Raw genomic sequence first — 72,089 nt, 5'->3', positions numbered from 1 at the left:
CAGCGGAACTCACTGCAATACTAGGGGGCCTCAAATATGCTGACGGCTTAAAAGGGGACACTTTTATCCCCACAGACTTCCCGTCAGCGTTGCCGCTCGTACAGAATCAAGGTCAGTAAGGCCATCAACTATTCGGTGTTGCAGACGATAGAACGAAAAAAATGGCTCTGAGCACTATGGGACTTAACTGCTGAGGTCATCAGTCCCCTAGAACTTAGAACTACGTAAACGTAACTAACCTAAGGACATCACACACATCCATGCCCGAGGCAGGATTCAAACCCGGGACCGTAGCAGTCGCGGTTCCGGACTGAAGTGCCTAGAACCGCTCGGCCACCGCGGCCGGCTTCGTAATTAGGTTTTGATGTTTCCATAATGTTGTCCAAATCGTGTACATTGTTCTTGCTAGTATCGGGTGTCCATATAACATCCACATAATCTCTAAGATAATATACAAAAATAACACACGAAAGTATGGGAAAGATAACTGATTTTCTGTTAGCTGACGATAAGTTTGGTTTAGGAAAGACAAAGGCACCAGAGAGGCAGTTCTGACGTTGCGCAATATAATAGAAGTAACACTTAACAGGTAGACGATGGAGAGAAGAACAGCAATCGATCGCGAAATCCGTCGTTCTATTACAGCAGATTTAGAATTAATTTCATAACCATCTTCAGTGCATATAACAACTGGTGGCATTAGTCGAAAGTGTCACATGATAAACATTATTGATGTACAGCTTACAGGAGTCTCCAGTAGCTCTACACCAATACAGTCAGCAGCTTCTTGTCTGGCGGTCGCGTTCTCGCATCCCGAGCACGGGGTCCCGGGTTCGATTCCTGGCGAGGTCAGGAATTTTCACCTGACTCGAGATGACTGAGTGTTTGTGTTGTCGTCATTGTTTCATCATCATTAATGAAAGAGGCGAGATTGGACTGATCAAAGGTTGGGAATTTGTACAGGCGCTGATAACCGCGTAGTTGAGCGCCCCACAAGCCAAACATCATCATCAACTACACCAATACTATTTACTAGGGGACAATGGATTAATGCCACTTACATGTACTGAATATGATTATGTAATAGATGAAATCTAGATCTGCTGTAATGAAACGATGGATTTCGCTATCGATTGCTGTTGTTTTCTCCGTTGTCTGTACTCAACGACCACTGTGCAGAACGATATCACATAGACTCCAGTCTGGCTTAAAAGATATTTGCAAAAAATATGTCGACCTACACCGGTTTACATCAGTTTACAGCTTGAACATTTAGCTACGGGGTGCATTCAAGTTGTAAGGCCTCCGATTTTTTTTCTCCGGACTGGAAAGAGATAGAAACATGCGCAATGTTTTAAAATGAGGCCGCGTTCATTGTCAATACGTCCCAGAGATGGCAGCACCGTACGGCAGATGGAATTTTACCGCCAGCGGCGAGAATGAGAACTGTTTTAAATACTTAAAATGGCGACCTACAGAAGGTATTACACAATGTAATATGCTGCAAGATGTTCGAAATTCACAGGAAGATAGGGGTGAGATATACGAAGATACTCGTAATATACTACATGTGCAAAAACCAACAGGCTCAAATAAGTATGGAAGACAAAAAAAAAGTGCTCGGATTAGAAAGAATATAAGAGGGGTATAGTTTTGCCAGTATTTTTCAATCTATAAATCGAAGAAGCATGACAGGAATAAAAGAAAGATTTAAGAGTGGAATTAAAATAAAAATACATCAGTGGTAATGATCGATGATGACATTGCTACCCTCAGTGACAGCTATGAAGTACTGCAGGGTGTACTGGACGAAATGAACAGTCTAATGAGCGCACACTATGGACTGAGAGTAAACCGAAGAAAAACGAAACTAATGATGACATTTGTGGTAAACTGAACATCAGAATTAGAGGCCAAGACGTTGACGAAGTGAAGAAATTGTGCTACCTTGGAACCGAAATCACGCAAGACTGATAAAACAAGGACGATAGAAAGAGCAGAGTGGCACGTTCAAAAAGGGCTACCCTGACCGAAAGAAGTCTACTAGTATCAAACATCTGCTTTAATTTGAGGCGAAGGCATTTGTGAGAATGTACGTTTAGAGCACAGCATTGTCTGGAGGTGAATCGTGGGCTGTAGAAAAGAAAACGGAAAAAAGGGAATTGAAGCGGCATGGTAGTACAGAAGGACGTTGAAAAGTAGGTGATCTTTCAAGATGAGACAGGAGGTGGTTGTCCGCAGCATCTGCGAGGAGAACATATAGAAGACATTGTTCAGAAGAAAGTACGGAATGATAGTACACGTGTCAACACAACAGGGAATAACTTCCACGGTTCCTGAGGAAGCTGTAGGGGGTAAAAACTGTGGGGGCAAACAGATACTGAAATACGAGAGTAATCCCAAAAGTAAGGTCTCCTATTTTTTATAAGTACATAGACCTATTTATTTCTACAACGGTTTATATCAGTTTACAGATTGAACATTTAGATATTTTCTAACATAATCACCATTTCTGTCGATGCATTTTTGTAGACGCTGTGGCAGTTTTAGTGTGCCTATGTCATACCAGCTTGCCGCTATGCTGTTCAGAAAGTTATGAACCTCTTCTATCACCTCGTCGTCGGAGCTGAATCGCTTTCCGGCAAAATGTTCTTTTAAGCTAGGGAACACGTGATAGTCACTGGGCGCCAAGTCAGAACTATAGGGTGGGTAGGTGATTATGTTCCACTGAAACTGTTGCAGGAGAGCAACGGTTTGCCGAGCGATGTGTGGGCGAGCGTTGTCATGGAGAATGTGTACGCTACTGCTCAACATTCCTCTTTTCCGGTTCTGAATTGCCCTTTTCAGTTTTTTCAGTGTGTCACAGTACCTGTCAGCGTTAATTGTGGTCCCAGCGATTCAGCTCCGACGACAAGGTGAAAGAAGAGGATCACAACTTTCTGAACAGCATGGCGGCGAGCTGCTATGACATGGGCATACAAAAATTGCCACAGCGTCTACAAAAATGCATCGACGGAAATGCTGATTATGTCGAAAAATAGCTACACTGCCGTTAAAATTGCTACACCAAGAAGAAATGCAGATGATAAACGGGTATTTAGTGGACAAATATATTATACTAGAACTGACATGTGATTACATTTTCACGCAATTTGGGTGCATAGGTCCTGAGAAATCAGTACCTAGAACAACCACCTCTGGCCGTAATAACTGCCTTGATACGCCTGGGAATTGAGTCAAACAGAGCTTGAATGGCGTGTACAGGCACAGCTGCCCATGCAGCTTCAACACGTTACCACAATTGATCAAGAGTAGTGACTGGCATATTGTGACGAGCCAGTTGCTCGGCCGCCATTGAGCAGAAGTTTTCAATTGATGAGAGATCTGGAGAATGTGCTGGCCAGGGCAGCAGTCGAACATTTTCTGTATCCAGAAAGGCCCGTACAGGACCTGCAACATGCGGTCGTGCATTATCCTGCTGAAATGTAGGGTTTCGCAGGGATCGAATGAAGAGCCACGGGTCGTAACACATCTCAAATGTAACGTCCATTGTTCAAAGTGCCGTCAATGCGAATAAGAGGTGACCGAGACGTGTAACCAATGGCACCCCATACGATCACGCCGGGTGATACGCCAGTATGGCGATGACGAATACACGCTTCCAATGTGCGTTCATCGCGATGTCGCCAAACACGCATGCGACCATCATGATGCTGTAAACAGAACCTGGATTCATCCGAAAAAATGACGTTTTGCCATTCGTGCACCCAGGTTCTTCGTTGAGTACACTATCACAGGCGCTCCTGTCTGTGATGCAGCGTCAAGGGTAACCGCAACCATGATCTCCGAGCTGACAGTCCATGCTGCTGCAAACGTCGTCGAACTGTTCGTGCAGATGGTTGTTGTGTTGCAAACGTCCCCAACTGTTGACTCAGGGACCGAGACGTGGCTGCACGATTTGTTACAGCCATGCGTATAAGATGCCTGTCATCTCGACTGCTAGTGATTCGAGGCCGTTGGGATCCAGCACGGCGTTCCTTATTACCCTCCTGAACCCACCGATTCCATATTCTGCTGACAGTATTTGGATCTCGACCAACGCGAGTAGCAATGTCGCGATACGATAAACTGCAATCGCGACAGGCTACAATCCGACCCTTATCAAAGTCGGAAACGTGATGGTACGCATTTTCCTCCTTACACGAGGCATCACAACAACGTTTCACCAGGCAACGCCTGTTAACTGCTGTTTGTGTATGAGAAATCGGTTGGAAAATTTCCTCATGTCAGCACGTTGTAGGTGTCGCCACCGGCGCCAACCTTGTGCGAATGCTCTGAAAAGCTAATTACTTGCCTATTACAGCATCGGTTACATTTCGCTTCTGTAGCACGTCATCTTCGTGGTGTAGCAATTTTAATGGCCAGTAGTGTAAATGTTCAAGCTGTAAACATATGTAAACCGTTGAAGAAATAATCAGGTCTATGTAATTATAAAAAAATAGGAGACCTTACTTTTGGGATTACGCTCGTACATACAACAAATATCTGAGGACATTTGGTGCAAGAGACACTCTGAGTTGTAGAGGTTAACACAGGGGAGGAAGTCGTGGCGGGTCGCATCAAACCAGTTACAAGATCGGTGAAACAAAAAATGTAACAGTCCCATCATTAAACACGCTCTGCTACCAGTGGTTCACTGGGCGTGTCCCTGCAGCTGGACGGCTGTTTTCGTGGAGTTTTGTGGAGACCCTGTTTGTTATCGAAAGCTCCTTCCATTGCTTAACGACGGCACAGCGGCTGTCGTGCTACCGTTCGGGTTTTGTTTGGACAGATCCAATTTCTGCTTTCATCACTGTGTGGGCCGAACAGAGAGAAAGTGTGTACCGGCAGAGAAATCGATAACATGAAAAGCAGAAGGAGCAGAGAAGTATTTGTATGCATATTCCAGTAATTTTTTTGTTGCTGTCGGATGACTACTAGAGGTCGAGGGAGAGATTTTGAATCTTGGTCGACATTGTGGACGCTCCAGATTCCAGCAGCTGTAGGCGGCTGCCGAGAAACTAATCTCTCGATCGATCTTCTCTCGCTTTCTTGGCATGGGAGGGGCCACCCAGGGCATTCAAACAAGCTGGACTGGAAAGTCTGGAGCAGCAGAAGGATGGGGTAGCAGTTCCCAGGCTCTCTCACCACAGCAATACGAGTTACTTCCATCCAAGCTTAATAAGAACACGGCAACACAAATACGAGGGAGTGATGAAAAACAAAGACTCCGAAGTTTTTATATGAAAACCCTTAAAACTATTTAAATAAAATAAAATAATAGAGAGGTAGTACGTTAATAAAACGTACTACCTCTCTATTCTTCAAATCTACATTCTTTTTTGTCAACATAGTCACGCTGGCGACGAATGCATTTCCCGCGACGAGAGACCAGTAAACAGAGCCACAACCTCACCTCTGCTTGCACCGCTTCATCAGTATCTACATCTACATCTACATCTACATCCACATCCATACTCCGCAAGCCACCTGACGGCGTGTGGCGGAGGGTACCTTGAGTACCTCTATCGGTTCTCCCTTCTATTCCAGTCTCGTATTGTTCGTCGAAAGAGGGATTGTCGGTATGCCTCTGTGTGGGCTCTAATCTCTCTGATTTTATCCTCATGGTCTCTTCACGAGATATACGTAGGAGGGAGCAATATACTGCTTGACTCCTCGGTGAAGGTATGTTCTCGAAACTTCAACGAAAGCCCGCACCGAGCTACTGAGCGTCTCTCCCTCAGAGTCTTCCACTGGAGTTTATCTGTCATCTCCATAACGCTTTCGCGATTACTAAATGATCCTGTAACGAAGCGCGCTGCTCTCCGTTGGATCTTCTCTATCTCTTCTATCAACCCTATCTGGTACGGATCCCACACTGCTGAGCAGTATTCAAGCAATGGGGGAACAAGCTTACTGTAACCTTCTTCCTTTGTTTTCGGATTGCATTTCCTTAGGATTCTTCCAATGAATCTCAGCCTGGCATCTGCTTTATCGACGAATAATTTTATATGGTCATTCCATTTTAAATCACTCCTAATGCCTGCTCCCAGATGGAATTAACTGCTTCCAGTTGCTGACGTGCTATATTGTAGCTAAATGATAAAGGATTTTTCTTTCTATGTATTCGCAGCACATTACACTTGTCTACATTGAGATTCACTTGCCATTCCCTTCACCATTCGTCAATTCGTTGCAGATCCTCCTGCATTTCAGTACAATTTTCCCTTGTCACAACCTCTTGATATATTACAGCATCATCCGCAAAAAACCTCAGTGAACTTCCGATGTTATCCACAAGGTCATTTATGTATATTGTGAACAGCAACTGTCCTACGACATTCCCCTGCGGCACACCTGAAATCACTCTTACTTCGGAAGACTTCTCTCCATTGAGAATGACATGCTGCGTTCTGTTACCTAGGAACTCTTCAATCCAATCACACAATTGGTCTGATAGTCCATATGCTCTTACTTTGTTCATTAAACGACTGTGGGGAACTGTATTGAACGTCTTGCGTAAGTCAAGAAACACGGCATCTACCTGGGAACCCGTCTCTATGGCCCTCTGAGTCTCGTGGACGAATAGCGCGAACTGGGTTTCACACGATCGTCTTTTTCGAAACCCATGCTGATTCCTACAGAGTAGATTTCTAGTCTCCAGAAAAGTCATTATACTCGAACATAATACGTGTTCTATCAAGTGTATCAAAGTGAAATTGTCGAAGGTGTTCTTTAAGTTCTGGAAACAGATCAAAATCGGACGGGGGCTACTCGGGAGTGTACGAAGGATGATAACCCATGGCATCGGATTGTTGCTATATATATATATATATATATATATATATATATATATATATATATATATATATATATATATATATATATATATATATCTGAGTTGCCAACTCCGGATGTTCACTACTCCGCTTTGTTTTTCAGAGCCCGTACTGATATTCCGTGAAACGCCCATTCTCTCAGATGGATGTTATGGCCCGCGAGATGTCAATAGTGTCGAACCATTTCTCATCCTTATACCATTGTAACATTTACGATTTTTTCAATAAAATGGCATATAAGTCACTTAAAAACTCGCATGGGAAGTGTTTTATTTGCTTTTATTAATATCGTCTAGAGCTGTTTAAAATGTTGAAAATGTTACGGGTATTACTTTAAGATCAAATAAAGTCAGTAACTTTTATTTAGAAGGCTGTGGATTGCAGGATTATAAAGACGAAATTATGTTATTTCTATTGCTAACAATGTTGAATACAATATAGTAGCTTTCCGAAACATAAAACCTTATTGTATGTAGACGTTCTAAGAATTTCGTTGTTACAGTGACTAGAGTGGACACCGGAAAGGTATATAGTTTCAGATTCTGGAAAAATATTGTTATAAAAATAAATCAACGATCCAAGCCGCACATATGTATGATAAGAGCTATTAAAGGGTGGAATCATGTCATTTGCTACTGTTTAATTATCTGTCAATCCATGAATGAAACGAGTGTTTATTACATTAAGTTTTTAGGTCTTACGGATTCAGAAACGTACGACAGCGTAGTAGCATCTCGACTTTAAGGTGATAAGATTATCAAAAACTGGAATGCGTGGATCATGCCCAGAAGAGGACGGCCACCAGGCTGAGGAAACTGAAATTATGTTCGAAAGAAGAGAAACATAATGATGGTAAAACCATACGGGGCAAACTGATAGACAAAATCATTGATGAATTATGGAAATATTATGGGACAACCATTAGAAACAATACTGATAATTTGTTCAGAATGAGGCTGGCAGTATGAGCTGCCTTCTTCCACAAACTGTTAACAGATGACAAACCAGTACATCAACAATGCCCTCCTAGAGCAGTTTCTTGGTGCAAAAATCGCAACGCCCAATACTCGAAACATTTTACAGCCGTAATTATTACATCAGCAAGAGCCGTGGAAGTCATAACGCTCATTTACTTAGGCACGACACATTCAATGTTGTTGAAGCAATTTCTGCATGGGGAGACTATGAATACAAATGAGTCTGTCAACAATCTCATATAGATTCGCACAAAAAAAAAATTGTTTGGAGAAACTCTCTAAAATTGGGAGTCTGTGCTACTGCTACAGCTTTTAATGATACTTTCCATGCTAGTTTTTAAGTGACTTGTATGCCACGTTATTAAAAAAAATCGCAAATGTTACAATGGTGCCGGCAGCGGTGGTCTCGCGGTTCTAGGCGCTCAGTCCGGAACCGCGGGACTGCTACGGTCGCAGGTTCGAATCCTGCCTCGGGCATGGATGTGTGTGATGTCCTTAGGTTAGTTAGGTTTAATTAGTTCTAAGTTCTAGGCGACTGATGACCTCAGAAGTTAAGTCGCATAGTGCTCAGAGCCATTTGAACCATTTTTTGTTACAATGGTATAAGGATTCGAAATGGTTAAAAAAATCCGATCTAATTCCCCTTGAACATTGGTAGGGTGATAGTGCTACAGCATACGGGAATTAGTCCTCGAGTAAACTGCATCAGAGAACTTAGACGGATGGATAAGACATCATCGGTAAAGCAGAGTACACAGCAGAAATGGCAGCTAAGGAGTCCAGAAGGGAGAAAGAAATGAGGTCCATGGAAAATGATCAAGAGGGTGACACACAGAATGGTGCAGGTTGTATTAAGTAAATTTTAGTCGTTGCAAGCTTTAGAAGGTGTTCCAAAAAATTCACAATTTTAGTTGCATTATTCCCTAAATCACAGGAACCACGTTGAGTACAGCATTCAAATTTTCAAGGAGTTGCAGTATAGGTATACTGAGTGTACTGAAGTAAAATATAAACGTAATGTAAAGTGTAATTGTTTTGCAGACAGTACAGAAAAATTATACAAAATTTTAATCGTTTGGTTAAAAAATTGTATTTTCCAATGCACTCTCTGAAATTCAATGCTTTTAGTTTAGTGCCCTAAGAACTTAACGTGTGTCCATTCGTACAGTTATTTCTCAAATACAGGGAAGCCAAGTAATTGAATTTAACATTGTGGGCATAGGATGTTCCAACACCCCTTAGACTGAAATCTGTGCAGTGATTATTTGATTTTCTAACTACTTAATTTCGAGAGACTCTGAACTAGCCTGTCCCAGAAACATGCCGTTTGCATCAAAGAACTGGAAGAAGAAAGACTGGGTTTAACGTCCCGTCGACATCGAGGTCATTAGAGACGGAGCACAACCTCAGATTCTGTCGAGGATGGGGAAGGAATTCGGACGTGCCCTTCGAGAGGAACCAACGCAGCCTCTGCCTGGAGCTATTTAGGGAAATCACGGGAAACCTAAATCAGGATGGCCGGACACGGGTTTGAACCGTAATCCTCCCGAATGCGAGTCCGGCGTGCTAACCACTGCGCCACCTCGCTCGGTTGCACCACGATACTGACCGCCTCGTATTTCATTGTGTGGTTGTGTTGTTGTCATTGCTAAGGGACAGGTGATTTGATTTTTTGCTTCAGTCGAGTGTGTCGCTGATGTCGCCTGCATCTCTCCTCGACAGTGGTAGGATATACAGTTAGAACAATTGAGCGATCGAAATTAAGATGTCAAAAAACCTAATAAACCGGGGCAGAGGTTTCTGTGCAGACAGGTTTGGCACTCACTTTATTAAGATCTCGCCAATCATCGCATCCACCACAGCTGGGAAATGTTAAGAGTGTGTTTATTTCAGAGACTGTCAATACGGGCTCTGAAAAACTACAGAGTGCAGAGAGACCGGACAGATCAACAGTAGTTCACAGTCTGGTTGGAGTCCAGGCAGGCAAGATAACAGCAAAACTCGCAGCAGCTGGAAAAACGACTGGATTGGTCGTAGAAATATTGTGCAAAAAATGGAAACATCATCTCAGCCACATAAGCTGTATAAGCACAGCATTAATCCAGTCAAATTCGTCGCGCACTTTAATGAGTACACCTGGAGTTACTGCATTCTATGCTCTTGCTGTGGGCGTCACAGATCACCCAAAGTTGTTGAAAAAAAGGGGGTGTGGCAGGCACATAGAGAGAGCCACCCATAAAAACCCACAAAAAAGTCACATACCACGAGATCAAGAAATCTGTGAGGCCAATGGTATTGTTGTACTGTACGAAAATACACTTGTCTGTACAACGGTGGGTTCTTTGGTTTGCTCCGGAAGGACACCAAGTGTATACTATAACACATGAAGTACTAGTTCACTTTATTACGGCATTGACAAGAAGAATTACTTAGTCATGAGTATTTACAACTGTCTCTGAACATTAACGTATCACTTGATACACACAATATAAAAGTCCCCCAATCAGAGTACATTTAACAGTAACTTTCACTTAGTGTTCTGCTTAATACACTGCTTTGGCACCTCGCTCTTCGGACGACACCACAGGTACAATGCGAGATGCTAATGCCTCGTACTCTGTAGAAAGTGCAATGCCGTTCTTTCGACGGAATTCCCGCCACACCATCGTACTGGAACTGGACCTGTTGGCACAGAGAATGCAAAACGCCTTTTCCTCCTGTGTTGAGTAACGAACAAACGAACGAATTAGCTGAGCCGGGAAAATCCCAACCACATGATCCGGCAACTTATAACTGGCGCTAAGGTAAATCTGAAATTTCGTTGTGTAAGTTAAATTTTACCCCAAGTTCTTATCATCAGTGTAACAGAAATCGGTCGCTGCAATTTTTGCTTTTCACCCCGTCTTGAAATATTGGAAACGGGCCTAAAAAGAGCCTTTACCGATGATACCGTCATTTGAGGAGGAATGTAAAGTACGAAGAAAAAGTCAAGAGGGCATTCATTGAGGATCAGTTAATATAAAACAGAGTCTACGATTGTAACAAGAAACAGTGAAGAGAAAACGGAGGGATCAGTAGCAATACAAAATAAATAATTTAAGAGGAATGGGTCCTTCAAGTAACTGAGATGTACTGTCAGTGCAAACAGCAACATGGAGGAGGAGATAATGAATCAAATAAAATCTGCAGAGAAATGTTATTCTGTCCTTGGTGCCTTTCGCAGTGGCATGCGTCAATCAAATCTTCTCACCGAGCGACGTGGTTCAAAAATGGCTCTGAGCGCTATGGAACTTCACATCTGAGGTCATCAGTCCCCTAGAGCTTAGAACTACTTAAACCTAACTAACCTAAGGACGTCACACACATCCATGCCCGAGGCAGGATTCGAACCTGCGACCCTAGCGGTCGTGCGGATCCAGACTGAAGCGCCTAGAACCGCTCGGCAACATCGGCCGGCGAGCGAGGTGGTGCAGTGCTTAGCACAGTGGACTGGCATTCGGGAGAACGACGGTTCAAACCCGCGTTCGGTCATCCTGATTTAGGTTTTCTGTGATTTCCCTAAATCGCAGCGTCAGGAACCTAACGACGATGGCGGAGACACCTATCGATAGCTAGAGTGTTTTAGTCAAAATGACCGGTACTGAAGTGTCTGTTCTCAATGGTCGAAGTATGTAGAACCAAAGTAGTGACAAGAACAACAAAACTCCACATCTATAAAAGAATTGTGTGACCTGTGTTAATGTATGAAACTGAAAAAGCATTGACTGTGAACAAGGTAACGGAGAGGAAAATTATGACCCTAGAAAACAAGGTGTTAAGAAAAAGTTTATACTTGGGTCAGAAAACGAAATTTTTACAAGAAAATAAGACTACAAAAATAAGCACACTGTTGAATGAACCACGTGTGTCCGTTGCAATAAAAAGACAGAAGAACTGCTTGAGTGCTACAAGGGAAACCACGAGTTAGGAAACTCCTTGGTAGACCAAAATTGAGGTAGTTGTATGGAGTCAAGAAAGACCTGGTGATCCTGAAAACCCACGAGAACATGGCCAGCGACAGGGACCCGTGGAATAAGCGAAGGCGTAAGGCGATGAATAGACATCGGTTCACGTGGCCAACTAAGTAAGGAAGTAATGGGGGAAGATACAGTCTCGTGAAATGAGATAAATGTTTTTGTAACAGTTCTCTTACTTGCAGATCAGTAAAAGTCCACTGCAGTAAAAATGTTGGTGTATTGTCAATCATATGCCTTTCACAATTACTTCGTCCACTCGTTAGTTATATCATTATTTAGGGTCTAGCTCGTGAATCTTCTTACTGCCGCAAAAATTGGCATTCAGTTTTCTCTTATAGTCTTCCTAAATTCTCCTTGGTGGCGGGAATGAAGTGGTCTCTATTTTCGAAAAATTCTGCGAAAGATACAGTTAAACCAAGGTGCATCTTTTCCGTCTTTTACGACACTCGTGGTGCGTCTTGCTGCTTTTAGGCAGACCGCCTGCTATTCATGTGCTAATGGTTCAAATGGCTCTGAGCACTATGGGACTTGACTGCTGAGGTCACCACTCCCCTAGAACATAGAACTACTTAAACATAACTAACCTAAGGACATCACACACATCCACGCCCGAGGCAGGATTCGAACCTGCGACCGTAGCGGTCGCGCGGTTCCAGACTGTAGCGCCTAGAAGCGCTCGACCACTCCGGCCGGCTATTCATGTGCTAAGACAGAAGAAAGTAGTTCACTATACTATTCACAATGGTTGGAAATCTACTACATGTGGCGGACTTTTCGCTGCGTTGAATATTCATGATGCGTTCACAGCGAATTCCAGATGGCCTGGATCGGCTAACCTGTGTTCTACGAGTAAAGCTCTTGCAGCTGCCTGCGAAAATCAGCTTGATTCCCAGTCCGACGTACAGTTTTAACGTGTCATGAATATTCACTGCCTATAATATTTACAAATTCAAACGTGAGTAATTTATGAAATCAGTGTTCACTGGAATAATGGCCAGAAAGTGCTAATCCCTTCCGGTATTTGTTCCACATTCTACCCAACTGTCGACACTGGAGAATTGCGCTGACATTTTGGGAAGGTGAGCCGTTTTTGGAATTTCGCAGAAGAGTTGCGAAAGTAAGTCAAAGTTCTTCAGAGCTCCACCGCTGACTAATATTTGGACACAGAGGATTTACCATATTCGCGATGCAAACTCTGGCGTTCTGATGGTTATCGTACCAGTCTTATTTTAATTAGCAACCAAGAAGAAACTCTGTGAGACCTTAACTTTTCCCGACGGATTGAATGTTCAAATAACTTACCGGTTCGCTGCCGGGTGACGTTGTCGACCACCGCTGATATTTCGACAGGAGCACACCCTGCCATTCTCAAGGCACAACTGCAAGGCAGTTGTAGCTTCTCATATATTGGTCAGACAATCAGGACTGTGGAAGACAGGTGTATTGAACATAAGCGTTACAAACGCTTACAACAGCCGAGCAAATCTGCTATTGCAGACCATTGCCTTGACACCGGTCATCCTATGGAATACAACAACACGGAGATTCTGGCTTGGGATAGTGTCATTAAGGAAGCTGTTGAAATCAAACTATCAAGTAACCTTATCAACAGAGATGGTGGATTTTGTTTAAATACTGCTTGGAATCCCGCTCTGTCTCTCATCAAGAAACAGAGGGACAGAATTAATGCTACCTCACCTGTTGATTAATAGTCACTATCGATATTTCTGATGTTGGTTATCTTTGGTTGTGTGTTGACTTTGCGGTTACTTGTTCTGTGTGTGGTATCTTCCTTGTTTCTCCTCTGTGAACCGAGGTATTAAATTGCCTTTCACATTCCTTCCTCCTCGCAGTTGTGCCTTGAGAATGGCAGGGTGTGCTCCTGTCGAAATATCGGCGGTGGTCGACGACGTCACCTGTAAGCAAACCCGTAAATTATTTGAACACCAGTAAGTTATCGACTGACATTTAATTATAACAAATCGAACCACGAACAATGCGTTTTTGATAGATCTTCAATGTGCCGATGACTTTCAACGGCATACTTTCATAATGGGCAAATAGTAATATTAATATTCTTTAACCACCAATATGGCGTTTCCTGTCATTTTACTTCAGCAAATCGTAGCAGTAAGATGCGTTTTCGAGAGATCCTCAATCCTGGTGCTTGGCAACGGCATATCACAAGTCGTGCTCTTACATGTTCTCGGGCCGGCCGGAGTGACCGAGCGGTTCTAGGCGCTTCAGTCTGGAATCGCGCGACCGCTACGGTCGCAGGTTCGAATCCTGCCTCGGGCATGGATGTGTGTGACATCCTTAGGTTACTTAGGTTTAAGTAGTTCTAAGTTCTAGGGGACTGATGACCTCAGCAGTTAAGTCCCATAATGCTCAGAGCCATTTGAACCAATCTTACATGTTCTCGGTCTACGTTCAAATGGACGTTCAGAATTTCTGCCATAATTCATATTACTCCGCATGTTCCCAAAGACTCTGCAACGTGCTTTTTCTACGCAGTGACGTCAAAAACTCGTCACGCTGACCGCTGACGTTCGAATGTCGGCCTGTGTGACGACTACTTGAAACGGATGGCGGCTTGACCGCTCGCAGTTCCACCGTGTCTTCAAGGGGTCTGTCTGTCATTTGTGATAAAGCACAGCGAACGGTGTAAAGTAAAGTAAGGTGTTGGCCGTATAATGGGGATGTCAGAGCGTGAAACTCGCAGCTCGTCGCGAGATAACTGGCGAACACTGTGCAGAAGCTGTGGCGTGTACCTGGTGGACGGTGGCGCGCCCCTGCTAGACAGCGGCGGGAAGAAGGCCGCCCGCCTACCGCGCAGCGGAGGACAATGGCCGGCGGCTGATAGCGGCGCCATTGTGTAGGCCTGCCCACTGTCGCCACACACGCCAGGGACGCCGGCGACACGGCCCTGATGGCACCTCTTATCTCACCGCTTCTCCCCACCTATACAACTCGACACTCATCTCAACATAACACAGCTCACGACTAGATGCCCAATCGTGTGTGTGTGTGTGTGTGTGTGTGTGTGTGTGTGTGTGTGAGTTTTTTTTTTTTTTACGTGCGCTCAACTGCGTTGTTGTCGGCGTCCTTTCTAAAACAGAGTCAGAGGAAAAAAGTGGTCATTTTTAACAGACAGTAACTTCGGGCTTATTCCAAGGGAGTGCCATAACAGCATCACTTTTCACAACATACAGAATGTTCCAAAAACAGAGGGCGTAATTTGATGTATGTATTCTCCAGACAATAAAAAGATTCATTACAACACATGTCCAAAAATGCTTGGATTCCGAGTTAGCCGGCCGCTGTGGCCGAGTGGTTCTAGGCGCTTCAGTCCGGAACCGCGCGAATGCTACGGACGCATGTTCGCATCCTGCCTCGGGTATGAATGTGTATGATGTCCTTAGGTTAGTTAGATTTAAGTAGTTCTAAGTTCTAGGGGACTGATGACCTCAGATGTTAAGTCCCATAGTGCTCAGAGACATTTTTTTATTCCGAGATTTTCTTCCCTTAGGGAGCTGTTGTGACAGAAGCTATCAACAGGGTAGTTAATTCCGAGGCGAAAAGCACTGACAGGTAGTGATGAATTAAGTCTAACTATTTACAGGAGACTATAAGTCCAGGATACATTAGATTACTGAATACTCCCTGACAAACACTGCATTGCCCGGATATTCATTTAGCCAATTTTCTATTACAGACAAAATCTTATATATACACCTGCAGTATGATCGTGAGAGATGATCCTGGACAGTTTCTGTACGCTGCGCGCAGCTGATTCGCGTGTCTGCAACGCGATTTCGTAAACGTCTCAATGGCAGTGCCTCCTCATAGCTCTAGAGACGACTATTGTTTTCGCTTACAACCATTTACGCTTCGTAGTTGAAAGCTGTCAACTGCACTGCCAGGGGTCAGAAATTTCTTCAAGTTGAATCGACAGTAAGAGTGTATTAAAAATTCCTGCATGATGCGGCATTTATTCACGCATCTCAGGGTTTATGACGCCATGTGTCTTGAACTGTGTGAGGTACAATGATATATTGTGTAGATGCATTCATTTGTGGATACTATCTACAAAATGTATTGCAAATAGAGTTAGTAGCAAAGAACTAATAAATTCAAATGTTACGCATGATGCGGAAGCCTTTAACGCATCTTACAGTTGATGGCGTCGTATCTCTTGAACTATGATAGATAGGCGGTTCTTTTCCGTGCAGCGAGTGTTGGCTGACTGTAAGGGATATGTGCAACAAATTTGGTTGAAATCGGTCTAGTGGTTTAGGTGTAGATTTGGAACATATATACATACATAAAAACATACACACACACACTCATTTTTATAATATGTATGGGTTTCTCGTAAGTACCACAATAGTAGTAAAGGTTCTACACATTACTTATATCTCAAAGAGGCATCTGAGTGCTGATTAGTCCCTTCAAAGAACCGAAGAAGTGGACATGATACATTATTGATTGTGAAACGTCCCCTTAGAACAACTTATACATATGAAACGTCCACTTAGAACAATTGTACATGACTGTGCTTAACCTGACACACAATATTATTTAGCGCAACGGAATCTGACTTTCAAAGATCCCTGCAAAGGAATGGCCCTGAGTAACATTAAACTATACCTTTCACAAATAACTTACCTCACAAAAATCTTCATTACTGGAACTACTGCAATACAGCGAGCGCCACTACTGCCAGCTAAATAAAAGATTCAAACTACTGAAGGCACTAACTACTGATAGGGATAGTTAGCAAATGAAAGATATTAATAGAGAACAAACAATGTATTTACCTTAATATTCATAATTGACATCCAGTATTACAAAACTCCGCCATCTCTCTCCCCACATCCACCACTGCTGGCGGCTCACCTCCAACTGCGCAACGCTATGCGCTGTTCACATCCAGCTGCCCCTCTACAATGGCAGACAACAATGCAAACTAGCCACAGACTGCACACAGCACAGCCAGTGATTTTCATACAGAGCGCTACGTGGCATTACCCATATAAAAATCTAAACAGCCTACTTACAATTGACGCCACAAGGAAAACTAGCCGGACGTAACGAAACATATCACTGGAAATGAATTCAGACAAGATCTTCGTGCCGCGGCAGTACAAAACCAATTGCTTTGACCTCGCTGTACTACAGAAATGTTAGTCAAGCATGCCTGAGGTAAAATTATATCTGCTCAGTAATGGACAAGCTCTTGCGAATCTGTCGTCTAGTAGTAAGTGAAAGAGAAGCTGCTAGCTGAAATGACGGAATGAAGCTAAGGGAAACACGTGCTTCCATGAGTTGCGCAAATCTTGACAAACATGGCTCAAGCCTAGAGTCCTATTTAAAGATGCCGAACTTACCAAATTTAACGCTTCCTATTATAGAGTGTATACATCTACAGCACCCATTGATCGGACTCAGCTCCCAGGGGCCCCACGTGAGCCCACGCAACAAGACTGAAGAGGGCCAGAGCTATATTTCCGAAGACTGCGCCTCTCAGAGACTTCCACAAGAATACCGCTCCTCTCGTAGCCTAGTACGAAAATGTCCTTCCTGCCTCGCGTCTGAGTTTAACTTAGCATCTCCTAAGAAAAACGCGTTGATTGCTTCATCCAATCAAAATCATACAACCACCGGTCCGCCAATCATGTGAGAGCAACGCGAAGTTGCTGTCCCCTCCCACATGATCTATAGTAAGTGGCCAATCAGATTTTACCACCCATGAGTGGAAAATTTTTGTTGTTTACCGAACTGTGTTGCATCAGTCTGTACGACAATAACTACGAGGTACGTTCAATAAGTAAGGGTGTGAGATAACGTGTGCCCTGTGAACCAAGGTACGAAGTACTCCTTCAAGCTGAGCTGGATGGTGACGGCCGGGGTGGCCGAGCGGTTCTAGGCGCTACAGTCTGGAACCGCGCGACCGCTTCGGTCGCAGGTTCGAATCCTGCCTCGGACATGGATGTGTGTGACGTCCTTAGGTTAGTTAGGTTTAAGTAGTTCTAAGTTCTAGGGGACTAATGACCTCAGATGTTAAGTCCCATAGTGCTCAGAGCCATTCGAACCATTTGGATGGTGACAACTATCAGCTCCCACATACAAGTCAGTGTGAGTAGGCTTCCTATAAACAGAATGTCCCAATGTACCATCAGCCTTCCATCTGACCAAGACATCAAAGAAGGCAAGGCATCCATTCTTTTCCACCTCCATAGTGAACTGAAAATTCGGATGGATTGAATTCAGGTGTTCCAAAAACCGGTTTAAATTCTCACTACTATGAGGCCAAACTACAAAAGTATCGTCTACATATCTAAAAAAAAAACGCGCAGGTTTCAAGTTCACTGACTCCAATGCACGTTCCTCAAAGTCCCATAAACAAATTGGCTACAATAGGTGACAACGGGCTTCCCATTGCAACTCCATCAGTCTGTTCGTAGTACTGACCATTGAATAAAAAGTAAGTGGAAGTCAGCACATGTCGAAACAAATTTGTTAACTCGACACCAAACAGAGGGCTACCTCACCTGTGGATTAATTAGTCACTATCGATATTTCTGATGTTGGTTATCTTTGGTTGTGTGATGACTTTGTGGTTACTTATTCTGTGTGTGGTACCTTCCTTGTTTCTCCTCTGTGAACCGAGGTATTAAATTCCCTTGCACATTGCTTCCTCCTTGCAGTTGTGCCTTGAGAGTGGCAGGGTGTGCTCCTGCCGAAATATCGACGGTGGTCGACGACGTCACCCGGCAGTAAACTCGTAAATTATTTGAACATTCAATTCGCCGGGAAAAGGTAAGGCCACACAACTTACTGGTGATTGAAGCCTTCAAGAGAAACCAATATACAAGACTAGCTGACTTGTTCAGGAAATTCAGCATGGCGTAATTAATAGAAATGCTGGGTTACGTAGATGTCTGTATGCGTAGCATGTTCGCATTCCGCTAAACCCAAATTTTCTTTTATTCACCTAGCCTTTTCTAAAAGATACTGGGACTTCCAATAGGTGGCGGCGCAATACGTGCCTTCAAAACGCTGTCTGTAACGCAGGTGCTTTCCAAGCAGAAATCTGTCATTGAGTTTCTTCTGGCGGGAAACAAGAGCATCGCAGATGGCGCTTGCAGAATGTCTGTGCAGCCCTTGCAGCCAACAAAAGTACGAAGAGTCGTTGGGCGTGTATCATCATCGTCACAAGATCATGCAGACGGGTTCAACGCGTTCGTCGCCTCAAAAATGCAAATGAACTTCTACATGGCAACGGAAGGCTTGTTGTTTTGCGTGGCACTGCCACATCACAGGCCTACATTGATGTTTTAAGCACCTTCTTGTTTCCCACTGTTGAAGAGCCGTTCGGGGATGGCGATTGCACCTTCCAGCACGATCGAACACCTGTTCATAATGCACGGCATGTGGCGGAGTGGTTACATGACAATAACATCCCTTTAATGGACTGGCCCGCACAGAGTCCTGACCTGAATCCTATAGAACACCTCTGGGATGTTTTGGAACGCCGACTTCGTGCCAGACCTCACCGACCGACGTCGACACCTATCCTCAGTGCATCACACTGTGAGCAATGGGCTGCCATTCTCCAAGAAACCTTCCAGCACCTGATTGAACATATGCCTCCGAGAGTGGAAGCTGTCATCACGGCTAAGGATGGACCAACACCATATTGAATTCCAGCATTACCGATGGAGGACGCCACGATCTTGTAAGTCATTTTCAGCCAGATGTCCGGATACTTTTGATCACATAGTTTATGTAGGTGAATATGGATTGGGGGTAAGAAAAGAAAGAGGAAGCCGCCTGGTAGAATTTTGCACAGAGCATAACTTAATCATAGCTAACACTTGGTTCAAGAATCATAAAAGAAGGTTGTATACATGGAAGAATCCTGGAGATACTAGAAGGTATCAGATAGATTATATTATGGTACGACAGAGATTTAGGAACCAGGTTTTAAATTGTAAGACATTCCCAGGGGCAGATTTGGACTGTGACCACAATCTATTGGTTATGAACTGTAGATTAAAACTGAAGAAATTGCAAAAAAGTGGGAATTTAAGGAGATGGGACCTGGATAAACTGACTAAACCAGAGGTCGTACCGAGTTTCAGGGAGAGCATAAGGGAACAATTGACAGGAATGGGGAAAGAAATACAGTAGAAGAAGAACGGGTAGCTCTGAGGAATTAAGTAGTGAAGGCAGCAGAGGATCAAGTAGGTAAAAAGACGAGGGCTAGTAGAAATCCTTGGGTAACAGAAGAAATGTTGAATTTAACTGATGAAAGGAGAAAATATAAAAATGCAGTAAATGAAGCAGGCAAAAATGAGATCGACAGGAAGTGCAAAATGGCTAAGCAGGCATGGCTAGAGGACAAATGTAAGGATGTGGATGCTTATCTCACTAGGGGTAATATAGATACTACCTACAGGAAAATTAAAGATACCTTTGGAGAAAAGAGAACCACGGGTATGAATATCAAGAGCTCTGATGGAACCCCAGTTCTAAGCAGAGAAGGGAAAGCAGAAAGGTGGAAGGAGAATATAGAGGGTCTATACAAGGGCGATGTACTTGAGGACAGTATTGTAGAAATGAAAGAGAATGTAGATGAAGATGAAATCGGAGATACGATACTGCGTGAAGAGTTTGTCAGAGCACTGAAAGACCTAAGCCGAAACAAGGCCCCGGGAGTAGACAACATTCCATCAGAACTACTGACGGCCTTGGGAGAGCCAGTCCTGACAAAACTCTACCATCTGGTGAGCAAGATGTATGAGACAGGCGAAATACCCTCAGACTTCAAGAAGAATATAATAATTCCAACCCCAAAGAAAGCAGGTGTTGACAGATGTGAAAATTACCGAACAATCAGTTGAATAAGTCACAGCTGCAAAATACTAATACGAATTCTTTACAGACGAATGGGAACACTGGTAGAAACCGACCTCGGGGAAGATCAGTTTGCATTCCATAGAAATGTTGGAACACGGGAAGCAATACTGACCTTACGACTTATCTTAGAAGAAAGATTAAGAAAAGGCGCCCCCACGTTTCTAGCATTTGTAGACTTAGAGAAAGCTTTTGACAATGTTGACTGGAATACTCTGTTTCAAATTCTAAAGGTGGCAGGGGTAAAATACAGGGAGCGAAAGGCTATTTACAATTTGTACAGAAACCAGATGGCAGTTATTAGAATCGAGGGACATGAAAGGGAAGCAGTGGTTGGGAAAGGAGTGAGACTGGGTTGTAGCTTGTCCCCGATGTTATTCAATCTGTATATTGAGCAAGCAGGAGTAGGTATTAAAATCCATGGAGAAGAAATAAAAACTTTGAGGTTTGCCGATAACATTGTAATTCTGTCACAGACAGCAAAGGACTTGGAAGAGCAGTTGAACGGAATGGACAGTGTCTTGAAAGGAGAATATAAGATGAAAATCAACAAAGCAAAACCAGAATAATGGAATGTAGTCGAATTAAATCGGGTGATGCTGCGGGAATTAGATTAGGAAATGAGACGCTTAAAGTAGTACATGACTTTTGCTATTTTGGGAGCAAAATAACTGATGATGGTCGAAGTAGAGAGGATATAAAATGTAGACTGGCAATGGCAAGGAAAGCGTTTCTGAAGAAGAGAAATTTGTTAACATCGAGTATAGATTTAAGTGTCCGGAAGTCGTTTCTGAAAGTTTTGTATGGAGTGTAGCCATGTATGGAAGTGAAACGTGGGCGATAAATATTTTGGACAAGAAGAGAATAGAAGCTTTCGAAATGTGGTGCTACAGAAGAATGCTGAAGATTAGATGGGTAGATCACATAACTGATGAGGAGGTATTGAATAGAATTGGGGAGAAGAGGATTTTGTGGTACAACTTGACAAGAAGAAGGGACCGGTTGCTAGGACATTTTCTTAGGCATATGGGGATCACAAATTTAGCATTGGAGGCCAGTGTCGAGGGTAAAAATCGTAGAGGGACACCAAGAAATGAATACACTAAGCAGATTCAGAAGGATGTAGGTTGCAGTAAGTACTGGGAGATGAAGAAGCTTGCACAGGATAGAGTAGCATGGAGAGCTGCATCAAACCAGTTTTTGGACTGAAAACCACAACAACAGTTTATGTACTTAAGACAGAGGAACAGAGGTGGCATATGGTCGTAGGGGGAGACGTGCGTTTTAATAGCGCTAACGTAACAATTTTACGCACACATGTTTCTTAAAGAAGCTGTGTGATCTGCGAGCCAGAGACATCCGACAATCGCCTCTGGAGAACGGTTTGCTCGCGTACGAGTATGCCACGTTGCGGCACACGTGCCGTACGCACAAGCCGGGTCGTTTCTGAGCGTTGAGCAGCACGATGGCGATCAACTCATGTTGAATACCACAGCCCGTGCAGCGTCGGCTTTGTATACGCTGTGGCGTCGTCTCTGTAATTAATAGAAGGCGGACGCCCACGCTACACCGCTCGAGCCCGCCGTGGGCAGCTGGCATCACTTCTCTACACTGGAGACTGTAGAGTCTACAGCAGGGGTGCCCCAACACGCGGCCCGCGGGCCGCATGCGACCCATAGCAGGTATTAATGCGGCCCAAGAAATGAGTGTCTGTCACACTATCGGTAAAGAGCAGATTATTCGGATTTGTAAAGTTACGATAAATTGAAAATTTTCAATATGAAACTGCCGCCACACGATGCTATTCTCTCATTCGTCCATCCTGTTCTTCTTGTAACCTCTGGCGTGCCACAGAGGGGTGTTTTGGGACCATTGATTTTCACAATATATATAAATGACCTAGTAGATAGTGTCTGAAGTTCCATGCGGCTTTTCGCGGATGATGCTGTAGTATACAGAGAAGTTGCAGCATTAGTAAATTGCAGCGAAATGCAGGAAGATCTGCAGCGGATAGGCACTTGGTGCAGGGCGTGGCAACTGACCCTTGACATAGACAAATGTAATGTACTGCGAATACATAGAAAGAAGGATCCTTTATTGTATGATTATATGATAGCGGAACAAACAGTGGTAGCAGTTACTTCTGTAAAATATCTAGGAGTATGCGTACGGAACGATTTGAAGTGGAATGATCATATAAAATTAATTGTTGGTAAGGCGGGTGCCAGGTTGAGATTCATTGGGAGAGTCCTTAGAAAATGTAGTCCAACAAGAAAGGAGGTGGCTTACAAGATACTCGTTAGACCTACACTTGAGTCTTGCTCATCAGTGTGGGATCCGTACCAGATCGGGTTGACGGAGGAGATAGAGAATATCCAAAGAAGAGCGGCGCGTTTCGTCACAGGGTTATTTGGTAAGCGTGATAGCGTTACGGAGATGTTTACCAAACTCAAGTGGCAGACTCTGCAAGAGAGGCGCTCTGCATCGCGGTGTAGCTTGCTGTCCAGGTTTCGAGAGGGTGCGTTTCTGGATGAGGTATCGAATATATTGCTTTCCCTTACTTATACCTCTCGAGGAGATCACGAATGTAAAATTAGAGAGATTCGAGCGCGCACGGAGGCTTTCTGGCAGTCGTTCTTCCCGCGAACCATAAGCGACTGAAACGGGAAAGGGAGGTAATGACAGTGGCACTTAAAGTGCCCTCCACCACACACCGTTGGGTGGCTTGCGGAGTATAAATGTACATGTAGATGATTGTCGCTAGTGCTACACCTGAACCGTCAGTGTCTTTTTTTCATAACTGGACAATTCGTCAGACGTGCTGGTCTGTTGTCTTACGACTACTTCAGTTGGAGATCCGAAACTAGAGATTTAGCGACACATAATGAAATTAGTGTATAGAAATGGAAGGATATTTGTGTTATTTCTCTACAGTGGTAGGGCTGAATTATCGCGAGATCCAGGAATTCCTCAGAAATTTGGATGCTGAGTATGGTGATATCGTATATTGCACAGAAGTAAGGAGATCCATTCGAGACTGTATCTTAAAATATTTTGTAGCGTAATTTATTAAATCAGATCGTTGATGATGTCAAAAGCATCTGTGCTAGAACTTGACGATGCGAACTGGGTGGCAGATTTAGCATCTTTGTTAGATTTGACTGCCAATTTAGGTGACCTGAGTAGGCTTCTTCAAGCTAGAAACCTGTTCATCAGTACAGTGTTTCAAACAATAAACGCGTTCCGAATGAAACTAAAATTATGGCAGGGAGAAGTAAATACAATTTTTCTTATTACAACACACTAGCCAAACATAACCCCAAAGACTAGATGAAATCGCAGCCATACTTTCGAATTGATGAAAGAATTTGAAAATCGATTTCAGGATTTTCGGAAAAGTAATCAAAATTTTTCTATTTATGTCACACCTTTTACAAATAATACGGGTACGTTGCTACAAGATTTTAAGATAGAAAGCATAGAGTTGCACTCTGACATTTAACTAAAAGAAAAATTTAATCATTTTTGTATCTGTCGGGCTTTACATATGACACGTCCACAGAAACAAATATCTCTTACTGTACACTCAAGCGTTATACATGCCGTCTTTGTTAGAAGTCACGTTTGTGAACAGTTATTTTCAAAAGTAAAGCACGCAAAGAGTAAGTATTGAACCAAAGTATCACATGACCGCGTCGAGAACACCATGGAGTAGTAGCGAGCACTTCGATCGTACCTGATATTGATACATTAGATTCCCAAATTCAATCAAATGTCACATTTATTCCATCATATGTAATTACTTACATCTGAAATTATTAATGAAATCTCAAATATTAAATGTCAGATGAATTCTGTCTTAGCTGGCCGGTGTGACCGAGCAGTTCTAGGCGCTTCAGTCTGGAACTGCACGCCCGCAACGGTCACAGGTTCGAATCCTGCCTCGGGCATGGATGTGTGTGATGTCCTTAGATTAGTTAGGTTTAAGTAGTTCTGAGTTCTAGGGGACTGATGACATCTGATGTTAAGTCCCATAGTCCTCAGAGCCATTTGAACCAATTCTCTCTTGCTTTTAAGAATAACGAATCATAAATTAATAAATTCTAAATTACATGAAATTACATAAATGTGTTAACTATACACCTCCTACCGTCCCCCCTCCCCATCCTTTCTTCTTTTCTTTTTTTTTCCTGGGAGGTTATTGTTAGTGTTAAGTATATTAGGTGTTGCCCAAAAATTCTCGTCTCCTCCCAATATGGCCCAGGTAAGCTTAAAGTTTGGACACCCTTGGTCTACAGAGTCCGCGGCACACAATCTGATAGAGTACATGATTTGGTGCGTCCAAACGTACCTTCGTTCGGTGCATGACACACCGAGTGCAAAAATGTTTCTAAAAAGGCGGCATCTTGGACAGAAACAGGCGCAAGCCTGAATGAAACATATGTATTCCACACATATCTAAATGAAAGTGGTTTTGTGCATTATCTTCATCTACATACATACTCCGCAATCCACCATACGGTGCGTGGCGGAGGGTACCTCGTACCACAACTAGCATCTTCTCTCCCTGTTCCACTCCCAAACAGAACGAGGGAAAAATGGCTGTCTATATGCGTCTGGAAGAGCCCTAATCTCTCTAATCTTATCTTTGTGGTCTTTCCGCGAAATATAAGTTGGCGGCAGTAAAATTGTACTGCAGTCAGCCTCAAATGCTGGTTCTCTAAATTTCCTCAGTAGCGATTCACGAAAAGAACGCCTCCTTTCCTCCAAGGACTCCCACCCGAGTTCCTGAAGCATTTCCGTAACACTCGCGTGATGATCAAACCTACCAGTAACAAATCCAGGAGCCCGCCTCTGAATTGCTTCTATGTCCTCCCTCAATCCGACCCGATAGGGATCCCAAACGCTGGAGCAGTACTAAAGAATAGGTCGTATTAGTGTAGTTGTACAGTAAATATTACCGCATTGAAAGCTAACACACACACACACACACACACACACACACACACACACACACAGAGAGAGAGAGAGAGAGAGAGAGAGAGAGAGAGAGAGAGATTGAATGTCATTAATTTGCCAAGTATAGGGTGAACTAAAAAGCAGTATCCGCCGTTGTCGAGCAGCTAGGCGCGCGTACTCATTTGCGCGGGTTGAGTCTGACGCACGGTCTATGACGCAAGTGCCGCTTCCGCCGTAGGGTTGCCGTAAAAGGCGTGGGCTGTGCGCGCGCCCCCGGGAACAGCCTCACAGCGGTAATTAGCGGACACGGCCCGGCTGTTTCCACTCCATAAGCCACCAGTGTTACTGCACGCCACAGAAGCAAACAGCTCTGCGGCTAGTCCACACCGCATTCCGTGATTAAAGGGAGACGCTCCGACATCACTGTTTGACTGAATCTTTTGCAGTTGTAAAAAAATAGTATTCCACCAGTAACGTTCCCCCCGCGCCTGCTTCTTGAGAGGGCCCCCATGAAAAACGAGTAACCAGAGAGCAATGCTTCTTGAGAGGGCCCCCATGAAAAACGAGTAATCAGAGAGCAATGAAATTCTGCGGAAATATTTGTAAGGACGTTTCGAAAAGAAACGTAAGACGACGTGGTCTCCTGACCTTCATTGCTTACATATTCCGCCGTCACAATCATCTTCCTTACATCAAGACGCTTCATTCGAACCCAAAATCGGTAAGATAAAGTCATTGTTGTATGAATTCATGTAAACGATACGCAAATAACTAATAAATCGCAAGTGCGCACCGTGGTTGAAATACTCGAGGCTGGCGTACACACACACGTTCAAGACATGACTGTCACAAAAGCTTTTAGTTTGGGAGAGGCAAACACCGCACGCCAGGGCGCCGGTCCCTTCAGAGGTTTTCTCAGGGAACTATCTACGTCGGCCGGCGGCCGTCCGTGCAGCGGACAGCGTTTGCCCGAGCGAAAGGGAAGAACGACCCCGTGTTCGGCTTAAAAGCAAATTCCGCTACATTGTGAGGGAGCGCCCAACTTACTCATTCTTTACAAATACAGCACGCAGTTTCAGAGATTTTCACAGGGAGACAGCAAACGCCAAACGCCGATGCTACAGATTTCCGGATTGGTCGTCTTAAACGAAACGTCATTCTCCCGTTTCAGAAGAGCAATGCTGATTGGCTGACGATATTCCTGACGCCTTGAGCTGAAGTAATAACGGAAGAGACCGAAAGATATACCCCTTCACGTCTGGCGTGGAGAGGGGCCGTTCCGTTGTCGCTCTTGGAGCGAGAACACATAACGAGAGCATGTGCGCTCGTACGTGTACTGAAAGAGCGAGGAACAAGTCTCTCCTCAGTACTTCGCTGGGAGAGCACCTCTGTCGAGAGCGAATCAGAGTGCGACTCTATATAGAGTCCTTGCGATTAAGCACTGTTCACTGTGTTGGCCGCCACACTTGTGCGGTGTGAACGGACAGAGTTATAGTTAAACGCCTGCGAGCGAATTTTTGAGTGGCATCGCGGTGGACTGGTTATCTGACCGGTGTACCACGCCAATATTTAGACTAGGGGCGAATAGGAGCCCTTGACTTCATCTAGCCATAGGGAGAGTTTGATTGGCGAAGTTCAATTCAGATAGAACGAGAGTTATCTTATTTGTCAGCAGCGAGTGGTGCAGACAGCAGTCATCGCAGCTTACCGTATTGTGCGCTACAGCTCTTGCGAGACCCATATTTCCTCCACAACAACACTTCACTGCATTTCACACGCGACAGCCTCAAACGTACCTAGCAACAGTCTAACGGATAATTATTCAAGTTGAGTAGGTGCGGCTCTCAGCCATTCTGCCAAGTCAATAACAATCTTAAACTTTGTATAGAAATTTCATTAGCGAATCCTATCCTTGAGAGGTAACTTCGCATTTCGAAAAGAACCAGGAAATAACGTGTTCAGTTCATAACTGAAAGTGCCATTGTGATTTCTCAGAATTTCTGCAAAATAAATAATAATTTTCGTTAGTTCCATGTTTTTCTTACACTAACTAGCACTACTCCAGTACCCAAGTATCCCACTAGTTACGTAAGAAATTTTGTGAATTTTTGTGTCATTTTCTTACAGCGGACGACTCCAGAAGATATTTATTGCAGAAAGTTTTTCAGGCATTTCTCTTTAGAACGTTAGGAGCGTCTGTCTGACTTCTGTAATAGTGTGGGGGTGAAAATTGCATCTTGCAGGAGCCACAGGGTAAAGGGTACATCTCAGATTAATCTGTTGCGCAGAATGACAGAATAGCACCCGCACACTCACAATCACGAGTAAACCATTGAAAGAAACACATTTCAATTTCGCGTGAGAGGGAACAGCTGTTAATTGCCATCCAGTTTTTCGTTGCATTTTATGAACTTTGCCCAATGTGACGGCCTTCTGCATTCACGATACCCGGCAACCGCACTGGACACACCATATCACAATTATTTGCAGCGCTATTCGAATAGTAGAACACGTGACACGGCTCGTGCACAGCCAGAAGATCGCACTTTGCATCCCGCATTCTCAGCTATGGCAACAGTAACTTCTTCAACAATTTGTGGCTCAGTTGGCCGTCGGCCTCCCCCAGGCGCACTTCCAAAATCGCCAGTTAATTTCCGAATCATGCTCTTCAACAAAAGTGCGGAGCAGGAACTTTCCTTATTTCTTGAATGTGTCGGTACTTGCGAAGACAGCAGGACTACTGCCGTTGTTTTGATAAAGCAGCGTTACGAGTAAAGCCCTGCCCACCCCGTCCTGAACCATGTTGACTGTGTGCAATTTCCCTATGATGCACACTGCTACTTGTGTACCAATCCTACGCCTCCTAGATAGCCTGTATAGGGAGAGAGTGGCCATAGGTGAAGTTGCCCGTCATTGGTTGATTATCTTTGGCGCCATTTTTCTGCCAAACGTCTCTCGCGCTTCCTATGTTCGCCGTGCTTTTGAGTTGAATTGAAGTTCAGAGGACTTTTGGAAACGATTAAAAGGTATTTGAATTATTGAGAGACTTGATATGCATTGTGCATGCATATCCGATTTAGTTGTATATCGTTTTTAGTACGTAATTAGCGTTTACGATCTTAAATATGAGTTGAAATGATGAAGCATTTTGTGATGAAGTCGGTAGGCCTATATGTTTGAAGTAAACACGTTAGTAATTGTACAGTATTGTTTTTGACATCTGTTATTCGTTCTGCAGACGTTCGTACACGATGCCAGGTTGTGCTGCATTTGGTTGTTCCAATAGAGGTGAAGGTGGATTTCGCATGGTAGCATTTCTACGCAATGGAGAAAGACGAAAGCAGTGGGCAGTCGCAGTCAACAGGGCTGACATAAATCAAACAGGAGCCGTGTGGAAACCAACCAAGTAGTCTTATCTATGCGAAGTAAGTCGTTTTTGCTTTTTACTGCATATAAAACAACTTGCAATATACATAGTTAAATTTGAAAACAGACCTGTAAATTGGCTGTGTGAAAATTATTATAACACATTATTCTTATAAACAAAGGCATTTAACGAATGATTTCGCCATATTGTCTTGTGCTTTTGATTCGGTTAGTGTTTACTCCACTACTCCACTACTGGCCATTCAAAAGTCCGAGTCCGCAGTTTGGCAGAAAAACGGCCGCCGTATCGTCCGGTTGGCCACTCTCTCCCTATACAGGCTCTCTAACGCCGCCGTACCAGTACCGGCGCCTAACGGCTATTCATGACATTAACGCTACTAACAATCCAAATCCTGCAGAGCACAGTCAGAGCATCATTCCTATAAAGTTGGGTACCCATACAGTAAATTAGTTTTCCGTCTACACTGGCTTAAGTAGCGGAAGTTAATTATAACTTGTAAGTAGGCTGTTTAGGTTTTTACGTTGGTAACGCCACGTAGCGCTCTGTATGAAAATCGCTGACTGCGCTGTGTGCAGTCTGTGGCTGGTTGGCATTGTTGGAATATTCGCTTGTGTAGTGTGGGGCAGTTGGATGTGAACAGCGCGTAGCAAAAAATGTTCAAATGTGTGTGAAATCTTATGGGACTTAACTGCTAAGGTCATCAGTCCTTAAGCTTACACATGACTTAACCTAAATTATCCAAAGGACAAAGACACACACACACACACACACACACACACACACACATGACCGAGGGAGGACTCGAACCTCCGCCGAGACCAGCCGCACAGTCCATGACTGCAGCGCCTCAGACCGCTCGGCTAATCCTGCGCGGCCAGCGCGTAGCGTTGGGCAGTTTGAGGTGAGCCGCCAGCAGTGGTGGATGTGGAGAGAGAGATGCCAGAGTTTTGAGAGGTTACTATAAGCGGACGATCTGGACGTGCGTCCGCCAGAAAAAGGAAATTTGTAAACGTGGATGTCATGAATTAATAGATATATATGTGATGACTTTTGAACACTATCAAGGTAAATAAATTGTTTGTTCTCTATCAAAATCTTTCATTTGCTAACTATGCCTATCAGTAGTTAGTGGCTTCAGTAGTTAGAATCTTTTATTTGGCTGGCAGTATTGGCGCTCGTTGTATTGCAGTAGTGTGAGTAACGAAGATTTTTGTGAGGTATGTAATCATTGAAAGGTATAGGTTAAGGGATTATTGAAAGTAAGATTGCGTTGCGCTAAAAATACTATGTGTCAGTTTAGTGATCACAATAAGTAAAGAGAAAACTGTTTGAGTACGTTGAGTTTTGCTCAGCTGTTTGAAAATTAAATAACGTAGAATTTTACCAGCACAGTCATTCTTAATTTTCAAAGGAGACGTTTCAAGCTACTCTCTATTTTTGAACGAACTAAGGCATGTAAATTGGTTACTGCTGTAGGTAAGCCTTTCATATTGAGTTCATGCTTTCGTTGTGTCAACTAGTGTGGCTTACATGAGAAAACCGACAAACAAAATTTTATTTATGAGGTGAAAACAATAAAACAGCACAAGAAAAGAATACTTTGCAACTGAAACAGAAACTGACTTGTCATCCCAGTTCAGTTACTATCTGAACGATAAACTTCTAGATCTTACGCTAAATTAGAAGTATGTAAACGCATCATCCGCCACAAAAGCCTAAATCTACAGAATAATTGCTCTTAAATATTTGAGCTTTATAACCACATCGACAGCTTCTGAAAGATTGTTCTCAAAGCAGCTTGTGTTGTAAATCAACAGCACAAGACATCGAAGGGGAAATTGTTCTCAAAAATGTTATTTTTACAGTCTGTAGATGTAATCATGTCCAATATGTAATGTCATTTATTGGTGTGGTTAGTGGTTAATAAATAAATAATTTATTTATTCTAAAACTCTTATACAGCGGGCGTTAAATCAGTATTTCAATTCATGCTGCATGCGTTCTTCTTCCTCGTCGCCGGCTTTCGTATCGTAAGTTCTGATCTCGGCTTGCGGAGCTTGTTCGATGTTATGAGGCTCTTACCTTTTCATTTCCTTTTCGTGTCTGAAAATCACTATCAGGGTTTTTTTCCTACATAAATTCCTGTTACGTGTGTGTCCATTCCGTTGATGTGTCTGTGTAGACCATGCTGGTTGTCCTTTCAAGTTCACGGCTTACAAAACCTCTGCTTCGTCACTCTGTCATCATCCATTCTAGCTAAATGTCAGAGAAACGACTTTCTTCTATGGCACATGGTGTGTCTTATGTTATTTACATGTTCATAGAATTAAAATGTGTGTGTGATGCCAAGGGCCCAAACTGCTGAGGTCATCAGTCCCTAGACTTACACACACACACACACACACACACACACACACACACACACACACACTACTTAAAGTAACTCAAACTAACTTATGCCAAGAACAACACACACACACACACACACACACACACGCCCGAGGGAGGACTCTAACCTCTGGCGGGAGGGGCCACGCTCATAGAATTCTTTGCTTGATCGTAGCCTTTTGTATTTTTTGTATTTAACTTTTTACACCATTCTATAAATTCGTCATTTAATACCGATGTTAAAAACATCGATGTATTGGAGTCTATTACTGACGTTAATCGATATTTAGACGTAGATAATGAAATCTAAATCAGAGCCGATGATTTATCAACATCGCACATCCCTAGCTGGTTCAAATGTCTCTGAGCACTATGGGACTTAACATCAGAGGTCATCAGTCCCCTAGAACTTAGAACTACTTAAACCTAACTAGCCTAACGACATCACACACATCCATGCCCGAAGCAGGATTCGAACCTGCGACCGTAGCGGCGCGCAGCTCCAGACTGAAGCGCCTAGAACCGCTCGGTCACAACGGTCCGCTCCTTAGCTGGACTTATTATAAACATCATACATACACGATAGATGTTTTATAAACATCATACATACACAATAGTTGTTTATCGTTTTCTTTTCCACGAAATGCAGTACTGTGCACGAATAATCTTTAAGTCTCCATTCCTAGTTGCGCGGTCATCGTGGCGAATTTTCTAACTGTATGGGCCGGGTTCGATTCCCGGCTGGGTCGGAGATTTTCTCCGCTCGGGGACTGGGTGTTGTGTTGTCCTTACGATCACATCGTTATAATTGACATTCCACTGCTGAATGGACATGTCTAGAAAGCCTATGAGTTAAAAAAAAACTAACAAACTAAGGGTGTTCTGCAACGTCTCCGAGAAATCCTAGATTTAGCATCCGATGACCCGATGTTTGTCTCTGCTAGCGGTTCGGTGAAGCAGCAGCTCAGAGTCATATTGAAAGAAATTTGTTGGGTGACTGCGTAACACGAGGCCGCGGAATTTGCGTGAGAGAGTGGTGGAAGGAGGCGGCAGTGTTGACGGCTACCCCTGCTCACATCAGCGCTAACGTACGCCCTGGCCAGCGCGCTCGTTGTGCAGATAAAGTTGTCTGCGAGCCGCTGAGTCATCGCTGGTGCCCACGATTTATCGCCCGGCCAGACCTCTTATATCCTCCGCCGCTTACTCAACCGCCAGTCTCCGTTTCGCACGGCCTTTCGTCACGGCTCCGCCAATTTTTATTCTTGCCCCGATATTGTTTTTATTGTTCGCGATTATATCAGGGCGGTACTCATTTTCTCCACCTGTTGCGTTTTGGCTGTCGGCAACAGGTGTGTTTTATTATTCTGGCAGTCCGCCGCGGAACAATGAGACGATTGGGCCGTGCCGGCGCAGAATGGCTGGCGCGTGGCAGTTTTCTATTCAGCTGCTATCACCGGTGAATGGCGGCCATGGTTCCTCCCGACTGCAGCCAGGCACATTGCTGCTCCGCGACTGTTGGCACTTGTAGTGACACGAATATTTTGATTCGTCACCATAAAACCGTACATGTGAAATGGAGGCAACGTTGGCTATCTATAGTCCGTTAAGAGGACCACACCCTGCCTATCTAACCCATGTTAATTTAGGCAAGTATTTGACCCATTTCTGAAAAAACTATTTGATGCAGGACCTTAATATTTTTACTGTATGTTACATGATGCTAATAGAGTCAACTGTACCAAAATCTACTTTACCCATTTTATAGTTTTTAAGAAATACTTTTTTACATTTATTAACAAAAAATATTAAGTTTTTTCTGCAGAAAATATCTTTTTGTAAACTTCCTAATGGGGAAACATTAATGAGTGTAGTACCAGAGGTGGCTTTCTATGTTATGCAGAGTCTCTGAAAATTTCATTCATTTATCTGTGATAGTTTCTGATATGATGGGACGTATGTTGTGAAAATTTTAGTTTGTGGGGAATTGGCTTTAAAGAAAAAACTTTTGAAATTTGTTACTTACAGTTAATTAAAGCTGTCCTGCTGCATATGATGGCCCTCCTTTGACCTCTAGCAGGTCTTCCAGCTTCTTTTTCACTTTCCTTGATGTTTGCCTTGCTTTCTTGGCCATATTATATGCAGATCAGTCTGCATCGGCTATCCTCAATTTACCGCAATGTTGCAGCCCAGTGATCATATTTTCACCAGGATTAATTCCCAGCTTTTCCCGTGCTCAACACTTTCCAATATTACCACAATTGAATGTAATAACAATATCATGAACTCCTAGTTTCACTGCAAACGTAAGTATAACAACCACTCGCAATCACGCTTGAACAAAACTAACCACATGTTTGAAGAGTGTTGTTTACAAGCAGCAGAAACAAAAGAATACCGACCATTGCATTCCAAGGATAGCCAACACACTCGGGAGTAAAAAAAAAAAATCCCTAACGTGCAATGTAGGGGATATAAAGATCTAAAATATATGCAGAAAAGTGGGTGACAGAAAAGTGGGCGTGGCACATAAACACACGTGGTAGGTAAATGCTCTTTAAATGCACGAAAATTTTTTTTCTGTAAAATGCTTTTCAGAGTACTTAAATAAAACCTTAATCTGTCGAAATATGATGAAAACCGAAAATCGATTGTTTTCGACCTGAACCATGGTGTGATCCCCTGAACCAAAACTCCCCGTCCCCTCCCCCCGCTCCCACACACACACACACACACACACACACACACACACACACACACACACACACACACACACCTGATCCCATAAAGAATGAGCTCCCACGTATAAAACAGCACTGTGTTGGAACAATTTATCTTGATATATGAGCGGAGTGAAACTTAGCTCAAATTTATGCACTGGATCCAGATGAAGCATTGTATCAAAGCATACATCTGTCGGAAAACTCATTTTGATGGAGTAGGCCAGACGGTGGTGAACCAACACTTAAGCCAAATTTATCGTTAAGTTTCAGACTTATCATTAGATTTCGGTAAACTTTTCCTTTCCTGGTAGATAATTGTAGTGATATAATGCGTCAGTTGGTTGCGCTTCTTTTAAATCAAACTATTTCGATTCTTTAAAGAATAGGGAATGGGGGTTACTGGTAAATTAAAATTTCTTGCCTGATCCAGAATTGTATTGCATGAGCAATGAACATGTAGTAAAGGACACATTTTTCTTTCATTAGTCTGTGGAGGATGTCAGCACGAAAAAATTTCGAAAAGGTTTCACATCATGTATAAAAGTTGGTTGGAAGTCGGTAAGTGCTCTCGTTCTCAAACACAGAAAGAATACGGTCTGAGTAATTTGCACGCCGTAATTTGGTTGGTGGTTGGTTGGTTCGTTGATTTGGGGGAGGGGGCCAAACAGCGAGGTCATCGGTCCCATCGGATTAGGGAAGGAAGGAGAAGGAAGTTGGCCGTGCCCTTTCAAAGGAACCATCCCGGCATGTGCCTGAAGCGATTTAGGGAAATCACGAAAAACCTACGTAAATCAGAATGGCCGGACGCGGGTTTGAGCCGTCGTCTTCCCGAATGCGAGTCCAGTGTGCTAACCACTGCGCCACCTCGCTAGGTGCACGATGATTTACGCAGCCTCAAGTCTGAGAGGGTTGTCAGAAACAGTCTGAATAGCGTGTTGCAGGGTAGGTTGTGAGATTGTACTGAGAAATAATTTTTAAGAAAAATTATACATTGCGCCGTTTCCGACTTAGCATCCAAGTTAGGCAACCAGGCAGTTGCGCGCAGATTCAGACGGCCCGCCAGAGGTAGTGTCGCCAAACGTGTGCTTCGTTTGGTTTCGTAAAACCTGAGAAGAGGGTGATACAAGTACTGGACATGGAACCGTAGTAAAATCGGACCCGAGCCAAAGGCTGAGCAGTCTCCAGCGCCATCATCTACCGACCTTTCGTGGACCATTATCCCTGATGAGACATTAGCTAGTATCCCCAGCCTCTCCCCTGCGATCTGTTGCCACGGCTCCCTCGCCCACATAATCATCAACTTAAGCACCTAACTAAACTGTACAATGAAAGACTTTCCTTGGAACACTTTTATTTTTAATATGATGAAATATGAATGATGGCCGACCGCAGTGGCCGCGTGGTTCTAGGCGCTACAGTCTGGAACCGGGCGACCGCTCCGGTCGCAGGTTCGAATCCTGCCTCGGAAATGGATGTGTGTGATGTCCTTAGGTTAGTTAGGTTTAATTAGTTCTATGTTCTAGGCGACTGATGACCTCAGAAGTTAAGTCGCATAGTGCTCAGAGCCATTTTATGAATAATGTTTAGTTGTGTGTGTGTGTGTGTGTGTGTGTGTGTGTGTGTGTGTGTGTGTGAAAATGAATGAAGGAGTCACTCGCGGTGCATCGCAAGTGCTACGGAAACTCCTTCTCAGAAAAGAAAGCTAACTATCCACAGTGAGGGTACACTCTTGTTACAAAACATGCGTTCCCTGCATAACTTCCTTCCATTGCGACACTTGCTTTACTTTTTTTTTTTCTTTATTGATTTTCAATTCCCCCCGAAGGGGGTGGGCTGGCAGCAGCTTAGTACGCTGCTCTACAGCCTACAGACTTTTTTTTAAAAAAAAGGAAGAAGAAAGAAACTAGGAAAAACAGGCGATAAAATGGTGAATTAAAGTGTAAAATGGCGTAAAAATGCGGAAAGTTAAAACAGAAAGCAAAAGGGGTTGGCAATGTTGATAAAATACACAGGAATCAGACAAGTAACATAGTAGACACACAATTAAAAAACAGGGCGACAGTCTGGTTTCTGTTCGCAAGACATAAAAAATCACACCCAGCGACAGTATGCTGGCTGTTCACTACACTTCCCAAAAGACACAACACGGAACACTCACTGGAAAAACACACACTGGAAAACCCTGCACGAAAATGGCGGCACAAATATGGCACTCCCGAGCCAAAGGCAGATGGGGGGGGGACCTGGAGGAGGGGGAAAAACAAGGAGGGAGGAGAGGAAAAAACGAAAAAGGGGGGAGGGGAACCAAGGAGGGAGAGGACTAATAAAGGGGGAGAAGGGCAGACGCGAGAGGGAATGAGAGGAAGCAGAGGAGGGAAATGTAAAAGGACTCGGGGGAGAGAAGGGGGCAAAGAGAGGGGAGGTGGGGAAGAAAGAGGATGGTAGGGGGGGAGATGGAGCCCGGGAAAAGGACAGAGGAAAGGAGGGGGAGTGAGGATCAGAGTTGATAGGAGGGATAAATGGAGGGAGAGAGTGCATCATCCGGGAGGGGGAGTTGATGGAAGCCACCTTGGGAAAGGAGATGTAGGGTGTAGAGATGGAGGGTAGGGGGGACACAACAGTGAAGACATGGCAGGGGGCGGGGATGGGAGAGGAGAGAAGAGGAGCAACCAGAGGGTGAGGGGGTTCAAGGCGGCGGGAGGTGTAGGGGATGCGGATATGTTCGAGGAATAGGAGCAGACGGGGGAAAGGAATGAGATCGTAGAGGATCCGCGTGGGGGACGGGACTTGCTTTACCTGCACAATGTAACCCCATTTAAAATAAAACAAGTGCAGATGTGTGCACTATGCTTACTATGCGTAAATCATTTCACTGCTGCACTCCATACTTCTGAACTGGAGAAATGGCACGACTTCAAACTGTTAATGCTTTGTGTCTAACCACTCTAACTATAGGGTGTCCCAAAAAGAATGACCCGATTTTAACTTGTAATAATATTGAGACAAGTGTCACCAGGTAACTGAAACAGCGCTAGATGTAATCGGCGTGGTCTAGAATTTCAGCAAAAATCCGATAGATGTCGCTACGAGCGCTGACCTGGGACGTGCAGCCAGTCTCGCGCAATATGGCGTCCACCCAACAGAAGGCGTATAGTGTTATTGAATTTAGTCGTACTCAATCAGTGATCGCAGTTCAGCGGGCGTTTCGTATTCTATTTCGTGCTAAACCACCATCACCAAAGAACATTCAATGGTGGTGTAAACAGTTTGAAGAAACAAGGTGCTTCAGTCACAAAGGACACCTTCGCTCAGTTTGGGATGAATTGGGCTGTCGGCTATATGTCGTCCGTGCAGCCAATGGAGGGCATATTGAACATTTATGATGGATTTTTATAAACTTCTGTCTTTACAGAGTAATCTAGTATGCAATTTGTTGGTGTCAATCCCTTCTTCATAATAAGTAATTCTATTTAAAATCAGGTCATTATTTTTGGCTGGCTCTGGCTCTGAACATCTGAGGTCATCAGTCCCCTAGAACTTAGAACTACTTAAACCTAACTAACCTAAGGACATCACATACATCCATGCCCGAGGCAGGATTCGAACCTGCGACCGTAGCAGTCGCGCGGTGCCGGACTGAAGCGCCTAGAACCGCTCGGCCACCACGGCCGGCTAAGGTCATGACACTGACGATTTCCCATGTTGTCTGATATTTTAGTTTACTTTAGCTGTCAGGAACAACCAACCAGTTTCCGTTCACGAAATATTTTAATTATTCTTTAGCTTGGACACAATATTGGCTGTCAGGGACAACCAATCTGTTTCCGTTCATGATGTATCTCGGCTTAAAATTCTGTTAGTCATCACCTGTAGATATCATTCGTGAAAGAAACTAAGTGAAATTGTATGTAAACTACGTAACAGCATTGTAGGCATGATGTTCGTACAGATTTACCTTTACACATACGTTAAGCTATGTTTCACAATTTATTGTACAAGTTGTTTCGTAGCTAATTGTTCCATTTCTCTTTTCAGGTAAGTTCCCGCTTTCTTTACTCCACCGTTCACGTTTGGCGAGGTAAGACTATACTTTTAGGCCAACCAGAGACTATTGTGAATATTAATTGATATACACAAATAACTGTAATCAGTCGCTTTCGTTCATTATTCCACTACACGTATCGGAGAATTATGCCTCTATCGTCAGTTTCATTTATTTGCATTAATTAACCATAGGCTATTTGTACATACGATTTCTAGGGCAAACTGTACCGCTGTCTGGCAACTGAAGGTGAAAACGAAACTTTTAATACATGGTTCCAAAACCTTATAGTTTCGCGATTAACGTACCCACATAAAACAATAGTACGCCTGTTAAATGCAACCCATGTAGCATAGAGAAGTGTGCAATTGTGCTGGCGGGACTGCGATGTATGTTATACAGGTGGTCAAACTAAAACTAACCTGGAAAATTTTTCATAACAGAATTTACATCATCTGCTCTATGTAAGAAAGACTTAAGCTGGGTTGCCTGTATTAAGGTGCGTGAAATACGGAGTGATCCAAAAGTCCGTTAACATTTGAAAATTAAAGTACTTCACGGAATAATGTAGGAAGAGAGGTAGAAATTTACACACTTTCTTGAAATGTCGTGGCGATTTATTGGAACCAAAAGTAGGTGCACAAAATCACCAGCAGATGACGGTTCATATGATGAAAAAACAATAATTAGAGTAACAATGGATTTTGAGCAAAGGCGACGTTCTTTAACAAATGCTCAACATGTCGGCCGTCATCCATCATTAACAGCTGTAGTCGAGCGACAATGTTTTGAACAGCATTGTACAGCATGTCAGCAGATATGGTGAAAAACTGGTGTTGGATATTGTCTTTCGGCGTTCCTAATAAGGTCGAACGATCGCGGTAGATTTGTGACTTCAGGTAACCCTACAACCTATAATCACGTGGAGTGAGGTCTGGGGAACTGGTCAGCACGCGATCCTCACCAAACGGTGCGCACAATAGGTCTTTCACACGTGAAGCCCAAATGGTTCAAATGGCTCTGAGCACTATGGGACTCAACATCTGTGGTCATCAGTCCCCTAGAACTTAGAACTACTTAAATCTAACCAACCTAAGGACATCACACACATCCATGCCCGAGGCAGGATTCGAACCTGTGACCGTAGCGGTCGCGCGGGGTCCAGACTGAAGCGCCTAGAAGCTCTCGGCCACATCGGCCGGCATTCTTTTTGGGACACCCTGTATAATAATAATAATAAAAAAACTGTGTACACCACTGTAGTAGCCCTTATGTAGTTACTGATTTGCCTTACTGTCAATTCATTTATCTGTTTCGAAACGAGTAATGAAGCAATTTCTGGACCACTGCAGCTACTATCTATAACTTGGAGAAGACATTAACCTTATATTTATCATTTGTTACGCATAAGTCTCACTTTTATCATCAGCAATGTACGGGATAAAGCACAACGTATGTGTTGAGTGGGTGACCGACGTGAGGAACCTCTAACTTGTAAGGTGCCTCCTGCGTGAGGAAGACATTTTTACCAGTTTCAATAAATTGTTGTCTCTTATTGATGTATTCACGATAGTTATGAAGTGCTGTAGTCCGTAGCCGGCCATGAGTCGGAGAGCATTTCCCACGCTGGCTGGCTAGGTGACGAAGCGACCATATGTCGCGCGTAGTGGGGTGGGGCTCGGCGCTAGACCGTAGCAACAAGCATCAGCCTGGGAAATATACATGACGGGAAGTACCGCCATCTTGGCGCCAAATTCACCGATTTTGTTTATATACATTTAATAATTAAAGTCATTTATGACAACATGAATACTAGGAGGAGCCTCTGCATGTTTAAAGCTATTTATCATAATTTTGCCTCGTTAAAATTCACACCCGTTCATTAACAAATGCATATCTTAGTCAGTACGAACTTGATCGCAAATCTACGAACTGTGCCGAAACTAGTAAGAGATACAGACTGCGCGCCAAAGTCGACAGTCGGCATCGAAAAAGACAGGAAGAGCTCTTAAGCTCTTCCTGTCTTGTTCGATGGTAGCCATGCTCTCGGTTACGAGTAGTTTGTGACATAAGTGTTTCATTGTTGATCTAATAGGAATAAAAGTGATATTACGGCATTCTGAATGTTAATTTCGAGTAAATAGATACTCCAAAGTTGATCGACAGCAATTTCAGATAATTACCTTCCACCGACAGAGACATCCAATGCGCCAATGAAGAATCTGCACGGGACGACATTTACGAGAGCTGCACCGCGCACAGGTAGGAGGAAATCCGACGACACGACCCACCAAGGCGGGTCAAGGAAGGTCCGACTTACACTCGCAAATTCCGGGTGGAAATGCTGACCAGTCAGACTGTACGTCACATATACCAACCTATCACCCTCTACGGACTCGCGGCTAAGCTGAGTAATAACAGTATCAGTTTAGAAGCGAGGGGATCTTGCAAACTCCACCATATTAATGCTACTTCTTTTCCTTCAGCGTTTGCCCCGCGTGCTTGCGGGGTACGGTACATGTGTCGGTTGTCTCCATTTCGCTCTATCACAGGCTGCGCGTGGGTGGATGTTCACGCATTTAATGTCTTTATGATTTGTATCAGCCCAATGTTGCTTAGGTCGTCCTTTGGGTCTACTGCCTACGACTTCAAGTGTGTAACCCGCATTTGCAAGAGTGTCATCACCGGCCCGTAAAACATGCCCAAACCATCGAAGACGACTCTCACACATCTTGTCTTGGATCGGCGCAACACCAAACTGTTTCCTGCGGTCATTAGAAATGTGACCTAGCTTAGTGAGGCCCGCTGTCCACCTTACCATCTTCATTTCCATTACACTTAGGTGGCGTTCTGTCTCAACTGTGATTGGCCAGCACTCACAAGCATACAAGGCGACTGGTCGGATGGCAGTGCGATAGATTTTTTATTTTAAATTATCTTTCATCCTGCGGTCGCAAGTGACTCCGGTTGTTGTTCGCCACTTCATCCAGGTTGCCTGAGTTACGGTGTTGACATCATCGGTGAGTCGGCCGTCAACGGTGATCGTTGAGCCGAGGTACTTAAACTTACTCACATGAGTCAGACCTTCGCCGTTAACCGTGATGGTTCCCATTTCATGTCTGTCTGATGTTATATACTCGAAGAAAATTAAGGCGTAATTGAGAAAAAGTAATTTTTGATAACTTATATTATCAGTATTAGAATCTTACAGAACTGTGATAATATTAGGTCTACAACTTTGCTTCCGCCGTTTTGCAGTAGACGGCAGTAGCGGCAAGTGGGGTTAAGGTGGCTGGTCACAGGTGTAATACAATAAGCTTCTGTAAACGTAATGCCATAAAAATATTAGTCGATTTGTGATTGCATCCTAAGGTTATTCTCGATTAAGTACGTCAACTTGCGTATCCACTTCTCGCCATTTGCGGGAACTTCTAATTTTCTGCTTTAACATGAAGAAATCTGAGGCTGTGGCTCTTAAAATGCTGGGTAAGACAAATGGTGAGGGAAATGTTAGCGGAAGAACGTGCAGAGAATGTTTCCAACGCCTTACGAGGAATGATTTTGATGTCGAAGACAGGCATGGCGGTGGAAGACAGAAAGTTTTCGCAGCTACTGAAACAGCCGAAGATAGTCACAGGACATCATTATCGAAACCAATTGATGCGTTCGAGCCCAGCACTGAAACACAAACGACCACAATACAGCGATAGACACGTAAAGATAATTTTGCAGCAGGTCAGCCCTCGACCTCATGTCGCAAAACCCGTTCAAATGGTTCAAATGGCTCTGAGCACTATGGGACTTAACAGCTATGGTCATCAGTCCCCTAGAACTTAGAACTATTTAAACCTAACTAACCTAAGGACAGCACACAACACCCAGCCATCACGAGGCAGAGAAAATCCCTGGCCCCGCCGGGAATCGAACCCGGGAACCCGGGCGTGGGAAGCGAGAACGCTACCGCACGACCACGAGATGCGGGCGCAAAACCCGTCAAAATATACATGGAAACACTGAAATGAGAAGTCGTATCCCTCCCGCCGTATTCTCCATACGTTGCTCTGTCTAACTATCACCTTTTTCGATCAGTGGCATACCGTCTGGCTGACCAGCACTTTCGACCATATGAATAAGTGCAAAATTGAATCGATTCATGGATCCCCACAAAGACGCCCAGTTCTTCCGCCATGGGATTCGTATGCTATACGAAAGATGGGAGCATGTAGTGGCCAGCGATAGGTAATACTATGAATCATGGTTTTTTTGTAAGTTTTTCCCAATAAAGCCCCGAACTTCGAGAAAAAACGACGGAAGCAAAGTTGTAGACCTAATAGTAATGATCTTTTGAAAATAATTTAATTTCGTGACTGAAGCAGGATCGAATCGATAGTTTTTACCCCTCAGAAACTTTTATTTTACCCTTCCGTGGGTAATTACCCCCACGCTATGAGAACAACTGACACCAACTGTATCTGGCGGATCGCTTGAATCTGCGCACGCAACGGCCAAATTGGCTAAATTCTGTGCTAATTAAAAATTATTTCTTGGCACACCCTACCCTGCAACACTCTTACAAGCTTTTCAGACTGTTTCTGACCACCTTGTGTTCGTAGTTCCTTTTTCTTCTTTCTCTTGTGCGTTTGTCGCGCTTCTGTGGAGGGTCGGCACGGTTATCACCGGATGTAGCATGGTTAGTCTAAGGGATACCGTTCCTGTCGATGGGAGGGAATAGGTATACCCCCAACTGTCTGTGTATAGTGTTTTTATGTGAAAGTGAGCGGAACGTTCTTAAATAGTTAGGAATCGCATAACTGAGTCGGGACTTTGGTATAAGACCGGGATGCAGGAAGCCGCCTAGAAAAACATCCAACCTGGGCGGGTACACCGACACTCGTCCGCCGGGCGGATTCTATCCAGGGCCGTCCAACACCCCATCCCGGAAGCAGCACTATACTACACACGGTTAGACGGACGGATACATATATGTAGTATCTAACTTAAATAGGTTTCAGATAGATTATATAATGGTAAGACAGAGATTCAGGAACCAAATTTTAAATTGTAAGACATTTCCAGGGGCAGATGTGGACTCTGACCAAAATCTATTGGTTATGAACTGTAGATTAAAACTGAAGAAACTGCAAAAAGGTGGGAATTTAAGGAGATGGGACCTGGATAAACTGAAAGAACCAGAGGTTGTGCAGAGTTTTAGGGAGAGCATAAGGGAACAATTGACAGGAATGGGGGAAAGAAATACAGTAGAGGAAGAATGGGTAGCTTTGAGGGAGGAAGTAGTGAAGGCAGCAGAGGATCAAGTAGGTAAAAAGACGAGGGGTGGCAGAAATCCTTGGGTAACAGAAGAAATACTGAATTTAATTTATGAAAGGAGAAAATATAAAAATGCAGTAAGTGAAGCAGACAAAAAGGAATACAAACGTCTCAAAATCGAGATCGACAGGAAGTGCAGAATGGCTAAGCAGGGATGGCTAGAGGACAAATGTAAGGATGTCGAGGCTTATCTCACTAGGTGTAAGATAGATACTGCCTACAGGAAAATTAAAGAGACCCTTGGAGAAAAGAGAACCACTTGTATGAATATCAAGAGCTCAGATGGAAACCCAGTTCTAAGCAAAGAAGGGAAAGCAGAAAGGTGGAGGGAGTATATAGAGGGCCTATACAAGGGCAATGTACTTGAGGACAATATTATGAAAATGGAAGAGGATGTAGATGAAGATGAAAGGGGAGATACGATATTGCGTGAAGAGTTTGACAGAGCACTGAAAGACGTGAGTCGAAACAAGGCCCTGGGTGTAGACAACATTCAATTAGAACTACTGACGGCCTTGGGAGAGTCAGTCCTGACAAAACTCTACCATCTGGTGAGCAAGATGTATGAAACAGGCGAAATACCCTCAGACTTCAAGAAGAATATAATAATTCCAGTCCCAAAGAAAGCAGGTGCTGACAGATGTGAAAATTACCGAACAATCAGTTTAATAAGTCACAGATGCAAAATATTAACGCGTGTTCTCTACAGACGAATGCAAAAACTGCTAGAAGCCGACCTCGGGGAAGATCAGTTTGGATTCCGTAGAAATATTGGAACACGTGAGGCAATACTGAACCTACGACCTATCTTAGAAGCTAGATTAAGGAAAGGCAAACCTACGTTTCTAGCATTTGTAGACTTAGAGAAAGCTTTTGACAATGTTGACTGGAATACTCTCTTTCAAATTCTGAAGGTGGCAGGGGTAAAATACAGGGAACGAAAGGCTATTTACAATTTGTACAGAAACCAGATGGCAGTTATAAGAACCGAGGGGCATGAAAGGGAAGCAGTGGTTGGGAAGGCAGTGAGACTAGGTTGTAGCCTACTCAATCTGTATACTGAGCAAGAAGTAGAGGAAACGAAAGAAAAATTCGGGGTACGTATTAAAATCCAGGGAGAAGAAATAAAAACTTTGAGGTTCGCCGATGACATTGTAATTCCGTCAGAGATAGCAAAGCACTTGGAAGAGCAGTTGAACGGAATGCACAGTGTCTTGAAACGAGGGTATAAGATGAACATCAACAAAAGCAAAACGAAAATAATGGAATGTAGTCGAATTAAATCGGGTGATGCTGCGGGAATTAGATTAGAAAATGAGACACTTAAAGTAGTAAAGGAGTTTTGCTATTTGGGGAGCAAAATAATTGATGATGGTCGAAGTAGGGAGGATATAAAATGTAGACTGGCAATGGCACGGAAAGCGTTTCTGAAGAAGAGAAATTTGTTAACATCGAGTATTGATTTAAGTGTCAGGAAGTCGTTTCTGAAAGTATTTGTATGGAGTGTAGCCATGTATGGAAGTGAAACATGGACGATAAATAGCTTGGACAAAAAGAGAATAGAAGGTTTCGAAATGTGGTGCTACAGAAGAGTGCTGAAGTTTAGATGGGTAGACTACATAACTAATGAGGAAGTATTGAATAGGATTGGGGAGAAGAGAAGTTTGTGGCACAACTTGACTAGAAGAAGAAGGGATCGGTTGGTAGTACATGTTCTGAGGCATCAAGGAATCACCAATTTAGTACTGGAGGGCAGGGTGGAGGGTAAAAATCGTAGAGGGAGACCAAGAGATGAATACAGTAAACAGATTCAGAAGGATGTAGGCTGCAGTAGGTACTGGGAGATGAAGAGGCTTGCACAGGATAGAGTAGCATGGAGAGCTGCATCAAACCAGTCTCAGGACTGAAGAGCACACCAGAACAACAACCTCCTCATTAGTTATGTGATCTGCCCATATAATGTTCAGCATTCTTCTGTAGCACCACATTTCGAAAGTGTGGTGTCACCGCCAGACACCACACTTGCTAGGTGGTAGCTTTAAATCGGCCGCGGTCCATTAGTACATGTCGGACCCGCGTGTCGCCACTGTCAGTGATCGCAGACAGAGCGCCACCACACGGCAGGTCTAGAGAGACTGACTAGCACTCGCCCCTGTTCTACGACGACTTTGCTAGCGACTACACTGACGAAGCCTTTCTCTCATTTGCCGAGAGACAGTTACAATAGCCTTCAGCTAAGTCCATGGCTACGACCTAGCAAGGCGCCATTAACCATTTCTAGAGAGTGTCTCACTTGTATCATCAAGAATGCTGTATACAAATGATGGATTAAAGTTAAGTATTCCAGCAGCTACGTACTTTTCTTTATAGCATTCATTACGTATCCTGTTTAAGACCTGAGCAAGCCTGCGTGAATTAAGCGCGTGCCCTTTCGGCTTCCTCGCCTTGTGTCTAGACTGTCTTGTCTAGACACAACAGAAAGCTTCTATCCTCTTCTTGTCCAAACTATTTATCGTCCATGCCTCACTTCCATACATAGCTACTCTCCAGACAAATACTTTCAGAAACGACTTCCTGACACTTAAATCTATACTCGATGTTAACAAATATCTCTTCTTCAGAAACGCTTTCCTTACCATTGCCATTCTACAATGAAAATAACAAGCAAAAACACTCGGAGTAAAGCCTTTTGCTGCGCGTGTGCACGTTACTGCCCTCTAGTGCGCATGCGCTTTTCCACGGGAGGTCAACCCGTTTGACCGCCAGATGGCAGCCGCGCGATACATGTTCCGTTTGTGTTGGACCGTCCTGTAATTTCCCTTAATCTGTCACAAAGTTATAAATAAAGGATTAATTACACATCTTTATTTTTTCGAGGCGAGCTGAAACTGTTCAGAGAGTGTTGAACGGACAGAGATTTTGTGTTTCGTTTACGGTTGCCGCCCTTTTAACGCTCGGTGGTGCAACTTCGTGACGTACCATATTTGGCAGAAGAAGTACGTGTTTTCAGTGCGGTAAGGTCTGACCTATAACGAACTATGTGTGAGATGCCGGTGTCAGTTTCACTCGGGGATATTTATCGCCTGTACGTGGCGCAGCCTGGAAACATGACGTGTAAACGGCGCTGCGGATTAATGTTCGGGCGGTAGGTCGTGTCACCGCCACAGCGTCGCGCTCTTCCAGCGGGCCCGGCCGGCCGACATCTTTATTGCCGCTGATTACACCCGAATTAGGGCAGGACGCAGAAACGCCTCTTTGCGGCGTGTAGCGCGCGGCTTTGGGTAAAAAGTGGTAACCAGGTCGGTTGGCCAGCGCCGCAAGGACGGCGCAGCAGTGTACCGCGCGTGATTGCGAGACTGACAACCGAATTGTCACCTGTCGCCCGGCCGTGTAATAGCGCCAAGCGCCGCTTTCTCTTGCGGCAGGGCTTGCGGTCACCCGGCGTAGGGGTCCGCTTTGCTCCATCACACTCCTGTCGAAAGGCGTATCCTGTGGCGGTGTAGGGGAGGGCGGGCAGCCAGTGGAACGGGCGGAGGGGGGGGGGGGAGGGTGGTCAGGGAAGAGCACTCGCCTCCCCGGAAAAAGTTATCTTCGCAAACCGAACTCGCATCCTGACCCACCACACACACACACACACACACACACACACACACATCAACGTCAAGAAAGTCACCAATTGGCCTTTTTGATATACCAGGTGTACCGGTATGAAATGAGCGTTTTTTTGTGAAAATGAAACACTAATTTTGAATTGAAAAGTAAAAACATTTTGTTCAAAGTACTGGCCATTGCATTCTACACATTTTGACCACCTTTCTGGCAATGTGGACACCACGCCAATAGAAATGTTCGTCTTTTGAAGCAAACCAATCAGACCCCCAATTTTCGACTTCTTCGTAGGAATCGAAGTGTTCCTCAGCCAATGCGTGTCCCATTGATGAAAACAAATGGTAGTCGGAAGGGGCCAAGTCTGATGAATACGGCGGGTGCGGTAGCAGCTCCCAGCCAAGTGTTTGGTTGTATCCTGAACCAGTTTTGCTTTGTGTGCAGGTGCACTGTCGTGTAAAAAATTCCTTTGCAATGTCTTCTGGCCCATTCTGGTCCTTTTTCGATCAGTGCATAGTTCAAATTGATCATTTGTTGTCTGTAGCGATAAGTATTCATAGTTTCACCGGGTTTTAGAAGCTCATGATACACCACACCTTTCTGATCCCACCAAACACAGAGCATTGTTTTTTTGCCGAATCGATCTGGTTTTTCAGTGGATGTTGATAGTTGTCCCAGATTGACCCATGATTTTTCCCGTTTGGGATTCTTAAAATAAGTCCATTTTTGATCGCCTGTTACAGTTCGATGCAAAACTGATTTTCTTTCATGTCTTTGAAGCAAAATTTGACAAATGGTTTTTTGGTTTTCCATCTGTCTTTCATTCAATTCATTTGGCACCCATTTTCCATACTTTTGGATCTTTCCTATAGCTTTCAAACGGTCAGAAATTGTTTGTTGTGCAACATTTAGCGTTGCTGCCATTTGCTTCTGACTCAAAGTATCATCTTCTTCCAATATTGTTTTCAATTCGGCGTCTTCGAACTTTTTTGGTGGTCTTCCACGTTCTTCATTTCTTACATCTAAATCATTATTTCTGAACCATTGAAACCATCTTTTGCATGTTGCTTCTGTTAGAGCATGGTCACCATATGCCTCGACAAGCATTCGATGCGACTCTACAGCACTTTTTTTCCAAATGAAAACAAAAAATTAATGCTTTCCGCAAATCATCACTTTGTGGTACAAAATTCGACATTGTTAACACGATGAAAACATATGATATTGTTTGTTCCATGACTTTATGTATACTAAATATCTTTGACAGATGTCATACCAAACAAACAAACAAAAATTAAGGCTCGTTCACAACAGATGTTCCCTATCGACACATTTGTATCTTAAAGCTCATTTCATACCGGTACACCTGGTACGAGGTGTGTTCAAAGAATTCCGGAACTTAGTCCACAAAATTTTTCTGCGCTTAGCTTTTACTTATTGTGTATGGCCTCTTTCGAAATACTCTACTTTTTCTGTTCTTACTGGGTTTGTCATACTTTATTTTGCTTCCAGGGTAGCAGAATTCCTTACATTCATCTACTTGGTGGCAACCAGTTTTGTTGTTAATATTATCGTTAATATCATTTTGCCTACTCCTCGTTACTTAGCCCAGCCGCGGTGACCGAGCGGTTCTAGGTGGTTCAGTCCGGAACCGCGCGACTGCTACGGTCGCAGGTTCGAATCCTGCCTCGGGCATGGATGTGTGTGATGTCCTTAAGTTAGTTAGGTTTAAGTAGTTCTAAGTTCTAGGGGACTGATGACCTCAGATGTTAAGTCCCGTAGTGCTCAGAGCCATTTGAACCATTTTGAACCTCGTTACTTTCGACCTATTTTCGGTCTACTTTCAATCGTTATTCTGTAATCATTAGAACTGTCATTCTATTAAACACATCCCATAATTATTCTTCACTCCCACTGAGCGTAGCAATGTCATCAGTGGGTTTTATCACTAATGTCGTCTTGGCCTGAATTTTGATCCAACCCATGAACCTGTCTTTCATTTCCGTCCTTCAATCTTCGACTTACAGATTGAGCAGTAGGGGCCAGAGACCGCGACCCCGAGTGTTTCGCTGTTTTTGCTTCCATCATCAAGCGAAACGTCAGAACTTCCTTTGTGGTGACTTTAGTTTGCATCAAGCCAAACTGATCGTCACTTGAAACTTTGTCAATTTGTAATTATGTTTTATCTTAATGATAAAACTTCCGTCTTTTGCAACTGAAATTTATTCTTGAGTACCAGACATGTTTCGTCCACTCATGTTAGGCATCTTCAGTGATCTGTGAAACATATAAAATTACTTCATTGTACTTATTTTGATGTGAGATTTGCAGTGATTCTGTGTCAGTTCCGTTTAGATCTAGCTATTTCTATTTACAATTATATGTTTGTGTTTTTTACTGCCAATGTAAGTAAACATATAGTTGAAGTAGCAATAGCTACGTCTAAACAAAACTGCACAGAATCACTACATACCTCACATCAAAATATGTACTGCTAAGTAATTTTATATGCATTATATATTACTGAAAATGCCTAGCATGAGTAGACGAAATATGTCTGGTACTCAAGAATTAATTTCAGTAGGAAAAGACGGAAGTTTACTGATCTTTTTGACAAAACATAATTGAAGTTATTATTAGCAACTGAAGATGATGTCTGCAAATATTAACAATATTCTCGTTACTGAATAACGAGTGTTCCACGAGACTCGAAGTACCGTTTCGTTACTGATTTTTTGTATTTATGGTACGTGAAATTCAGAACTCAGGCGTACCTCTCCCAGAACAGCTCGATGCAACTCTGAAAAACTAACGAGAATATCGACTTTGAAGTTTTGCAACCACGTCTAACTTGCTAAAATAAGGTAGATATTTTTCGACGAGCGCCGGCCGTTGGTGGCCGAGCGGTTCTAGGCGCTTCAGTCTGGAACCGCGCGACCGCTACGGTCGCAGGTTCGAATCCTGCCTCGGGCATGGATGTGTGTGATGTCCTTAGGTTAGTTAGGCTTAAGTAGTTCTAAGTTCTAGGGGACTGATGATCTGAGATGTTAAGTCCCATAGTGCTCAGAGCCATTTGAACCTTTTTTTTCCGACAAGCAGTGTGGGTCTGTGGTAGAGTGCTCGCCCGCTGCGTGAGGGTCCGGGTTCGATTCCAGGTGGCATCAATAATTTGAACTAAGGTGCATGTTCTACGAGCATTTCCGTGAAGTGCAGAGTACATAAGGAGCACGAAACTGGTAATCGCTAGATGTAGCCTCATTTCGGTCATTATTTTTTTTTCACTTTTAAGGTGCGTTAACACTTGTGCATTGCTACATGCGGTCTTTGCAAGAAGAGGCAAAAAGGTGTTTCCACTTCTTCAAAGTCACTTATGCTTCTTAACTGTGCACAAAAGTATCGTTGCATAGACGCCAGTCTCCCCATTTCAGACGGGGAGACACGTGCAACAGTCAGTCGTTCGCCCGTCCGCGGTTCTCTCTGTTTGGTGCTTTGTTTTGCTACATCTGTTGCGTACCAGTACACGCTTACTGAGTTTGCGCGAGGAATGACTAGGCGAGTAGGGACTGAACATCAATCGTTACAAGAATAGTACTAAATGCCATTTATTTTAAAATTAAGATTTAGTGAAAACACAAAAACATGTAAGATTGAAGATAATTTCCTTTCTGGCTAAAGAGAACAGCAACTACTTTGATTAAAACACAATAAGATTATAGGAGCAGCAAGTTAAATTTAAACTGAACAGTAAATCACAAGAGCAGCAAAGACTGAATAATAAATTAATCAGTCTAGGGAAGACGCACAACAGATCAAGCAGTAACTAATAATAAATACATCGAATCAGGCATCAAGTTCCGAGAACAGCAAATGTCGTAAAATCGGCATTAAATTCCAAGAGCAACTCCGGAAGTGGACGTTTCTAAAAAACGTAGGTTCTCACGTCACTGCTGAGTGGGACGCCTCATTAATAAACGATCACAACGCCCATATAGTACTAGGGACAGAAAGTTGGCTGAAACCAGACGTAAACAGTAACGAAATCCTAAACTCAGATTGGAATGTATACCGCAGAGACAGGCTGAACAGTGAAGGGGGAGGCGTGTTTATAGCGGTAAGAAGTGCAATAGTATCGAAGGAAATTGACGGAGATCCGAAATGTGAAATGATTTGGGTGAAGGTCGCGGTTAAAGCAGGCTCAGACATGGTAATTGGATGTCTCTATAGGCCCCCTGGCTCAGCAGCTGTTGTGGCTGAGCACCTGAAGGATAATTTGGAAAATATTTCGAGTAGATTTCCCCACAATGTTATAGTTCTGGGTGGAGATTTTAATTTGCCGGATATAGACTGGGAGACTCAGACGTTCATAACGGGTGGCAGGGACAAAGAATCCAGTGAAATTTTTTTAAGTGCTTTATCGGAAAACTACCTTGAGCAGTTAAACAGAGAACCGACTCGTGGCGATAACATATTAGACCTTCTGGTGACAAACAGACCCGAACTATTTGAAAAAGTTAACGCAGAACAGGGAATCAGTGATCATAAAGCGGTTACGGCATCGATGATTTCAGCCGTAAATAGGAATATTAAAAAGGTTAGGAAGATTTTTCTGTTTAGAAAAAGTGACAAAAAGCAGATTTCAGAGTACCTGTTGGCTCAACACAAAAGTTTTGTCTCAAGTACTGATAGTGTTGAGGATCAGTGGACAAAGTTCAAAACCATCGTACAATATGCGTTAGATGAGTATGTGCCAAGCAAGATCGTAAGAGATGGAAAAGAGCCACCGTGGTTCAACAACCGAGTTAGAAAACTGCTGCGGAAGCAAAGGGAACTCCACAGCAAACATAAACATAGCCAAAGCCTTGCAGACAAACAAAAATTACGCGAAGCGAAATGTAGTGTGAAGAGAGCTATGCGAGAGGCGTTCAATGAATTCGAAAGTTAAGTTCTATGTACTGACTTGGCAGAAAATCCTAAGAAATTTTGGTCTTATGTCAAAGCGGTAGGTGGATCAAAACAAAATGTCCAGACACTCTGTGACCAAAATGGTACTGAAACAGAGGATGACAGACTAAAGGCCGAGATACTAAATGTCTTTTTCCAAAGTTGTTTCACAGAGGAAGATTGCACTGTAGTTCCTTCTCTAGATTGTCGCACAGATGACAAAATGGTAGATATCGAAATAGACGACAGAGGGATAGAGAAGCAATTAAAATCGCTCAAAAGAGGAAAGGCCTCTGGACCTGATGGGATACCAGTTCAATTTTACACAGAGTACGCGAAGGAACTTGCCCCCCTTCTTGCAACGGTGTACCGTAGGTCTCTAGAAGAGCGTAGCGTTCCAAAGGATTGGAAAAGGGCACAGGTCATCCCCGTTTTCAAGAAGGGACGTCGAACAGATGTGCAGAACTATAGACCTATATCTCTAACGTCGATCAGTTGTAGAATTTTGGAACACGTATTGTGTTCGAGTATAATGACTTTTCTGGAGACTAGAAATCTACTCTGTAGGAATCAGCATGGGTTTCGAAAAAGACGGTCATGTGAAATCCAGCTCGCGCTATTCGTCCACGAGACTCAGAGGGCCATAGACACGGGTTCACAGGTAGATGCCGTGTTTCTTGACTTCCGCAAGGCGTTCGATACAGTTCCCCACAGTCGTTTATTGAACAAAGTAAGAGCATATGGACTATCAGACCAATTGTGTGATTGGATTGAGGAGTTCCTAGATAACAGGACGCAGCATGTTATTCTCAATGGAGAGAAGTCTTCCGAAGTAAGAGTAATTTCAGGTGTGCCGCAGGGGAGTGTCATAGGACCGTTGCTGTTCACAATATACATAAATGACCTGGTGGATGACATCGGAAGTTCACTGAGGCTTTTTGCAGATGATGCTGTGGTGTATCGAGAGGTTGTAACAATGGAAAATTGTACTGAAATGCAGGAGGATCTGCAGCGAATTGACGCATGGTGCAGGGAATGGCAACTGAATCTCAATGTAGACAAGTGTAATGTGCTGCGGATACACAGAAAGATAGATCCTTTATCATTTAGCTACAAAATAGCAGGTCAGCAACTGGAAGCAGTTAATACCATAAATTATCTGGGAGTACGCATTAGGAGTGATTTAAAATGGAATGATCATATAATGTTGATTGTCGGTAAAGCAGATGCCAGACTGAGATTCATTGGAAGAATCCTAAGGAAATGCAATCCGAAAACAAAGGAAGTAGGTTACAGTACGCTTGTTCGCCCACTGCTTGAATACTGCTCAGCAGTGTGGGATCCGTACCAGATAGGGTTGATACAAGACATAGAGAAGATCCAACGGAGAGCAGCGCGCTTCGTTACAGGATCATTTAGTAATCGCGAAAGCGTTACGGAGATGATAGATAAACTCCAGTGGAAGACTCTGCAAGAGAGACGCTCAGTAGCTCGGTACGGGCTTTTGTCAAAGTTTCGAGAACATACCTTCACCGAAGAGTCAAGCAGTATATTGCTCCCTCCTACGTACATCTCGCGAAGAGACCATGAGGATAAAATCAGAGAGATTAGAGCCCACACAGAGGCATACCGACAATCCTTCTTTCCACGAACAATACGAGACTGGAATAGAAGGGAGAACCGATAGAGGTACTGAAGGTACCCTCCGCCACACACCGTCAGGTGGCTTGCGGAGTATGGATGTAGATGTAGATGTAGAATACCCCTCCCGAGTATGTCAGATTAGCTGCCTGTAAAACATATATAACACACAAATTTAAAAATAAGAGATAAGGCACACACAATCACGCAACAGCCGTATGTCAACTCCAGTTCTTTCCGAGTTAAGTTGGAAGTTGCCAAGTTCTCGTGGCCTGGTCCCTTCATTTTTTAAATTTTTTTATTCATCTTTTTCTCGTTAAGTTCCCGAATGGTAACGGCCAATTAAGGTCATTGGAGTAATGAAATCTAGAATGAGAGCTTTTATTTTCTTTATGCAGAAACTGGCTGATGGGGCAGGCGCCCTTTTATTAGGCCTGGGACGATGTGTGGCGGCTGCCTGCTACCTGTGCGACAAGAGCTCGCTCGTCGCACCACCGGGGTTGCCCGGTGATTTCGCCTTTTGCAGGGAGGCGAGCAGAGTGTCTGGGATATGGGCAGCGTCGGAGCCGCAGCCTCGCAAATCGTTTTAGTGCACTGGGGCCCGCCGCCCGCCTACCAGATGACGCCCGACAGTTGCATTGTCTGCAGGGGTTCGGAGAATTTTAATGTCTGCGTCAACGGTGTTCGACAGTACGGCGCCCACGGAGATCACTGCCACACAACGGCCAGAGTCAGTTTCAGGCCTATGCTATGCCGCGCTTACACCAAACAACGCCATCTGGTTGGTGGATCGGCATGTGTGCTGACATAAAAGAGCGCATACCGGGCTAGGATTAAAATTTGTTGTAATGCTTTGGAGAGGAAGGGAGCAGCAGAATCTAAGAGTATGACTGGCACCTGTTTCTGTGTCGTCCCACGATTGTAGATTGTCCTGCGTGGTGAGGACAAGGCGCTAATCTTTCGGTGTGAAGGCGAAGTGAGCAGTTCAGTGGATTCGCTTCTGTATGGCAGGAGAGATAGGCTGAGTTTTGCTTCTGGACCACCAGAACGAAGTTAGAGTTCTTCACTTTAGCGGAAAACTAGATATTCATAGGTCCTTGCAGAATGTCTACGGGGACTCGGCAGTGAAGTAAAGCAGTCTTTTGGCGAAGCGTCTGTCATCATGGCAACAACGTCACGTAATTTTGTCCGATTCCCCGCGTGCCGTCCTGCCGCACTTAGCTGTGAGTGCTGCAGTGTTAGAACGTGTGGACACTCTCATTCGATTCGACCGACAGATCACAAGCAAACATCTTGCTGCGCTATTGGACGTGTCTGTTGAGAGGGCTGACACTCATCCACCAGTTCAGGGCACTGAAAGGTGCCGCTGGGTTCCTCGCAACCTAACAGAAGACCATAAAGAGCAACAAAGGACCATCTGTGCAGAGTTGCACGTTACGAGCCTGAACGCGACAAATTTTTTTGTAGAACATCGTCACAGGCGATGAAAGAGGGGCTTATCACTTCGAACCGGAAACAAAACGGCAATCCATGGGGTGGTGCCACATCACCTCTGCTCCAAAGAAAAAGTTGTAAACCGCACCCTCAGACAGTAAAGATAATGATGATGATGTCTGGTTTGTGGGGCGCTCAACGGCTTGGTTATCAGCGACCACACAAATTCCAAATATTTGCACTGTCCAGTGTCGCAATTCCCAAACACCCAGTCCCCGTCAGAGAAAATCCCCGACCCGGCTGGGAATGGAACCCGGAACCCCATGATCCAAAGGCAGCAACGCCAACTGCTAGACCATGAGGTTCGGACTCAGACAGTACAGCCATGGCGACGATCTTTTGGGACTCTGAAGTGGCTACTATGTCTGATGTCCTCCCTCTTGGTACAAAGATCGACTCGGAAGTTTTATTATGCCACCACCAGGAAATTGAAGAAGTGACTTGAGCGTGTTCGTCGCAACAAAAATGTAAACGAACTTCTCCTTCTCCATGACAACGCAAGGCTTCTTCCATGTCTGCGCAGCCAACGGGAACGCACCTAACTTCATTGGACTGTTCTTTCCCATGCACCCTACAGCTCGGACCTCACACCTCCCTACTGCCATGTGTTCGGCCCAATGAAGGATGCATTCCGCGGGAAGCAGTACGTAGATATGCATATACTTCTGCGTCTATACTCCGCAAACCACCTTGAGGTGTATGGCCGAGGGTACGTCCTATTGTACCAGTTATTAGGGTTTCTTCCTGTTCCATTCAGGTATGGAGCGTGGGAAAAACGACTGTTTGAATGCCTGTGTGCGTGCAGTAATTATTCAAATCTTATCCTGACAATCCTGTTGTGAGCGGTACGTAGAGGTTTGTAGTATATTCATAGAGTCATCACGTAAAGTATGTTGTTGAAACTTTGGTAGCGGACATTCTCGGGATAGTTAACATCCGTCTTCAGCTGTCTTCCAGTTCAGTTCCTTCAGTATCTCTGTGACACTCTCCGACGGATTAAACAAATCTGTAACCATTCGTGTTGCCCTTCTCTGTGTGCATTCAATATCTGCTGTTAGTCCTATTTGGCACGGTTCCCATACACTAGAGCAATATGCTCATAAATTAAGGATAATTGCAGAATGTGGTGCCACACAACGCGACACTACACGAAACTGGCGCTAATAGCATAGTCGCATAGGGAACACAGACGACACAGATCTGTAAGTCCACGGTATTGGTGATAAGTTGAGAAAACCGTCCCGAAACACATGTGGGACAAAACGCCACTGTTTCCTGCGCATGTACCCCGACATCAGTATAAGATATGATCAACATGCACACGTACACAGGCCGCACAACGGATTGGCATACCCTGGACCAAATGGTCGAGCAGCTGATGCAGTATAGCCTTCCATTCTTGCACCAGTGCCTGTCGGAGCTCCTGAAGTGTCGTACGGGTTTGAAGACGTGCAGCGATACGTCGACCGAGAGCATCCCAGACATGCTCGATGGGGTTTAGTTCTGGAGAACAGGCAGGCCACTCCATTCGCCTGATATCTTCTGTTTCAAGGTACTCCTCCACGATGGCAGCTCGGTGGGGCCGTGCGCTGTCGTCCATCAGGAGGACGGTGGGACCCACTGCACCCCTGAAAAGGCGGACATACTGGTGCAAAATGGCGTCCCGATACACCTGACCTGTTACAGTTCCTCTGTCAAAGACACATGCAGGGGTGTACGTGCGCCAATCATAATCCCACCCCACACCATCAAACCACGACCTCCATACAGGTCCCTTTTAAGGACATTAAGGGGTTGCTATCTGGCTCCTGGTTCACGCCAGATGAAAACCCGGCGAGAATCACTGTTCAGACTGTACCTGGACTCGTCCGTGAACATAACCTGTGACCACTGTTCCAATGACCATGTACTGTGTTCTTGACACCAGGCTTTACGGGCTCTCCTGCGACCAGGGGTCAGTGGAATGCACCTTGCAGGTCTCCGGGCGAACAAACCATGTCTGTTCAGTCGTCTGTAGACTGTGTTTCTGGAGACAACTGTTCCAGTGGCTGCGGTAAGGTCTCGAGCAAGGCTACCTGCAGTACTCCGTGGCCGTCTGCGGGCACTGATGGTGAGATATCGGTCTTCTTGTGGTGTTTTACCCTGTGGACTGTAGCGCCTGGACACGTTTCCTGTCTGCTGGAATCGTTTCCATAATCTTGAGATCACACTTCATGGCACAAGGAGGGCCCGTGCTACGACCTGCTGTGTTTGACCAGCCTCCAGTCACCCTAGTACCTACCCCTCATAACGTCATCAATATGTGTTCTGTGAGCTATTTTCAACACACAGCCACCATTATTACATCTGAAAACGTCGGCACACTCACTCGCTGCACAGTTCTCTGACATGCACCAACACACCTCTGCATGTGTGGACTGCTGCCAGCGCCACCGTGCGACGACCTCAGGTCAGATGCACCGCAGGGTCATACCCCGAGGTGATTTAAGCCCGCAAACCGCCCACCAGAGCGTTGTTTCACCATATATCAGTGTTATCCTTAATTTATGAGCGTGAGTGTAGAATCAGTCGCAGGAGTGAATTGTAGGCCGTCTCCTTTGTAGACTGATTACACTTCCCCAGTATTCTACCAATAAACCGAAGTCTACCACCTGCTTTACCCACTACTGAACCTGTGTGATCATTCCATATCATATCTCTACAAAGTAGTATTGATGGGGAAATTATTGGTGCAGCAAGACGTTGCTTCCGACGGACACCAATAGAGTGGTGATGGCGTATAGGTACTCCCAGTAAGGTGGTGTAAGCCTGTCGCATTGTACGGAGATTATGTTCAAGAATATGGTTGTGTAGCCAAAAGAGTGGGGAATAATATGGTGTATTGGAAAGCTGTATCAAACCGACCCGGTTTCAGAAAAAAGTATTGCGTTACTTATTGAACGCCCGTCGTAAATTTGCCATATCAAGAAAACAACGGATTCAGTACAAGGTGATAAATGCTACGACAGTGAGAGAGTGTATTGGTTAGTTTTGTGGCGCCAGCGCGACTTGCGGGACACGTATGTAAATCCGGCGCCCCGGCAGCCTTGGTGCGGCGGGTGGTGAGTAACGCTCCCGCGACTGCGGGGATCGTTCGTTGGCTGTCAGAGGCCGGTGGCTCCCTTCAGGCGCGGCTGGCGGAAAAACAAGCAGGCCCGGCCATAAATCCGCGACGCAGCTGGCGCCGCCTGCCACGTCGCGCCCGCACTGCGCTGACCGCGCGCGCACAAATCACGCCGCCCCGCTGAAACCCTCATCATTCTTACTTGTTTTTCCCGCGAATCAAAATGTTGACTGCCGACTATCTTTCGCTGAGACAGTTAACGACCACCTTAACGTCATCGCCAGCTTCCTGTAATCGGCTCGCGCCTCTAAAAAAAACAGCTAAGTGTCAAACTGGGCGATCAGATGCCGGGGGCGGCAGGTTGTCCGGACTGTCGGACTCCCGGCACGCTGCCTATCCGAGCAGCGTTGCCTTAACGCGGCGACTGCAGCGCGATACGCTGAAAGGGCGAACCGAATCCGCGACTTTGGATGCCGCCTGGTTACGTTGCGGGCATGTGACGCGCTAACAGAAGTGTGTGAGCGGAGCAGACACGGACGGGGGATCATTCTATGGGCTGCAAATGGGGAAATCCATTGAGACAAGCGACTTTGACAAAGGGCAAATTATTACACTACTGGCCATTAAAATTGTTACACCAAGAAGAAATGCAGATGATAAACGGGTATTCATTGGACAAATATATTATACTAAAACGGACATATGATTACACTTTCACGCAATTCGGGTGCACAGATCCTGAGAAATCAGTACCCAGAACAACTACCTCTGGCCGTAATAAACGGCCTTGGTACGCCTGGGCATTGAGTCAAACAGAGCTTGGATGGCGTGTACAGGTACAGCTGCCCATGCAGCTTCAACACGATAGCACAGTACATCAAGAGTAGTGACTGGCGTATTGTGACGAGCCAGTTGCTCGGCCACCATTGACCAGACGTATTCAATTGGTGAGAGATCTAGAGAATGTGCTGGCCAGGGCAGCAGTCGAACATTTTCTGTATCCAGAAAGGCCCGTACAGGACCTGCGACATGCGGTCGTGCATTATCCTGCTGAGATGTAGGGTTTCGCAGGGGTCGAATGAAGGGTAGAGCCACGGGACGTAATACATATGAAATGTAACGTCCACTGTTCAAAGTGCCGTCAATGCGATCAAGAGGTGACCGAGACGTGTAACCAATGGCACGCCATACAATCACGCGGGGTGATACGCCAGTATGGCGATGACGAATACACGCTTCCAATGTCCGTTCACCGCGATGTCGCCAAACACGGATGCGACCATCATGATGCTGTAAACAGAACCTGGATTCATCCGAAAAAATGACGTTTTCCACTCGTGCACCCAGGTTCGTCGTTGAGTATACCATTGCAGGTGCTCCTGTCTGTGATGCAGCGTCGAGGGTAACCGCAGCCATGGTCTCCGATCTGATGTCCATGCTGTTGCAAACGTCGTCGAACTGTTGGTGCAGAAGATTGTTGTCTCGCAAACTTCCCCATCTGTTGACTCAGGGATCGAGACATGTCTGCACGATGCGTTACAGCCGTGCGGATAAGATGCCTGTCATCTCGACTGCTCGTGATACGAGGCCGTTGGAATCCAGCACGGCGTTCCGTATTACCCTCTTGAACCCACCGATTCCATATTCTGCTAACAGTCTTTGGATCTCGACCAACGCGAGCAGCAATGTCGCGTTACGATACACCAAAATCGCGATAGGCTACCATTCCGACCTTTATCAAAGTCGGAAACGTGATGGTACGCATTTCTCCTCCTTACACGAGGCATCACAACAACGTTTCACCAGGCAACGCCGGTCAACTGCTGTTTGTGTATGAGAAATCGGTTGGAAACTTTCCTCATGTCAGCACGTGGTAGGTGTCGCCACCGGCGCCAACCTTGTGTGAATGCTCTGAAAAGCTGATCATTTGCATATCATAGCATCTTCTTCCTGTCGGTTAAATTTTGAGTCTGTAGCACGTCATCTTTGTGGTGTAGCAATTTTAATAGCCAGTAATGTATTATGGAGAGGCTGTGAAGGAGTACCTCGAAAACGCCGAAGCTGGTCGAATGTTCACGTGCTACTGTCGTGAGCATCTACGAAAGGAGGTACAAGGATAGTGAAACTACCACTAGCGTTTAAATGGTTGGACGTGCACGACTCTTCACAAATACTGGGGTTGGGAGGCTTGTCTGCTGTGTAAAGTAGGATAGATGATGATCTGTGGCGTATCTGCCGAAACAGCATAATTCCGGTGCACGTACAAGTGTTTCGGAGCGCGCCATTCATCGTATATTGTTGAACTGAGAGCTACGCAGCAGACCACCCCTACGTGTTCACATGTTGACCGAACAACATCGTCAGTTACGACTGTAGTGGGCGCGGGGGCATCGGGATTCGACCGTCGTTCAATGGAAACGTGTCGGCTTTTAGGGTGATCCACATTTTTCCTACACTAGGTCAATGGTCGGTTCCACAAACGCCGTCATCGAGGCGAACGGTGGCTCGAAACGTGCAGCGCGGCACTGACGCTGGCTGGTGGGAGCAGTGTTAAACTATGGGAGACATTCTCCCGTACTTGCATGGGACCTGTGGTAGTAACTGAAGACACGGTAACAGCTGTGAACCACTTGCATCCCTCCGTGCTTGATGTCTTCCCCGATGACGATCTCATCTTTCAGCAGTAACATTGTTTGTGTCTCGGAGCCAGAACCGTGCTACAGTGGTTTGAGGAGCATTACAGTGAACTCATACTGATATCTCGGCGATCAAATTCGCAGATGTAAATCCTGTGGAATCCATCTGGGTTGCCATCGGGCGCCATCACCGCATACTCAAATCAGCGGTCCGTTATTTATGCGAAATACATGACCTGTGCGTAGACATCTAATGCCACATACCTCCAAAAACCTGCCAACAAACTGTCGGATCCCTGGTCCGCAAAATGAGTGATGTATTTTGTTCCTAAGGTGGACAAATAACTATTAAGCAGGTGGTTGTAATGTTTTGCCTTATAAGTCTATATGTTACAAAGACTGCACAAATACGTATACATCGGATTTTTGTTGTTTTATACTTCACAACTCCCGGAAGGATGTAAAATTTTCTGTGCTGTTCAGCCGTGTGTCATGATGTTGACTCCCTAAACACATTGACAAAAGTATCAACTCTTTCTCCCGACTTAGTTAACACAGTGAGCTGCACAAATAAAAGAAAAACAGCCCTTTGTACTTAAAATGTATTCCCGGTCAGCTACATACAGCAAAGAAATACCAATAAATCCTTTCAGATCATTTTTACATGTCATCTTCACATCTCCGTCGCTAGGGCTACACCCACAGTACTTCCCTTTGCTTCCGCACTCTCTCAGCATTTTCCACCTGCCCACTACCCATCTCCATCTTTCGCCTGCCATATGTATACCTTGCGCTGCTCTCCTCCTCTCTTCCCATCTCCTCCTCTCTTTGCCCTCCTCCTCTCTGCCTAACTCCTCCTTCCTCCTCCCTCTGTCAAACTCTTTTCCTCACTCTTTGTCTCTTTCCACCACCTAAGTCTCCACATGTTCACCTCCATCCTGACCCCAAAAGGAGGTAGTCCGTTCTTGCACCATAATGCTTCTTTCCAGACAATAAGTCGTGTGTGTACCAAGACTGCGCGCGTCTTCTACAGGCTGAACCAGAACCCCACCGAGAAACTTTTCAGCAGTCATAGAATGGACCAAAACAAGAAGAAAAGTTCAGTAAACATGAGCTCAAAAATGCATGCCTTAAGAGCTATGTGGACTTGTTTAGTAGAAGAGATGTCCCACTATTATGAAAAAACAGCTCATCTACTGAACAAGTGCTTAAAGTTTTTAAGATATGCATTTTGGAGCCCATGCCTACTGGACATTTTTCCTTGTTTCGGTTCATGCTACGATCTCTGAAAGTTTGTCGCTAGGCTCTGGCTCATCCTGCAGAAGAAACGCTCATACGGCGCTAGAATGCGATGAAAAACTGTGTACAGCTTATGTCACCAAATACACTATGTGAGCAAAAGTATCCGGAAACCCCCAAAAACATAAATTTTTCATATTAGTTGCATTGTGATCCCACCTACTGCCAGGTACTCCATATCAGCGACCTCAGTAGTCGCTAGACATAGTGAGAGCGCAGAATGGGGCGCTCCGCGGAACTCACGGACTTTGAACGTGGTCAGGCGATTGGGTGTCACTCGTTTCTTAAGTCTGTACTCAATATTTCCACACTCCTAAACATCCCTAGGTCCAATGTTTCCAATGTGATAGTGAAGCGGAAACCTGAAGGGCCACGTACAGCACAAAAGCGTACAGGCCGACCTCATCTGTTGACTGACAGAGACCGCCGACAGTTGAAGAGGGTCGCAATGTGTAATAGGCAGACATCTATCCAGGCCATCACACAGGAATTCCAAACTACATCAGGATCCACTGCAAGTACTATGACAGTTAGGTGGGAGGTGAGAAAGCTTGGCCGCGCGGGATTAGCCGAGCGGTCTGAGGTCTGCAGTTATGGACTGTGCGGTTAGTCCCGGCGGAGGTTCGAGTCCTCCCTCGGGCATGGATGTGTGTGTTTGCCCAAAGGATAATTTAGCTTAAGTAGTGTGTAAGCTTAGGGACTGATGACCTTAGCAGTTAAGTCCCATAAGATTCCACACACATTTGAACATTTTTTGTGAAAGGTTGTAGTTCATGGTCGAGCGGCTGCTAATAAGTCCCCTGCCGCCGTTGGATAAGCAGCTGCAGCAGCAAGTCGTATACTCCTAGCTCACTCATTTGTTACATAGTTTAATTCTTAATTTCTTTGCGTGTTTTTGGTACTTGCATTGTTTAATTCATAAATTTCGGGCGTATTATAGTATCTGAGAGTTGTAGCATCGCGTTTTAGTACCTGAATAGTGTAAATTCGCGTAGTCGTCTGTCATCTGTTTTCGTTTTGAACGGCCAGTGTCGGTTGGTCACAGTCAGTGTGCTCCCTGCCGCCGTTGGATAAGCAGCTGCAGCAGCAAGTCGTATACTCCTAGCTCACTCATTTGTTACATAGTTTAATTCTTAATTTCTTTGCGTGTTTTTGGTACTTGCATTGTTTAATTCATAAATTTCGGGCGTATTATAGTATCTGAGAGTTGTAGCATCGCGTTTTAGTACCTGAATAGTGTAAATTCGCGTAGTCGTCTGTCATCTGTTTTCGTTTTGAACGGCCAGTGTCGGTTGGTCAGTCAGTGTGCTCCCTGCCGCCGTTGGATAAGCAGCTGCAGCAGCAAGTCGTATACTCCTAGCTCTACCACATAAATTTCGGGCGTATTATAGTATTTGAGAGTTGTAGCATCACGTTTTAGTACTCGAATAGTGTTAAATCGCGTAGTCTCCTTCCGCCGCCGAGCAGTGTGTCAGCAGTGCACAAGTGGCAGCATTACTGCATTTACTAGGCAATCTTGTATTTTAATAACCGCTTCAATTTTGTCGTTTTGTTTGAGCTCTCTGTAGATTAGTTCAGACGTTCTTTGCACAAGTTTTTAGCATGGATAGGGACTGCAACTGCTGTGTTCGGATGCAGGCTGAGTTGGCATCCCTTCGCTCCCAGCTTCAGGCAGTGTTGGCTTCAGTCACACAGCTTGAGGCTGTTGCCAATGGGCATCACTGTGGGGATCCGGATGGGGGTTTGTCGGGGACGGCCAGCTCGTCCCACGCATCCCCCGATCGGACTACGACTGTGGTTGCCCGGGATACTGCCCGCATGGAGGCTGATCCCTCACCTGTGGTAGAGTGGGAGGTCGTCTCAAGGTGTGGCAGGGGGCGAAAGACATTCCGGAGGGCTGAACGGAAGGCCTCTCCAGTTTGTCTGACGAACCGGTTTCAGGCTCTGTCTCAGGCTGATACTGATCTTCAGCCTGACATGGCTGCTTGTCCTGTTCCAGAGGTTGCCCCTCAGTCTGCAAGATCCGGGCAGTCGCAGAGGGTGGGCTTACTGGTAGTTGGGAGCTCCAACGTGAGGCGCGTAATGGGGCCCCTTAGGGATATGGCAGCAAGGGAGGGGAAGAAAACCAAAGTGCACTCCGTGTGCATACCGGGGGGAGTCATTCCAGATGTGGAAAGGGTCCTTCCGGATGCCATGAAGGGTACAGGGTGCACCCATCTGCAGGTGGTCGCTCATGTCGGCACCAATGATGTGTGTCGCTATGGATCGGAGGAAATCCTCTCTGGCTTCCGGCGGCTATCTGATTTGGTGAAGACTGCCAGTCTCGCTAGCGGGATGAAAGCAGAGCTCACCATCTGCAGCATCGTCGACAGGACTGACTGCGGACCTTTGGTACAGAGCCGAGTGGAGGGTCTGAATCAGAGGCTGAGACGGTTCTGCGACAATGTGGGCTGCAGATTCCTCGACTTGCGCCATAGGGTGGTGGGGTTTCGGGTTCCGCTGGATAGGTCAGGAGTCCACTACACGCAACAAGCGGCTACACGGGTAGCAGGGGTTGTGTGGCGTGGGCTGGGCGGTTTTTTAGGTTAGATGGCCTCGGGCAAGTGCAGAAAGGGCAACAGCCTCAACGGGTGCGGGGCAAAGTCAGGACATGCGGGGACCAAGCAGCAATCGGTATTGTAATTGTAAACTGTCGAAGCTGCGTTGGTAAAGTACCGGAACTTCAAGCGCTGATAGAAAGCACCGAAGCTGAAATCGTTATAGGTACAGAAAGCTGGCTGAAGCCAGAGATAAATTCTGCCGAAATTTTTACAAAGGCACAGACGGTGTTTAGAAAGGATAGATTGCATGCAACCGGTGGTGGAGTGTTCGTCGCTGTTAGTAGTAGTTTATCCTGTAGTGAAGTAGAAGTGGATAGTTCCTGTGAATTATTATGGGTGGAGGTTACACTCAACAACCGAGCTAGGTTAATAATTGGCTCCTTTTACCGACCCCCCGATTCAGCAGCATTAGTGGCAGAACAACTGAGAGAAAATTTGGAATACATTTCACATAAATTTTCTCAGCATGTTATGGTCTTAGGTGGAGATTTCAATTTACCAGATATAGACTGGGACACTCAGATGTTTAGGACGGGTGGTAGGGACAGAGCATCGAGTGACATTATACTGAGTGCACTATCCGAAAATTACCTCGAGCAATTAAATAGAGAACCGACTCGTGGAGATAACATCTTGGACCTACTGATAACAAACAGACCCGAACTTTTCGACTCTGTAAGAGCAGAACAGGGAATCAGTGATCATAAGGCCGTTGCAGCATCCCTGAATATGGAAGTTAATAGGAATATAAAAAAAGGGAGGAAGGTTTATCTGTTTAGCAAGAGTAATAGAAGGCAGATTTCAGACTACCTAACAGATCAAAACGAAAATTTCTGTTCAGACACTGACAATGTTGAGTGTTTATGGAAAAAGTTCAAGGCAATCGTAAAATGCGTTTTAGACAGGTACGTGCCGAGCAAAACTGTGAGGGACGGGAAAAACCCACCGTGGTACAACAACAAAGTTAGGAAACTACTGCGAAAGCAAAGAGAGCTTCACTCCAAGTTTAAACGCAGCCAAAACCTCTCAGACAAACAGAAGCTAAACGATGTCAAAGTTAGCGTAAGGAGGGCTATGCGTGAAGCCTTCAGTGAATTCGAAAGTAAAATACTAGGTACCGACTTGACAGAAAATCCTAGGAAGTTCTGGTCTTACGTTAAATCAGTAAGTGGCTCGAAACATCATGTCCAGACACTCCGGGATGATGATGGCATTGAAACAGAGGATGACAAGCGTAAAGCTGAAATACTAAACACCTTTTTCCAAAGCTGTTTCACAGAGGAAGACCGCACTGCAGTTCCTTCTCTAAATCCTCGCACCAACGAAAAAATGGCTGACATCGAAATAAGTGTCCAAGGAATAGAAAAGCAACTGGAATCACTCAACAGAGGAAAGTCCACTGGACCTGACGGGATACCAATTCGATTCTACACAGAGTACGCGAAAGAACTTGCCCCCCTTCTAACAGCCGTGTACCGCAAGTCTCTAGAGGAACGGAAGGTTCCAAATGATTGGAAAAGAGCACAGGTAGTCCCAGTCTTCAAGAAGGGTCGTCGAGCAGATGCGCAAAACTATAGACCTATCTCTCTGACGTCGATCTGTTGTAGAATTTTAGAACATGTCTTTTGCTCGAGTATCATGTCGTTTTTGGAAACTCAGAATCTACTATGTAGGAATCAACATGGATTCCGGAAACAGCGATCGTGTGAAACCCAACTCGCTTTATTTGTTCATGAGACCCAGAAAATATTAGATACAGGCTCCCAGGTAGATGCCATTTTCCTTGACTTCCGGAAGGCGTTCGATACAGTTCCGCACTGTCGCCTGATAAACAAAGTAAGAGCCTACGGAATATCAGACCAGCTGTGTGGCTGGATTGAAGAGTTTTTAGCAAACAGAACACAGCATGTTGTTCTCAATGGAGAGACATCTACAGACGTTAAAGTAACCTCTGGCGTGCCACAGGGGAGTGTTATGGGACCATTGCTTTTCACAATATATATAAATGACCTAGTAGATAGTGTCGGAAGTTCCATGCGGCTTTTCGCGGATGATGCTGTAGTATACAGAGAAGTTGCAGCATTAGAAAATTGTAGCGAAATGCAGGAAGATCTGCAGCGGATAGGCACTTGGTGCAGGGAGTGGCAACTGACCCTTAACATAGACAAATGTAATGTATTGCGAATACATAGAAAGAAGGATCCTTTATTGTATGATTATATGATAGCGGAACAAACACTGGTAGCAGTTACTTCTGTAAAATATCTGGGAGTATGCGTGCGGAACGATTTGAAGTGGAATGATCATATAAAATTAATTGTTGGTAAGGCGGGTACCAGGTTGAGATTCATTGGGAGAGTCCTTAGAAAATGTAGTCCATCAACAAAGGAGGTGGCTTACAAAACACTCGTTCGACCTATACTTGAGTATTGCTCATCAGTGTGGGATCCGTACCAGATCGGGTTGACGGAGGAGATAGAGAGGATCCAAAGAAGAGCGGCGCGTTTCGTCACAGGGTTATTTGGTAACCGTGATAGCGTTACGGAGATGTTTAACAAACTCAAGTGGCAGACTCTGCAAGAGAGGCGCTCTGCATCGCGGTGTAGCTTGCTCGCCAGGTTTCGAGAGGGTGCGTTTCTGGATGAGGTATCGAATATATTGCTTCCCCCTACTTATACCTCCCGAGGAGATCACGAATGTAAAATTAGAGAGATTAGAGCGCGCACAGAGGCTTTCAGACAGTCGTTCTTCCCGCGAACCATACGCGACTGGAACAGGAAAGGGAGATAATGACAGTGGCACGTAAAGTGCCCTCCGCCACACACCGTTGGGTGGCTTGCGGAGTATAAATGTAGATGTAAATGTAGATGTAGATCACGCCGGTAAATGCCAAACGACGCCTCGCTTGGTGTAAGGAGCGTAAACACTGGACGATTGAACAGCGGGAAAACGTTACGTGGAGTGACGAATCACGGTACACAATGTGGCGATCCGCTGGGAGGGTGTGGGCATGGCGAATGCCCGGTGAACGTCATCTGTCAGCGTGTGTAGTGCCAACAGTAAAATTCGGAGGCGGTGGTGTTATGGCGTGGTCGTGTTTTTCATGGAGGAGGCTTGCACCCTTTGTTGTTTTGCGTGGCACTGTCACAGCACAAGCCTACATTGACGTTTTAAGCACCTTCTTGCTTCCCACTGTTGAAGAGCAATTCGGGTTCAAAATGGCTCTGAGAACTATGGGACTCAACTGCTGTGGTCATAAGTCTTCTAGAACTTAGAACTACTTAAACCTAACTAACCTAAGGACAGCACACAACACCCAGCCATCACAGCAATTCGGGAATGGCGATTGCATCTTTCAACACGATCGAGCACCTGTTCATAATGCACGACCTGTGGCGAAGTGTTTACTCGACATAACACCCCTTTAATGGACTGGCCTGCGCAGAGTCCTGATCTGAATCGTATAGAACACCTTTGGGATGTTTTGGAACGCCGACTTCGTGCCCGGTCTCACCGAGCGATATCGATACCTCTCCTCTGTGCAGCACTCCGTGAAGAGTGGGCTGCCATTCTCCAAGAAACCTTCCAGCACCTGACTGAACGTATGCCTGCGAGAGTGGAAGCTATCATCGAGGCTAAGGGTGGGCCAACATCACGTTGAATTGTCGCATTGCCGATGGAGGCCGCCACGAACTTGTAAGTCATTTTCAGCCAGGTGTCCGGATACTTTTGATCACATAGTGTACGTGCATAATCCTGGCCTTTTAGTTCATATGACAACGCAGCTTATGCGCCGCATGCTTCTTCATGTGTTTGAGCCATATTTCATTCTGAAGTACGCTTTCTCAAGTAGAATAACATAATTTTTTAATTTTCTGTGTCTGTAATTTCGTTTTTATGTTTTCCATGGTAGTTTCTGAATGGTTCGTAATGAGTAACAAATTTGTGATTGCGTCTGACAGAAAATAAAATGAATTATGATCACTTTGGACTGTAAAAACTTTGGCTGTACAGGTCTGGTTCGATCATCTCCAGACCTCTTCTTCAGGACACCACGGAAGGGCAGTTGGATCTTCTACCTCCGGGGAAGCTTCTGAGTGCGAACACGGAGATTAGTGGACGTTTCGTATGCGCAAATTTCAATGGACGCAGTCTACAGGATACATGTTGGGGGTGTAAGTTGATAGGTGAGGGCGACGAGGGTTGAGGTTACCAGAGATGACTTTGCTGTAGAAGATTAATTGAGTTCAGTGGATGTTATGTGCTGCGCTGCTCAAGGCACATTGAAGGTGGGCCTATACAATGGTATCCAGGAGGGAGAACAGGAAATGAGCGTGATTTTGTGAGTATGTCGCAGTGGCATTTAAATGGATTATAGAACGAGCATCTAGGGTTATTTGTTGAACGATATGGGGTCCTTCGAAAGTATGGATGTTCGGAAAGACGGTAGTAACGAAAAGCATAATGTCTTCTGTGCTAGGAGTGGGATGCAGGGAATTGTAAGTGTGGAGTAGCGTATCAAATGTGGGCGATTGGGCGTTTGGAGACAGTAAATTCCGATTTAGTGGTAAGAGGCTTGGCCTTACGTTAAAGGGAGTAGGTGGGATGGGATTGATTGCAGGTGTTACACGCAGGTGGTGATTGCAAGTTGGGATTTGCAAGGGGAACAGGTGAGGGGGTATTTACACTGTTGATCACAGCAGTGTATGTGAGCGGGCAACGACGAGGGTGAGATAATCCGGGGCGTCTGCGACTAAGTGGTAGCAGTATATGTATTGTGATGGTGCAGCTAAAATACCTAACTTTTTGAAGAGGTACCCACATGACGGCCGGGGGTGAACACCAAATATTATTATTACTGCTCGCTTTTGTGCAATCAGTACTTTTTTCTAAGTGAAGAATTACCACGGAAAATTATTCCGCAAGACATTGAGTGGAATTATGCGGAATAGCTCTGGAGATTAATTCGTTTGTTTCCAGTACTAGCAATTATATAAGGATCAAATTTATCTTAACTGTTTGAGCAGTTCAGGAATATGAGTTACAGTGCGGACAACTCACGGGATGCATGACTCGTACCGATTAGCCGCCATGGTATAAATTTTAACACAGAACCAATACCGATCAATGAACGCGCATTATAAAGACGGTCTTCTTCAAATGCGGTAGACGTTTGTGACAAGGAACGAAATTAAATATATACATTGTAATACAACGCAAGGAGTAGAAGGAAAATGACATTCAAAACATTTATTAAACATACGTGATAATGTCTCATATTAAGTAACGCATTTAAAAATAAGAACAGTTACTGCTATTAATCAATTAATCATCCACTGAAACAGACAACACAACAACACATCGTCAGGCAATTGCGGTGTCACAGCTTTGGGGTCGTTGAAGATGGCAGCAAATTGAAACAGACAACAGCCGGCAAAAAGTGCTCCAAATGGTGCCGAGTTTTAACGACCAATACTTGCGGGCAAGCAGCCAACTGTCCTTACTGTAACTAGTCTATTAGGGACTCATAATATACTAATTTATGTAGGTTATCAATTAATTAGATCGGTACACGTTCGGCCGGAGGTGCCGCCCCACAATGTTAGGGGGACGTATTCGAAGTTGTAATACTCTGGGAAAAAAAGAAAAAAACTTATAAATTTTCAAGGCAATGTAATTAAATTTTTCTCATTTATTAAGGAACGTTATATGGATACACACAAACGTTTTCATACTTATTGAAGTTAAATGTTTGTAATGATAAGCAATTGAAATTTTTTCACCAACTTGAGTACAAATATTCTTTTGTGGAAAATCTGTCGGAAGGAAATTAATGTATTTTTGTGCAAAGTTTGATATGCCATAATTGCGAATGGTTAGAGAACAAATGTAAGGATGTAGAGGATTATCTCACTAGGGGTAAGATAGATACTGCCTACAGGAAAATTAAAGAGAACCAGTTGTATGAATATCAAGAGCTCAGATGGAAACCCAGTTCTAAGCAAAGAAGGGAAAGCAGAAAGGTGGAAGGAGCATATACAGGGTCTATACAAGGGCGATGTACTTGAGGACAATATTATGAAAATGGAAGAGCATGTAGATGAAGATGAAAGGAGAGATATGATACTGCGTGAAGAGTTTGACAGAGCACTGAAAGACCTGAGTGGAAACAAGGCCCCGGGAGTAGACAACATTCCATTAGAACTACTGACGGCCTTGGGAGAGCCAGTCCTGACACAACTCCACCATCTGGTGAGCAAGATGTATGAGACAGGCGAAATACCCTCATACTTAAAGAAGAATATAATAATTCCAATCCCAAAGAAATCAGTTGTTGCCAGATGTGAAAATTACCGAACTATCAGTTTAATAAGTCACGGCTGCAAAATACTAACGCGAATTATTTACAGACGAATGGAAAAACTGGTAGAAGCCGACCTCGGGGAAGATCAGTTTGGATTCCGTAGAAATATGGGAACACGTGAGGCAATACTGACCCTACGACTTATCTTAGAAGCTAGATTAAGGAAAGGCAAACCTACGTTTCTAGCATTTGTAGACTTGGAGAAAGCTTTTGACAATGTTGACTGGAATACCCTCTTTCAAATATTGAAGTTGGCAGGTGTAAAACACAGGGAGCGAAAGGCTATTTACAATTTGTGCAGAAACCATATGGCATGAAAGGGAAGCAGTGGTTGGGAAGGGAGTGAGACAGGATTGTAGCTTATCCCCGATGGTATTCAATGTGTATATTGAGCAAGCAGTAAAGGAAACAAAAGAAAAATTCGGAGTAGGAATTAAAATCCATGGAGAAGAAATAAAAACATTGAGGTTTGCCGATGACATTGTAATTCTGTCAGAGACAGCAAAGGACTTGGAAGAGCAGTTGAACGGAATGGATAATGTCTTGAAAGGAGGATGTAAGATGAACATCAACAAAAGGAAAAACTAGGATAATGGAATGTAGTCGAATTAAATCGGGTGTTGCTGAGGGAATTAGATTAGGAAATGAGACACTTAAAGTAGTAAAGGAGTTTTGCTATTTGGGGAGCAAAATAACTGATGATGGTCGAAGTAGAGAGGATATAAAATGTAGACTGGCAATGGCAAGGAAAGCGTTTCTGAAAAAGAGAAATTTATTGACATCGAGT

The sequence above is a fragment of the Schistocerca cancellata genome, chromosome 2 (assembly GCF_023864275.1).
Source record: "Schistocerca cancellata isolate TAMUIC-IGC-003103 chromosome 2, iqSchCanc2.1, whole genome shotgun sequence".
Lineage (NCBI taxonomy): Eukaryota > Metazoa > Arthropoda > Insecta > Orthoptera > Acrididae > Schistocerca > Schistocerca cancellata.
Note: the sequence above shows the minus strand (reverse complement) of the source record.